Source organism: Dreissena polymorpha, chromosome 3, assembly GCF_020536995.1.
Source record: "Dreissena polymorpha isolate Duluth1 chromosome 3, UMN_Dpol_1.0, whole genome shotgun sequence".
Taxonomy (NCBI): domain Eukaryota; kingdom Metazoa; phylum Mollusca; class Bivalvia; order Myida; family Dreissenidae; genus Dreissena; species Dreissena polymorpha.
Genome location: NC_068357.1, coordinates 12,415,978 through 12,481,762, shown reverse-complemented (window position 1 = coordinate 12,481,762; position 65,785 = coordinate 12,415,978). Strand labels below are relative to the sequence as shown.

The 65,785-nt window shown below is 37.4% G+C and overlaps 3 protein-coding genes across 3 annotated transcripts; all 3 read left to right on the top strand.

Moving 5' to 3' along the window:
• The first annotated feature begins 9,820 nt into the window (after positions 1-9,820).
• Positions 9,821-11,968, top strand: LOC127871292 (uncharacterized). Its single transcript, XM_052414060.1, has 3 exons — positions 9,821-11,122; positions 11,231-11,750; positions 11,805-11,968. The coding sequence occupies exons 1-3, from the start codon at positions 9,821-9,823 to the stop codon at positions 11,966-11,968; spliced, it is 1,986 nt and encodes a 661-aa protein (XP_052270020.1).
• Positions 11,969-12,668: 700 nt separating this feature from the next.
• On the top strand, positions 12,669-41,971 carry LOC127873010 (microtubule-associated proteins 1A/1B light chain 3C-like). The gene is made up of 4 exons (XM_052416546.1): positions 12,669-12,855; positions 15,699-15,754; positions 32,481-32,587; positions 36,753-41,971. Exons 1-4 carry the CDS (start codon positions 12,801-12,803, stop codon positions 36,910-36,912), a joined length of 378 nt encoding a protein of 125 aa, XP_052272506.1. The 5' UTR covers positions 12,669-12,800; the 3' UTR covers positions 36,913-41,971.
• A 9,917-nt stretch (positions 41,972-51,888) lies between these two features.
• Positions 51,889-55,443, top strand: LOC127871289 (uncharacterized). The gene is made up of 2 exons (XM_052414056.1): positions 51,889-51,994; positions 52,172-55,443. The coding sequence occupies exons 1-2, from the start codon at positions 51,889-51,891 to the stop codon at positions 55,441-55,443; spliced, it is 3,378 nt and encodes a 1,125-aa protein (XP_052270016.1).
• Positions 55,444-65,785: the final 10,342 nt, after the last annotated feature.

Below are 65,785 nucleotides of genomic sequence, written 5' to 3'. Positions count from 1 at the left end.
TCACGAAATCTCTTGAGAAAATAAATAATTAATATATAGCATCATTTAAATGCGTACTGGAGTAAACATTCATTAAAATCAAAGTTTAACGCCACTATCACGATGTAAAGGTGGGAAATCTAACCGATTTCAGTATATCAACTGTTTTCGGTATCATGTCCTCGTATTATATAATGCTTCCGTTTTTAAACAGGAATAAAATGCTTTTTTGTAAAAAAAGAAATAATTAATATATTACATCACCTAAATGCGTACCGGAGTAAACGTTCATTAGAATAATAGTTTAACGCCACTATCACGATGTAAAGGTGGGAAATCTCACTGTTTTCGGTAAATGTACTGTTTTCGGTATCATGTCCTCGTAATATATAATGCTTCCGTTTTTAAACAGGACTAACATGATTTTTTTGTAAAAAAGAAATAATAAATATATAGTTTCATTTAAATGCATACTGGAGTTAACATTCATTAAATCGTAGTTTAACGCCACTATCACGATGTAAAGGTGGGAAATCTAACTGTTTTCGGTAAATTTACTGTTTTCGCGAAAACAGTACTGTTTTCGGTATCTAGTCGCCTACAGTATGTTGACCTGTTAAATAATATAAAAGTAATGAGAAATAATATCAAAGCGCTGAAGGCATCAAAGTTGTTCGCTCTTTGAATGTACTGTATTTAACATGACTTACAGTCACAGGACCTAAAGTTCGACTTTTTAACGTAGGCCGATCGCACGGCCGCGAAAAATGCAAACACCAATTCAATGTACTTTTAATTGTCTACAGTCTTGAGATTTTGCAAAAACATCAAGGAGGAACAATGACAGTGATTTGCTAACTCTCATTTCATGCATGATTCAAAGAAGCTCCACTTAACTTGACACTCAGAGAGATGAAAAAATAATTCAAAGTATATCTAAGATGGCGCTAATGAAAAGTCTGTGAGTCTAACAAAGAATGAACCACAGCATAATTATCATACAAAAGGTATTGGTATCAACGAAAATGGTATTAAAATCTCAATCAATTCACATTAAAAAATATTTAATATTTTTTGCCTGAAATGAAATGCTTCAATAACTTTATTTCTATTTCATTTTTTTGATTTTCATGTACTGACATTAACGTTGAACTTCTCTACTCCACCCTCCGTCACCAATATTGTTACGAACGTTTCATCTACTGCAATGTTTAAGTCGTAAATTGACGATTTTTTTCTATAGTTTCAATAGGTCAATACTTTCTCATCTTGCGCATTTATTCCGATTTTAAGCTTTCATCATAAAATACTACATGTACTGAGTTGCACGTCTATATTAAGTTACAGCACCTGGTCTGTTGCAATACGCACGCTTTTCATGCGTGGAACTTAAACGGGACGATTTTAACTTTGAAATTGTGAATTTTCCGTTTCTAGATGGCAACATCCCTAAAGGACCTTCCTATGGTATTTACATTTCGCAGTTGGTACGTTATGCCAGAGCATGTTCGTGTATTAAAGATTTTAATGATCGTAATCTAATATTAACTAAAAAATTGCTAAAACAAGGCTTTTTGTATCATAACTTAAGAAATAAATTTGCTAGATTTTACTCTAAGTATGGTGATTTAATTTCAAAATATAATGTTTCTTTAAAATGGCATTTAAATAATGGAATCTCCCATCCATCATTTTACGGAGATGTTTTGAAGCGTGTCCGCAAATTAAAATATGTTAAACCAAATGTTCATATTAAACTTTTCAATTTAATTAACTTGTTTTTATCAAAAGGATACGATGCTTATGTACTTAAAAACACGTGTTTGATGGTTTTCGATTCACTATATCTTTCTTCCCTTAAAATTTGGAATCATTAGTGATATTATAGGCATTTTTCACTGTTGAATAAAATTGTGTCATTGTGTCGTACGAACAAATCTGTATGAATACTACATTATAGGCATTTGTCACTGTTGAATCAAATTGTGTCATTGTGTCGTATGAACAAATCTGCATGTAAACTACATTTGGACTCAAATCGTACATCAAATCATTTCTGTCTTCAGTTGTCAAAACACCTATATACTGTTTGATTCCAATAATGTCGCTTTAATGGAATTACCATTTGTATTCATTTGCTTCTTAATATTAAATCACGTAAACTTGTTTTATTAGTAGCACAGCCCGATTAATATTTTTATTTAGTACTGCCCTTGGAATTTGTTCACGTCATTATGTCATTATGGATTTTTGTGACGTAATACGACCGACTTTCCCAGTTGTAATCTACATGCATAGGTCATTGGGTTTATAACGTTCCATTTTATTTATATTTTCTCTCTGATAGGCGTTTCTTGTTTGATTTAATTATTTTTAATTTGTTTAGCAGTCACATAAACAACCAAGCTATGTAATATGGAATTTATACACCCATTATTGCTGCTTCTTCCTGTATTTGCGCGATGATTATCTGAGATATTAACTCTATGATTCTACATTCTCAAATCTTTTCTATAAAGAAGGAATGTAGTTGACAATTGTTAATAGTTTTATTTGATCGTTCGTCAAAAAGTTGTAATTCTGTTACTCTTGTATCTTCAATGCAATTGAGTAATTAAATAGTAATTAAATTGAATGCGTTTTAATTCCCTTTTATTATTGTTTAATTTGAGTTACAATGCTATGACGTTAAATTTTATTTACACTTGAATGTATTATGAATATTGCTGGGCCAAGTGTGAGGTTGAGCGCTCTATAACCAGGTTTAAACCCCCAATGCTTTGCATTGACCGTTCCAAGGCGGTGACCCCAGCTTTATTCATATTTTGTGTTTATGTTGGTTTGTATTGTGCTGTATTGTGCTGTTTTGTACTGTTTGGGCAATCGGTCACTTGCCTTAAATAAAGGACCAACTAATTGTTTTTAATGAAAATTCAATACTGCTCCAGCAGCTGGAGTTTCACTTCTTTATATTGACAGACCACAGCTTCGATTTCGCACTCTAATTATAACATGGGTTTTACATGGCGTACATATATATTTAATGGTATACCCTGTAGATGCGTATGAATGGACTTGAAACAGCAAATTTTAACACGTGGCTATAAAAAAACGACATGTACATGTACTGGAATTTAATTGCTTCCGCGTTAATTGTTTAAATGTTATTGTTTTCACAAGTTACTCGCCATAGGGATTCAATTGCTGCCCGTGTCGTGTATTCGCCAAAGAAATAACTTTGACCCAAAATAGACGATGAGTCTTCAGTATGCAATTAAAACTAATTCAAATAATATTCATGTCTGGTTGACCTTACAATGACAAGGTCACACCGCCAAAGGAGTGCTGACAATTAAAAAGACCATCTTCCCGCTTCTCACGTGCTGCCTTAATGTCCTGTGGCACTTTCATTATCTTCATAGGGCCACTTTCTCGAAATCCTGGCATGCATCTCTGCTCAAGTTCCGCCCCGTCCGTTCTTTACGCTGCCACCCTCGCTGCTTCCGTCTCTCTTCCGGCCATGTAGTGAAACAACTATCCACATACGGAGAATCACCATTCCGCTTGGCGATCTTTTCAAGTTCTTGGAGTCTCGAGGGATGACGGTACTCGCTGGATTAACAGAGCCGCCCGAAGAAGTTTCCCTATCTGACCTGTCTCAGACGATGTAGTGAAACCACTATCCACCTATTACAAATCCGCTTGGCAATCTTTCGTATGCCTTCAAGAAAACTTTCTTCGGGTGACATTCGCCTCGGTCGCGACGTGCACGCTCCAGCTGCTGACCGATCTTTTTTAAAGTAGGGAATACTAATACATTAAAGAAGAAACCTTGTTAAACAATCGTCATTTTCTTTAACATTTTCAACTTAAATCGGGCGATCGCAAACACTTATATACAAAATCCTGACATATCAAAGTTAGAAAAAAATACGTGTTTAAATAATAAAATTTAAAAATTAGTTTAAATTGGTTTAAATTGTTGTTCTTTTATGTCACTTTTTAATCGCATATTCAACGCACGAAATGTGTTATAAACTACATGCATATTCAAACTACCGATACACATATAATTATGTTCGTAAATAAAATGTATACTATGGAAGAGCACATCATTATGTGTCCACACATTGCGCACATGAGTTTAATTTTTTCACCATCGAGATATATGGTATTTTAATATGTGATTGACATGATCATTAACACGCATTTTTTTTCGACACATTCAAATCATATTTTCAGAACCGCGTCATGCGAAAATGGGTCTCATGGCGCTTCGACTGGCGTAGCTCAAGCCCAGAGTGCGCAATGGCGCAGTTGTGTCAGGAGCTGCGCAGTCCGCTATGAATCACAAGGTTTCGTGGTCTCATTAGATATCTCTTGACCAGACTGCGAGATGCGCAGGCTTGACCATAGCTATACTGGCCGCATATGGCATAAGATCCATTTTCGAATTGGGCGGGTCTTTAAATAAACAAATATTTTGATCATATATATGGAACATCTTGGCACAATACTTTTTTATCAACACTGAAGTTAAACTGTGTTATTTATGGCAAACTGGCATTTTCGGTAGCTTATTCAGTTTTTCAAGAACGATTTCCATGCAGACAGAACGAGTAAGTCAAACATTTGTGGTTAGGTAATAAAACGAGTTCCGTCTAATCATGACACTAAATTTGTATATAATTTCAGTAGTGTTTGTTTCCTCATCTTGAAAGCAATACTGTGTTATCAACGTTTATCGATAATCCGTAATGTACTCCGCGGACGATTTCGTTACCGAGTTAAACTGCAAAGCATTATTTCAACATATACTAAACACAATAATATCGTTACTGACGAAAAAAAACTTATTGTTGTTTTCTGATGAGTTTAAGCGATGTTTACGTCGCTGTGGCGTAGTGGATATGGTGTCCGCCAAGCGACCGGGAGGTCACGGGTTCACCCCCCCTGTGGGAGCGTTGTTTGGATCTCCCCAAAGAGATACAAAGTACTGGTTCTGGTCCCAGGTTTCTATGCAATCGAGCTAAAATAAATAGGTTTAAACGAAGCGAATATGGATAAATTATTTCCGGTTGTCACGATTTTTTCTCAATTAAGAGCGTTTTACTCATCATTATGAAACAATAATGAAATGAAAATTATATGCATATTGAAATAAAATAAAACTTTTAATAATTGTTTTGCTTAGCACAATGAAATAGTGATTCTATTGATCACTTAGGAAAATAGAATTGGGTTAGTCCGTGTTTCTTCCGTTGATCTTTAAAGGAATCAGCTGTTATTGAGGCGAATTATTAGCCTCACCAGCGCCAAAGATCTAATAAGTTTTTTTTATTATTGATCTTTGGTTGCGCAAGCAAATGTATATGTGTATTTCAGAGTTCATTAAGAAGTCACGCTGCGTCTTCGCTTACCTGCCCCTGTGACTTTAAGGGAGAGCTGACCCTGTGCTACGCGATGATAACGTAACACGCAGTGGACTATTTTCATTAGGCAAAAATGTTATGTAAAGTTTACTCTTAAAGTTAACGGGGTGAACGGTAGTACCCAGCATACCGATTTTCGAAACACGACTATTAACCTTAGTTGCTCTAGCTAACAACAATAAAAATCAATCGAAACTCTTGTGAAATGTTTCTGTTCTAGGCGAACACGGTACGCCCTTTTAAACTGATGAAAATGTATACCGGTATTTCATTTAACTTCAACAGACGTCATGAGGTATTATAGATCACATATCAATGAATAATTTATCAATAGTGAATTACAATATGTATTTTTATTGCAAAATACATACACCGTATGCCAATGCTTATCGGTATATCATCATATATATCATATAAGCAAAGTCATCGATCTATCGGTCAATGTGTTTAACTGATTATAAATCTTCATGAAATCTTATAATGGAAAAAAGATACTTGATGTAACATAAATTCACTTTTCAAACGGGGCATATTTAAGGTATTTTGAATAAAATATACAAGTATTAAAATACATTGTTGTAAATCATAATCCATCTTTATTAATAAACATCGTATATGATATTTTTGATGTTTTGAAAAATAAATAGACTAAATCAATATTTCCCAAAGGAGGAGGTTTCCAAGGATATTGGACAGTTCCGGACAATATCATTGTTGAATGTGGAGGGCAAGATCTTCATGTCAGTGGTTGCCAGGCGTCTTACAACATTCATGACCAGTAATGGGTACATTGACACATCAGCACAGAAGGGAGGTGTTCCAGGATTCTCTGGCTGCATTGAACACACATGCGCTATTAGCCAGTTAATCAGGGAAGCTAAGATCAACAAGACAGATCTCACAGTTGTATGGCTGGATCTAGCAAATACGTATGGCACGGTACCCCACCAGGTAATAGAGTTTGCTCTGAAACACCACCATGTACCAGAACATATTCAGAGCATTGTCTGAAGCTACTACAGAAACATCAACATGCGCTTCACAACAAAGAACTTTACAACATCCTGGATACAGCTTCAGAAGGGGATTGTAACCGGCTGCACAGTGTCAGTAGTACTGTTCATCGCCGCTATGAATCTCATCATCAAAGCCGGAGACAGGGAGTCAAGGGGACCGAAGACCCAGACAGATATCAGACTTCCACCACAGAGGGGATTTATGGATGATCTGACTATCACAACAGAGTCCCACATACAAGCTCGATGGATCCTATCAGCCCTTGAAGATGTTGTGTCATGGGCTAGAATGGCCTTCAAACCAAGGAAGTCAAGATTTCTTATCTTGAGAAGAGGCAAAGTCTGGCAGAAGACAACACTCGGGGTACAGGGCGAGGATATCCCATCACTTATTGACAACCCCGTCAAGTGCTTGGGTAAATGGTTTGACACCACACTGGGTGATAGCAGAAATAACACAGAGCGCATCAGGCAGCAACTGAGGAATGGGCTTGCAAAGATTGAGGGAACAGGCCTACCAGGGAAGTTCAAGGCATGGCTTTTTCAGCATGGCCTCCTGCCCCGTCTTCTGTGGCCACTAACGTTGTATGAGATCCCAACATCGACGGTTGATAGCTTGGAAAGCATGATAAACAAGAGCCTGAGACGATGGTTCGGACTTCCATCATGTATGACAAGTATTGGACTACAGACCCGGAATGTTGCAGCTCCCTCTTTCATCAATTGTAGAGGAGTACAAAGTTAGTAAGGCAAGGCTCGTGTTGACCTTACGAGACTCTAGTGTTGTGAGCATTAGAAATGCAGGGATAGAGGTCAGAACTGGAAGAAGATGGTCAGCATCGAATGCAGTTGAGCAGGCAGAGAGTCGACTGAGACATCAAGACATAGTGGGAACAAGTTGTCAAGGTAGACAGGGACTCGGCTTGAACACTAGACAACCGTGGAGTTCAGCCACAACAGTCCAAAGAAGAGAACTTGTTCAGAGCGAAATCCGAAAGGAAGAAGAAGTGATAAGAAAGGTGAAAGCAGTCCAGATGGGGAGCCACGGAAGCTGGACAAAGTGGCAGACAACAGGGAGGAAACTGTCATGGACAGATATCTGGAAGTACCAGTTTTTCAACTGCAGTTCCTGATCAGGGCAGTTTATGATGTCTAGCCAACACCGGCGAATCTCCAGAGATGGTGGCTGATAGAGACAGCAGAATGCACCCTATGTGGAGGAAGAGCTACCCTGGACCACATCCTGTCCTCGTGTAAGGAAGCACTTGCCCAGGGGAGATATCGCTGGAGACATGACCAGATACTCCGAGAGGTAGCGGATACACTTAAGAGACACAAGAAGAAGGCACGAGTACATGCAGGGGCAAAGCACATCAACTTTGTACCAGCAGGGACAGTAATGAAGGGTACAAAGGGAGGACATCCGAGTATCCTAGACGGCACAAATGACTGGGAACTACGGGCAGATCTTGGGAAACAGCTGCAGTTTCCAGACATTGTCCACACTACCCTACGTCCAGACATTGTGATGGTCTCCGGAAAGACAAAGAAGATCATCCTGGTAGAGCTGACTGTACTGTGGGAAGAAAGATGTACTCAGGCACATGAGAGAAAGAAGGCCAAGTACGAAGATCTCGTCCAGGAATGTAGAGAGGCCGGGTGGAGAGCATGGAACTACCCGATTGAATTGGGATGCAGAGGGTTTCCTGCACCATCGCTGGGAAAGATGTTCCAGGATATGGGAATAGTGGGACAGGCGAGAAAGCTGGCCATTAAGAAGGTATCACAGGCAGCAGAAAGAAGCTCCAGCTGGCTGTGGCTAAGGAGGAACGCCAGTAGCTGGAAGCCATCCACTAATGGGTAGTGTCTGATCAACACTGCCGCCCGCCACTTAGAGCTTGTCCTAGGTTTAAAAGGGCGAAACAAGCAATGACAAGTGGTACCTAGCTGATGACATTAGTGGAAAGCAGTTTATCTGTATTTTACAACATGACTTCTGAGGAATCAGTGACTTCCAGGAAAGACTGGATGACAACCAGGAATAGATTGGTGACAACTGGAGAGACAGTGGACATCCAGGAGAGACTGGAATTGGGCATCAAGGGCCGGCACCCCAAGATGATGACTCCGTAAGGAGTTACCCACAGAACAGCTACAACAAGACATACAGAAAGATACCCCCAGGGTCTTCCGAGAGGGGGGGTGGAAGAGAGATCCAATAGGACGGACACAACGGACTCGACACGGCTAGTACAACGGACATTGACAGGTGAGGCCTATACAGAGACGGCTCGGTGTGTTTGCGGGAAAATCTGTAAGAATGCCAGGGGTCTCAAGATACATCGATCTAGGAAAGGTTGTCAGCCTGATCCGGAACAGAGACAGTGCACAGACTTGTCTGGTGAGACACAGGAGGACCACAGCCAGGAAGAACACCACAGTGCTGAGGATCTCCACGAATCTGAGGTGGAACAGGTGGATAAGCCTACAAGAACAGAACATGATCTTGGTAGCCAGGGCAGTCGTACAGACGACAAACTAGAGCGCATCAAATTGCCAGCTATGAACGAGAAACAGTGGAAGGAGTTTGATGAGGATGTAGATGGCATCGTGGAACAGGTGTTACTTGGAACAGTAGAGAGGAAACTGAGGAGTATGTGTAGACTGATATATGCAGTCGGGAAGGAAAGATTTGGGGTGACACCATCGGAAAGGAAGCAGACTACAGTCGCCAAGAACAGACGGCAGATAGAAATAGAGAAGTTGAGAAAGGACCTTCGCAACTTGGGGAACCAGTACAGACAGGCATCAGAGCTAGAGAAAATTGGTCTACAGGAACTACGAGACCACACAAGACGCAGACTTCAAGACCTGAGGAAAGCGGAAAGGATACGGAAAGCCAGAAGGGAGAAGGCCAGACAAAGATCACGATTTCTTTCCAATCCCTATGGTTTTAGCAAGGAAATCCTTGAAGAGAAGAAAGCGGGACAGCTGAATTGTTCTAAAGAGGAGGTTGAAGAGCATCTGAAGAACACGCACTCTGATCAGGCGAGACATATGCGGATGGAGGGACATGAACGCATAGCCCCATTACCCATGCCCATTGTTGCATTTACTTAGGGAGAACCAACCCTCAAGGAGGTCCAAGATATAATCAAGAAGGCTAGATCCAAGTCAGCACCAGGCCCAAACGGAATACCTTACAAGGTGTACAAGTCATGCCCAAAACTGCTGAGACGGTTGTGGAAACTATTGAAAGTGGTCTGGCGTAAAGGAGATGTACATGTGCAGTGGCAGCGAGCAGAAGGCATCTTCGTCCCAAAGGAGGAGGTTTCCAAGGATATTGGACAGTTCCGGACAATATCATTGTAGAATGTGGAGGGCAAGATCTTCATGTCAGTGGTTGCCAGGCGTCTTACAACATTCATGACCAGTAATGGGTACATTGACACATCAGCACAGAAGGGAGGTGTTCCAGGATTCTCTGGCTGCATTGAACACACATGCGCTATTAGCCAGTTAATCAGGGAAGCTAAGATCAACAAGACAGATCTCACAGTTGTATGGCTGGATCTAGCAAATACGTATGGCACGGTACCCCACCAGGTAATAGAGTTTGCTCTGAAACACCACCATGTACCAGAACATATTCAGAGCATTGTCAGAAGCTACTACAGAAACATCAACATGCGCTTCACAACAAAGAACTTTACAACATCCTGGATACAGCTTCAGAAGGGGATTGTAACCGGCTGCACAGTGTCAGTAGTACTGTTCATCGCCGCTATGAATCTCATCATCAAAGCCGGAGACAGGGAGTCAAGGGGACCGAAGACCCAGACAGATATCAGACTTCCACCACAGAGGGGATTTATGGATGATCTGACTATCACAACAGAGTCCCACATACAAGCTCGATGGATCCTATCAGCCCTTGAAGATGTTGTGTCATGGGCTAGAATGGCCTTCAAACCAAGGAAGTCAAGATTTCTTATCTTGAGAAGAGGCAAAGTCTGGCAGAAGACAACACTCAGGGTACAGGGCGAGGATATCCCATCACTTATTGACAACCCCGTCAAGTGCTTGGGTAAATGGTTTGACACCACACTGGGTGATAGCAGAAATAACACAGAGCGCATCAGGCAGCAACTGAGGAATGGGCTTGCAAAGATTGAGGGAACAGGCCTACCAGGGAAGTTCAAGGCATGGCTTTTTCAGCATGGCCTCCTGCCCCGTCTTCTGTGGCCACTAATGTTGTATGAGATCCCAACATTGACGGTTGATAGCTTGGAAAGCATGATAAACAAGAGCCTGAGACGATGGTTCGGACTTCCATCATGTATGACAAGTATTGGACTCTACAACAGAACCGGAATGTTGCAGCTCCCTCTTTCATCAATTGTAGAGGAGTACAAAGTTAGTAAGGCAAGGCTCGTGTTGACCCTACGAGACTCTAGTGACGTGAGCATTAGAAATGCAGCGATAGAGGTCAGAACTGGAAGAAGATGGTCAGCATCGAATGCAGTTGAGCAGGCAGAGAGTCGACTGAGACATCAAGACATAGTGGGAACAAGTTGTCAAGGTAGACAGGGACTCGGCTTGAACACAAGACAACCGTGGAGTTCAGCCACAACAGTCCAAAGAAGAGAACTTGTTCAGAGCGAAATCCGAAAGGAAGAAGAAGAGATAAGAAAGGTGAAAGCAGTCCAGATGGGGAGCCAGGGAAGCTGGACAAAGTGGCAGACAACAGGGAGGAAACTGTCATGGACAGATATCTGGAAGTACCAGTTTTTTTAACTGCAGTTCCTGATCCGGGCAGTTTATGATGTCTTGCCAACACCGGCGAATCTCCAGAGATGGGGGCTGATAGAGACAGCAGAATGCACCCTATGTGGAGGAAGAGCTACCCTGGACCACATCCTGTCCTCGTGTAAGGAAGCACTTGCCCAGGGGAGATATCGCTGGAGACATGGCCAGGTACTCCGAGAGGTAGCGGATACACTTGAGAGACACAAGAAGAAGGCACGAGTACATGCAGGGGCAAAGCACATCAACTTTGTACCAGCAGGGACAGTAATGAAGGGTACAAAGGGAGGACATCCGAGTATCCTAGACGGCACAAACGACTGGGAACTACGGGCAGATCTTGGGAAACAGCTGCAGTTTCCAGACATTGTCCACACTACCCTACGTCCAGACATTGTGATGGTCTCCGAAAAGACAAAGAAGATCATCCTGGTAGAGCTGACTGTACCGTGGGCAGAAAGATGTACTCAGGCACATGAGAGAAAGAAGGCCAAGTACGAAGATCTCGTCCAGGAATGTAGAGAGGCCGGGTGGAGAGCATAGAACTACCCGATTGAATTGGGATGCAGAGGGTTTCCTGCACCATCGCTGGGAAAGATGTTCCAGGATATGGGAATAGTGGGACAGGCGAGAAAGCTGGCCATTAAGAAGGTATCACAGGCAGCAGAAAGAAGCTCCAGCTGGCTGTGGCTAAGGAGGAACGCCAGTAGCTGGAAGCCATCCACTAATGGGTAGTGTCTGATCAACACTGCCGCCCGCCACTTAGAGCTTGTCCTAGGTTTAAAAGGGCGAAACAAGCAATGACAAGTGGTACCTAGCTGATGACATTAGTGGAAAGCAGTTTATCTGTATTTTACAACGTTTATAAATGCGTCTACAGTTCGATTGAACTCACGACTAGAAAATTCTCGCAGGTCAACGAGGATTTTGCATAGCTTAATACAATATACAACACATGTACATAGGTTTTATTCCATACGATTTACCGGTATTACTACTTTTTATATTCCCGTACCCAAGAAAAGCGTCATATCTACGACTTTTTTTATATTTAGAGACAAATAACTCTACAACTCGCTTTCCGCACCTGAGAAAAGCGTCCTCTGTGCGGCTTTTTGATACTTAAGAAAATAATTATAGGGTTATTTAACGAGACCTATGTGTTAAGCAATTATGGAATTAATAAACATGTTTGCTTCTTTATAAGTTCAATGCTTTAGGCAAAAACAGGTTAAATGCTTTTAAATGGTATTACATGATTAGGCGAACCATTGTTATGCATTGTAAGTAGGATTTCGGCTGGGTCGTTGACACCTCTCTCCACATCTTGCACGAGTGTTTACTTGCTTCAGTTCATGTATTAACCCACAGCGAGGCGATAAGTTGGATGGGGAACCACACTATACGTCACTCTTAAGATCGATTGACCAATCAAATCATCGATTCATGTGACGTAAATTTCGTGTAATTCTTGTAGTGAGTAAGTAATTGTCAAAGTTAAAAAGCTTTCGTGAAAGTGACAGCGAAGAAACATAAGTGTCATAATAAAAGGAATCTCAATTTGAAAATGCCGGAGAATAAGGATAAGAGTGCAAAATCATTCAAACAACGAAAGAGTTTTGGTAAAGAGTAAATTTAATTTGTATATGTACGATATCATGATATGCTACAAATTACAATGTGTCGTTGGTGGGTGGAGTATGTGACATATGTCTGACTAGTCTCATTTATAAGACGCGCAAAGAATTTAGAGATACTTTTTATATGGGCTAAATTCTTTGGAACAAATATTACCCATATAAAAAGTAGCTTAATATTTAAGAGCGTCAAAAATTTGGACTAATGTCTGACATGTTTGTTTACCTAGTAAATATGAAGACAGGCTGGTGCAGTGCCTTAATCTGTTGTCTTTGGGAATTATTTTTTACGAATAAAAAATTATAAACCAATCTGCATAAAACCCCATGAGTTAAACATTACGATATCCAAATATTTATGACCACACGCGAGATTGCCTTCAGGCAGCCTAAGGAAGCATAATGTAGTTCCAATGAATACGTTGTTCTTCTGACGCTGCCCGAAGCCAGTGTTGCGTTTCCTTGTAAATGTTCGGATACGTGGCGGGAAATTGACACGGAATATATTGTCATACAAAATATAAAAATGAGCATTTTGTATCTTGTTAAATCTATGTTTCCAGACCACATCTAGAATTGAAATTTTGGCTTTTGCTGTAAGGAAAAGTGATTTTTTTTATTGGTTAACTTTATTTTACAAAATATTGCTTATTGTTGATTTTGAGTATAAATGTTACTTTAATCATATTTAATTTTTGGTATTGTCATTAAATGTGAAAAACTAATGGTATTATACTATCCTAGCGCTGTACAGGACCTCCGTTTTTATGAGTTGTGCCTCTGATAGTTCTATATATATATATATATATATATATATATTTATATATATATGTACGCCCCTTGTAGGTTGGTATATAGCATTCGGACTGTCTGTTCAGCATTTAATTTTCAGAAGTTTACTTGATATTTGGTGTGTGATTATACCTACATGACATGCAGAAGAAGTGTGAGTTTCGTTCTGGTCCATTGATTTTGGCGAAGTTATAGGCCTTGGATTTTTTTCTAAATAATAACTGTTCCTGAGATTTTTTACAAAACGCTTTCAGATGTTGAGCTGATTTTTGGTGAATGAGTCTACCTACATGACTTATAGACAAACTGTGAGTTTCATTCAGGTCAATCTATTTTAAGCGGAGTTATGGTCCATGGTTTTAAAATTATACCCTCACAAACGAAGTTTAGGGGGGTATATAGGAGTGAACTTGTCTGTCTGTTGGTCAGTCTGTCTGTCTGTCTGTCGGTCCGTATTAAGTGTCCGCTCTCTAATTCAAGTAGTGATCATCCGATCTTCACCAAACTTGGTCAGAAGTTGTATCTACATGATGTCTAGGCCAAGTTCGAACATGGGCCTTGCCGGGTCAAAAACTAGGTCACGGGGTCACTTTGTGCGTTTTAAACATTCAGCATGTTGTCCGCTCTCTAATTCAAGTAGTTTTCATCCATCTTCACCAAACTTGGTCAGAAGTTGTATGTAGATGATCTTAAGGCCAAGTTCGAACATGGGCCTTGCCAGGTCAAAAACTAGGTCAAGGGGTCACTTAGTGCTTTTTTTTCACATTCAGCATGGTATCCTCTCTCTTATTTAGGTAGTTTTCATCCGATCTTCACCAAACTTGGTCAGAAGTTTTATCTAGATGATCTGAAGGCCAAGTTCGAACATGTGCCATGCCAGATCAAAAACTAGGTCACAGGGTCACTTAGTACGTTTTACACATTGGGCATGGTGTCCGCTCTCTATTTCAAGTAGCTTAAATCCGATCTTCACCACACTTGGTCAGAAGTTGTAACTTGATGATGTGTAGATCAAGTTCGAACATGGGCCATGCCGGATCAAAAACTAGGTCACGGGTTCACTTAGTGTGTTTAAAACCTCGCCATGTTGTCCGCTCTCTAATTCAAGTAGTTTTTATCCAATCTTAACCAAAATTGGTCAGAAGTTGTATCTTGATAATGTCTAGGGCAAGTTTGAATATGGGTCATGCCGGGTCAAAAACAAGGTCACGGGGTCACTTAGTGCGTTTTAAACATCACAATGTTGTCTGCTCTCTAATTCAAGTAGTTTTCATCCAATCTTCACCAAACTTGGTCAGAAGTTGTATCTAGATGATGTCTAGGTCAAGTTTGAATATGGGTCATGTCGGGTCAAAAACTAGGTCACGGGGTATCTTTGTATGTTTTAAACCTCACCATGTTGTCCGCTCTCTAATTCAAGTAGTTTTCATCCAATCCTCACCAAACTTGGTCACAAGTTTTATCTAAATGATCTCTAGGACAAGTTTGAACATGGGCCATTCCGGGCCTTAAACTAGGTAACGGGGTCACTTAGTGCGTTTTTAACATTCAGCATGGTGTCCGCTCTCTAGTTTAAGTAGTTTACATCTGATCTTCACCAAACTTGGTCAGAAGTTTTATGGAGATGATCTTAAGGCAAAGTTAGAACATGGGCCATTCTGGGTCAAAAAGTAGGTCAAGGGGTCACTTAGTGCGATTTAAAGATTAAGCATGGTGTCCGCTGTTTTTTGTGAAGACGACATGCAAAATATTATGTGTCAATGCGGCATGTGGGGGTATTCGTCATGTCTGTGACAAAGCTCTAGTTTTTTTAATTAACACTTCATCAATTTTTTACAAAATGCTTCAGGTACTGTGCATGGCCCATAACTTTGTCAAATATCAATAGACTGTAACTTTGTTATAATGTTTTCAATTGGGATATATAGCTGCTGTGTGGCTTCAAAGTGCAGTAGGGGGGCATTGTGTTTCGCTATTGCAGCTTTTGTTTTGAAATGTTCTGCATTTATGATCTTGTTTTATTGTTTTATTTTCAGCTACTAGAAAAGAAGAGGTTGCAGGCATCAGATCCAAATTCCCAACAAAAGTTCCAGTATGTAAAGTATTCATTTTTGCGCTTATATACTGCTTTTAGCAGCGCTTCCATTAATTCCGCTGAAAAACGGCAGTTGTATGTCTGTTTTACAAATGGCGGAAGTCCCTTGGACATCCGAAAATCAGCATGTTCACTGTTTTCTTATACAAAGATGTTAAAAAACTCAGCAGTCAATCTGGTCAATGAACTCAGTTAACTCCGCCCACAAGCTACAGTAAACATTGATTTGCCCAGGGTTTGGCCAATATTTATTTTCTAACTCCGTCTACAATCCGGTTATCCAAGTCCTGCTCATCTAATAAGCTGTTTATTGGCATCTTCAGAAGCATTACTCTAACTGTGTAAAAATTGACCAATGATTTAAATTTGGCCCTTAAAGAGATTAATCTAGGTCTGTGTTGTGCCTCACTGAAGCATTAAAAAAGGAAAATAAAGCATCATATCAAAGTATGAGCATCCTTCATGAAGCATACAAAATCTTGCAGTATTGGTCCGTATTCAGTGATTTTTTGCATCCTAAAATGATTTTTTTAAACCAAATTAAAAATATCTCAATGGTCTCTGCGCTAGAAAGTTGTTATTATCCCCCGCCATAGGCGGAGGGATATTGTTTTGGCGTTGTCCTTCCGTCCGTCCGTCCGGAGCTATATCTTGGAAGTGCTTTGGCGGATTTCATTGAAACTTGGTATGAGTATATATATGGATAAAAGGATGATGCACGCCAAATGACATTGTACATCATCTGATAATAACAGAGTTATTGCCCTTTTAATCTTGAAAAAATCCTTTTTTGTGTGTCCAGAGCCATATCTTGGAAGTGCTTTGGCGGATTTCATTGAAACTTGGTATGAGTGTCCAGAAGCATATTGGCGGGGATATCAATTCAACGAATTTGCTTGTTTCACAAAGAATCAACACACCCACCATTTCCTGGCATGTTTATGATGTGACATTATATATATGAAAAGCATAATTTGTGTGCGCTTTTATTGTGACAAGGGATCAACATGAAATACATGAGCACTGTTTATTTGAAGCTAGAATTTGGTAAAGTGGTGTTAACATAAAAATGTGTAAGTGTGTTTCGGATTACACATGTAATTATGCTAATTTGATAACTCACGAAAAATTGAAACAGGGCCTTCAATCTGCATTTTAAGTCCCAAATAACTGTGTCTTCCACCATGAAAAGGGAAACAGCACAACAATTGACCCTCATAAGGGATGTGGCTAGGTTCCCCTGATAGCCAAAGAGGGCTCTGTGAAACATGGACAAACAACTCTAGATTTTGCATGTGTCCTCTAGGATGCTAATACTTTGTTACAAATTGTTTTCACCGATTTTAATGTGTCAGTGATGCAGGATGCAGGCCTAGATAAATCCCTGAAAACGTATAACATTATGATTTTGATCAGCTTTCCTTTCTCTGACACTACGAAGTAATTGACGACAGAAGCCAATCAATGCTGTTATCAAACCTGCTGCAGTTACTTCCACTGTCTGTTAGTTAACAATCAATCACTCGATTGTTGTGGCAAAACCAAAGTATCAGCATTGCTAAATTTGTTGTTGTTAGGTGATTTGGGAATATTCATGGGAATTGGGACATTTTTACCTTTAAATTAGGAAACATTGTCAGATGGGGAATGGTGCCATTTTTCTGTACCAATTTTATATAGATTAAAGACACTGTTGCATCATTGTTCATGTGTACTTTGTGTTGCGAACAGTGTTCTGTTTTAAAACATTACATTATAGGAGTGTTGTTTTTGCTTTGTGGTAGCGTCCAACCTTATATTGTGTGCATGCAATCTATTTGTTGCAGAGTAATCGCCCTTAAATTAAGGCTATCAAATCAATAACCAATATGAAACTTTTCACTTGTGTGATCAATTTGAGCATGACACAATTTTAAGATGAATTTTACTAATAAGCAAAGTTTTTGCAAGCTTGAAATGAGTCATCTTCAATGACTGTTCTAGTTTTTATGCCCCCCAAGGGTGGCATATAGTTTTTAAACTGTCTCAGTCAGTCTGTCCCTTTGTCCGAAAACTTTAACATTGGTCATAACTTGTGCAATGTTGAAGATAGCAACTTAAAATTTGGCATGCATTGTGTATCTCATGGAGCTGAACATTTTTAGTGGTGAAAGGTCAAGGTCATCCTTCAAGGTCAAAGGTCAAATATATGGCTTCAAACAGCACAGAAAGGGGGCATTGTGTTTCTGACAAACACATCTCTTGTTAAATTATTTTTTTGTCTGATGAGTTACATAAAATGTAAAAAATTATGCAGGTTTAGTATTATAACCCATTTATGCCTAGAGTCTAGAAAAAAAGCCTTGGCAAATAGCGTAGACCCAGATGAGACGCCGCATGATGCAGCGTCTCATCAGGGTCTGCGCTGTTTGCTTAAAGGAATTTCTGTAAGAAATATTCTAAATATAGAAATAAATATACTAGACATCCCTAATTATACCCCAATTACCATTGGTAATGGGGGCTATATAGGAGTCACTTTGTCGGTTGGTCTGTCGGTCAGTTGGTCTGTCCCGAAATCTTGTCCGGGCAAGAACTATGTTGTTCATTGTGAGATGTTAAAATCATTTGGCACATTTGTTTACCAGGCATCATTGGACAGTGTGTCGCGCAAAAGAATTATGTCGATATCTCCAAGGTCAAGGTCACACTTTGAATTCAAAGGTCAAAAATGGCCATAAATGAGCTTGTCTGGGCCATAACTCTATTGTTCATTGTGAGATTTTAAAATCGTTTGGCACATTTGTTAACCAACATTGGACGGTGTATCGCGCAAAAGAATTACGATGATATCTTCAAGGTTAAGGTCACTTTTTGAGTTTAAAGGTCATTCAAGGGCACACTTTGAGTTCAAAGTTCAAAAATGGCAATAAATGAGCTTGTATGGGCCATAACTGTGTGGTTCATTGTGAGATTTTTAACCAGGTTTTCCGAAGGAAAAAACTGGTTATTAGATTGGAGAATGCGGGCGGGCTGGCTGGCGGGCTGGCGGGCGGGCGGAACAAGCTTGTCCGGGCCATAACTTTGTCGTTCATTGTGAGATTTTAAAATCATTTGGCACATTTGTTAACCATCATTAGACGGTGTGTCGCGCGAAAAAATTACGTCAATATCTCCAAGGTCAAGGTCACACTTTGAGTTCAAAGGTAAAAAATAGCCATAAATGAGCTTGTCTGTGCTATAACTATGTCATTCATTATGAGATTTTAAAATCATTTGGCACATTTGTTCACCATCATGGGACGGTGTGTCGCACGAAAGAATCACATCAATATCTCCAATGTCAAGGTCGCCACGACTAAAAATAGATTTATTTTAAAAACAAACTTACAAAGGGGGTTAATTTTGTTTGTTCATTTCAAAAGTTCAGTTTGAGTTGTCTCCCTTTATCAGATTTTTTTCACAATGAAAACCTGGTTTTGTGACAATTTTGTCCCTTGTTAAATCATTTGGCACATTTGTTCATCATAATTGGACGGTGTATCACGCGAAAGAATTATGTCAATATTTCCAAGGTCAAGGTCACACTGTGTTCAAAGGTCAAAAATGGCCACATTAATGAGCTTGTCTGGGGACCATAACTATGTTGTTCATTTTGACATTTTAAAACCATTTGTTCACAATCATTGGACAGTGTGTCGCACAAAATAATTATGTCAATATCTCCAATGTCAAGGTCACACTTTGAGTTCAAAGGTCAAAAATGGCCATAAATGATATTTGCATAATAATTCTTAAAAATCACAATAAATTAGATTCTTTTGTTTTGTGAAGACAGCATACAAAATAGTCTGTGTCAATGCGGCACGAGGGGGTATACGTCACGTCTGTGACAAAGCTCTAGTTTTGGAAATAAATTGATCCAATTTGGAAGGATGGGAGAGTCCACTAGGCATAAATGAATTAAACACTATTGTTGATCAAAAGCACATGAATGTTTTAACCAATGCTTTCTGTATACAGTTGAAAAACAAAACACCCTGATATGTTTCATTATATAGGTTAACATAATATGTACATTGTTGTTATCATTAATTGTTCTATTATCGAGCTTTCTACCGCTCTTATCAGCTGTTTTGAAATACATAAAGAGTCAGTTCAGATTTCATTTCCCGTGCAGTAATATAAAGACTTACATATGTTATGTATCATTAAATGTTAAATTATTTATCCACTTAGGGACACAAGTCCTACTTATTGCTTATCTAGTTTTTAGTTTTTGAAATATTTGTTTGACAATCAAATAAAGTAATGATTTCATGAGTGTATGTAGTAATAGTTTGCCAGTTATGAATGATATAATAATATTTAAAGTAGTTAATTATTTAGTTTTTTTACTTTGTGAAATTCAGATGTTTACTGGCTAGCAACATTTTATGATGTCAATTATCCCAATTAGATCGTTGTAATACATGTTTGTTAGAAGATCAGGGGTGTCACTGTCCGTAAAAAATGGTCACGACTTTTTTTTGCAATCTTATATGTTAGTTAATATTGCCATATAATTAACAATTAAATCATAAAAAACTATTTAATGAAGGTCAGTGACTCTATAAGTAATTATTACTTGTATAAATGTCAAAGTTATATAAAGAACAAGAAGTTATAATAAGCCTCATTTCTATATAATGACATTTTGCACGCATGACAAACACAAATAGCAAAAATCATCAAATATCATGCAAACGTCAGTGAAACAGTATGCTGCATTCATGTATCAAAATTATGTACTAAAACAAAGTACAACAACACAATTAACATCTGAAAAAAAGACCAAACATCTGAACAGCAAAGATCTCAATTCCCTCTTACATTTTCATATTTTCACAACTGCATTTGGTCATGTCTGATTTTTACAATTCTCATGTTTTAAAAGGCTCTAATTATGGTTATAATAATTGTGCTTTGTGACAGTTTGTGCCTATTCTTGTTATTTGTACAATTACTTACACAGTGACAGTTTATCCAATAACTGCCTGTAGATAAAACTATTAAATTGCAGTAAAAACATTGTCTGTGACATAGTCACACGCTTCAGTAATTTCAGTTTTGCCTTCTGGCTTGTATGATCGTATGATCTTGCTTATTTTCGTGTAGCCTGACTATGGTAAAGGGACAGGTGTTACTTGCTTCGGCTGTGCCGGCGGCGGCCGCCCGCGGCGTCACACTTTTTGAAAAAAGGCTCATAACTTCTGTGTCCTTTCAGATATTGCTTTTGTTTGGCATGCATGTGTATCTGGACAACACCTTTCCCTGCGCATACAATTTTTTACCCCCGTGACCTTGACCTTGAACTTGAGGTCAGCGTTCAGGTTTCGAAATCTGCGACCGCAGAAAAAGGCTCATAACTAGTGTCCCTTCAGATATTGCTTTCATATTTGGTATGCATGTGTATCTGGGCAACTGACCTTTCCATGCGCATACAAATTTTTACCCCTGTGACCTTGACCTTGAACTTGAGGTCAGCGTTCAGGTTTTGAAATTTGCGACCGCGATTCGAAAAAGGCTCATACCTACTGTGTCCCTTATCCCAGATATTGCTTTCATATTTGGTAAGCTTGTGTATCTGGACAACACCTTTCCATGCGCATGAAATGTTTATGCCCCCGGTAGGGTGGCATATAGCAGTTGAATTGTCCGTCAGTATGTCAGTCTGTCCGTCCGTCCTAAAAAACTTTGACGTTGACCATAACTTTTGCAATATTGAAGATAGCAACTTGATATTTGGCATGCATGTGTATCTCATGAAGCTGCACATTTTGAGTGGTGAAAGGTCAAGGTTATTCTTCAAGGTCAAAGGTAAAAAAAAAAAAAAAAAAAATTATTTCAAAGCAGAGCAGTATGGGTCATTGTGTTTCTGACGAACACATCTCTTGTTTTACTTGGGGACCGCGTTCAGGTTTCGAAATCTGCAACTGCTATTTAAAAAAAGCTCATAAAGTCTGTGTCCCTTCAGATATTGCTTCCATATTTGTTACGCATGTGTATTTGGACAAGACCTTTACATGCACATAAAAGTTTTGACTCCTGTGACTTTGACCTTAAACTTAGGGTCCGCGTTTAGATTTTGAAATCTGCGACCGTGACCCCAAAAAGGTTATTAACAACTATGTCTTGAGCTTTACTTTAAACATTAAAATTTTTTGATAGATTTTTTTTATGCCCTCGGCATCTACGATGCAGGATGCATATAGCGTTTGTCCTGTCCTTCCGTACGTACGAAAATCTTTGTTAACCCTTTTTTGACCGTTTCGTCTGACTGAATACCGCTTGCTACAGAGCTTTGATACTTGCATGGATGTTGTCTCACATCACCCTGCTCACACCAGCATCACCCAACCTCATTTTGACCTTGACCTTATTTTTCACTTAGACTTATTGAAATGGGCCATTTTTTTGGTTAACCCATTTTGACGGTTTTGTCTGACATCAAATGAAACGAAATCAAAAAAGGTTAAAAGTTTGATTGTAACAACATTTAGAATTAATGTCCCATCCCCGATATAATAGTAAACAATCAAAACAGGTATGCTACTATCAGGCAACACATCCAACTCGCGGAGTTCTAGTCATTAATTATATCTGACAGAAGCTGGCAGCTTATGTTCCAGTGTTAGACTCTCAGTATATTTTCAAACAAGTTTTAGGAGATAATATTTAATATTTAAAGTTCCCACTCTTGAAGTTGTGTAAATTTGTCCCAAATGGTGACAATGTTGATTGATAGCAAAACCTTTGGAAGATGATCTCAGTTTTCAATTTGGTATCTTCTCCATTCTATTGTACATGTACAGAAATTTATGTTCATTTCAAGGCCATGTAATTGTTGCAAAAGGTTATTTTATTGTGGTTGCCATTTAAAATTGGTTTGATAGTAAGTGTTATAATCAATTAATGCATGAAATCAAATAATGGCATTAATTAATCCTATTTTATTGAACACTTCTTTTGGCACTTTTTGTCATAAAATTTATTTATGTTTATTTTAGAATAAATAAGAAAATAGTGAGAAAATTGTGAACACTTTGTCATGTTTTAAACTGACATATTGTGAAATGTAAATAAATATGACACTATTGACTTAGCAGTAGAAATTAAGTGCTCTGTGAGTTGAAAAGAACAAAGTTAATTAAAGTCTTTATAACGCTCAAATCAACGAAAATTTCGTAAAGTATTTCGAAAAATAAAGTTTACACCTAAACAATCAGTGTTCCTTATAGCAATAGCCACAATTTCAACGCTAGATATGGTATGATTACATAGATTTTTGTAGATACAAAATGCTCGTTTGTATTTATTTGTGACCACAATAAATTCCATGCTAATTTCCTGCGAATATATCTACATGTATTCATACGACACACGAACACTAAAATGGTACCATGTTAAAACCATAATAAAAACGAGCATTTTGTATCCACAAACATCTATTTTACCAGACCACATCTGGTGTTGAAATTTCGGCAATTGCCATAAGGAACAATGTTTTTTAATTGTTTATCTTTATTTTACGAAATATTGTACGAAATTTTCGTTGATTTTGAGTAGTAATGTTATTTTAAATCCTCTGGCATGATCACACTGTAGAATGTGATCAACAACTCAGTGATGAATCACCTCTCATACTAGTATATTGAATCCTCTTGAACTTTGTCATATAATGATAATTTATCATCCTTACTGCAGTATCATGTGAACACGTGTGACTTAGTTTGTGGACACTGACCTAGAACTAGTATTGTTTCTTTGGTACACGGTATCTTGGTAGATTTGAGACGCAGTTGATGTCTACCTGGGGTGTTGACATTGACCGTTCAAGGAGACATGATGTGCGTCAAATATCAGGGTTTGGAGAAAGAGTATCTGATAATGTGTGATATTAAGTTTGATTATCTATGAACATCATGGCCATTGTTTTGTCAAGATTTAGTTTGTAATGTCTTCATGACAGGAAAATTGCAAAATGTACCAATTAATTTGAGCAATCAGTAAAATGATCAAAATGTTGTGCATAATCCATATACATATAGTGGGACATTGATTTCAATTAATGGTGAGTAAAATGTCATATTTGATTTTACAGTTATAAAGTGTGGAGTTTGGTTCCATATGTCGTTCTTTTCTAAATTGACCTGTACATGCAAATATTGGTATCATGCCATATGTGGCCAAAACCACAGGCAGCAGTATCATAAATTTGCCCCCCCCCCCCCCTGGGACCCTACCCCCCCCCCCCCTTTAATATTCAATTAAATTTGACTTTCACGCTATATGTCACTCGGTGTTTCATCTACAATTGCACACCATTTTAATTTTATAACGCGTCATCTGGTTGGTTGTTCTCATTGTGTTGGCCAATGATATGGCGTTTTATGATATGGCGAGCATTCGATCGACAAAATATGACAGCAAAACACAGACATGTAGCGAGAAGGTCGAATTTAATGGAATATTAAAGTTATTAGCCGAGCAGGAGATCGGTTAGTAGTGTAATCTCGTTGCTTTTACTGTCTTTTAACGAACCCAGTTGCTTTTTGTCAGCAACTGCATGGGAACATGTGTTTTTTCGATGGGGGGGAGGCAATAATTTTTTTTATGATACTGCTGCCTGTGGCAAAAACTCACATTGTCTTGTTACCAGCTACCAAGTTCGCTTCAAAGTCAGGCTTAAGGTTGCATAGTCTCATCTGAAGACAGGAGAAGCCTCTGTCCAGAATAGCCACACATGGCATAAGACCCGTTTTTCCATGATATGTCTTTAGCTATTTTGCATGTATACATATCTAAGTGGTAAAGGGTTAATCTATAAAGCTAAACAAATGCAATTAGTTTGATTTTTTTAAATAATTTTATGTAATAATCGTGTATTGCCAGTTTAATAAAATTTAGAAATATTTAATGGCAACACAGCCTTACACATGAAAAGGTCTCGGAACAAAAATGAAAAAACCCCAATAAAATTCATAGTTAGAGGCAATATGTAAGCGTACTGTAATGGCATGACATTGTTATGTGATGCTGAAGCAAGATTGTTCTATGATCTTTTATTTGCCAATCCTTGACAATATTGAATAAAACATGAAATGTCATAGGTAAATATAATGTATCAAAGGTTACAAGGACTTAATGATGGAACAGCTGAGCTCATGGAGAGCTTTTATGGACGCCTTTTATCAGCGGTGCATCTTTCTTGGTGCATGGTTCACATTTACAATTTGAACACTCTTGATGCTACATTTTAAGTCTAATTTCCTATGATAACTCAAATCAAATAGTAATCAAATTATACAAATCACATTTTTTGTCCAGTCAATCTTTATTAAATGAGCTGAGAACATTTTGTTCAAATGATACCTCAGCTGAGTTTGAAAAAGGTTCTGATTTGTTAAAAAGCATGTCTTTCAGGGGCGGGGCAGTTTTCGTAATATGGCTATAATGGAACCTTGTGAACACTGATATTATAAAACTTATTTATGTGAACACTCAAGAACTCTTGTTTTTGTGTTTCCAATCTTAATAAAACTTGCTTAAAACAATAAATTTTGTTCAAATGATGTCTCGGCTTAGTTTGAAAAATTGTTCTGGTCCATTTAAAAACACTGCTATCTGGAGCACAGTTTACCTAATGTGGCTATAATGAAACACTGTGAACACTTCAGAGGTCCCAAACAGAATTAATCTTTATCAAATCATTTGTTCTTGAAATATATCTCTTCATCTTATACAATCCATAGAAATGCTTTCATACAAGCAGATAGGTCAGTTTTTAGCTCACCTGATTGCTCAGGTGAGCTTTTGTGACCGGTCTTTGTCCTTCGTCTGTCCGTCCGTCCACATTTGTTCGTAAACACTCTAGAAGCCACATTTATTGTCCAATCTTCAGAAGCTTCGTCCCAATGAAATCTCCGTCGAGTTCGAAAATTGGTCATGCCGGGTCAAAAACTAGGTCACTAGGTCAAAAAAAGAAAAACCTTGTAAACACTGTAGAAGTCATGCCCAATCTTCATGTAACTTTGCCAAAATGTTTGTCTTAATGATATGTTGGTTGAGTTCAAAAGTGGTTCTGGTCTGTCGAAAAACATGGCCGCCAGTGGGCGGGGCAGTTTTCCTTATTTGGCTATAGAGATACCTTGTAAACACTCTAGAGGCCACATTTTTTTCCGATCTTCATAAAACTTGGTCAGAAGATTTGTACCAATGATATCTCGATGGAGTTGGAAACTGGGTCATGCTGGGTCAAAAACTAGGTCATAAGGTCAAAAAAACAAAACAACCTTGTTAACACTGTAGAAGTCACATTTCATGCCCAATCTTCATGTTGTCAAAATGTTTGTCTTAATGATATGTTGGTTGAGTTCAAAAGTGGTTCTGGTCCGTTGAAAAACATGGCCGCCAGCTGGCGGGGCAGTTTTCCTTATTTGGCTAAAGAGAAACCTTGTAAACCCACTAAAGTCACAATTTTTGCTCAATCATTATGAAAGTTGGACAAAACATTGGTTTTATTGACGTCTCAGACAATTTCGAAAATGGTCCAGATTGGTGAAAAACATGGCCGCCAGTGGGCGGGGCATTTTTCTCTATATGTAAATAGTGTAAACATGTGAGCACTCTAGAAGTCACATTTTTGTCCCAATTTTCATGAAATTTGGTCAGTACATTTGTTTCCTTGATACGAGAGTTGAGTTAAAAAATGGTTCCAGTCAGTTGAATACTATGGCTGCCAGGGGGGGGGGGGGGGGGGCAGTTTTCTTATATTTATATAGTAAAAAAAGCTTGTGAACACTCTAGAAGTCATATTTTTTTCCAAATCATCATGAAACTTGGTGAAATGATTGGTTTAATATATATCTCAGATGAGTTCGCAAATGGTCCCGATCGGTCAAAAAACATGGGCGCCAGGGGGGTAAGGCAGTTTTCCTTATATGACTGGAGAGAAACCTTGTGATCGAACACTATAGAAGTCTAATTTTTTGCCTAATCATTGTGAAACTTAGTCAATACATTGGTTTTATTGATTTCTCTGACAAGTTGGAAAATGGCTCAGATCGGTGATATACACTTTTTTGCTCACCTGATTGCTCAGGTGAGGTTTTAGAACGTCGGTTCCTCCACATTTGGTTTGTAAACACTCTAGCATTCACAGTTCTAAAGCATTCTTTATAAAAGTTGCTGGAAGATCTCAGTCATGTTTGATAATGAGCAAAATCACATAATTAATGCCATAATTATTGCCCTTAGATTGTCCAAATTTTCATTATATTATACAAAATCCTTGTTAACACTCTAGAGGTCACAATTTTATAAATAATTTTATGAATCTTGGTCAAAATAATTATTTTTGTAAGCAAAGTTTGATGTTTGGTAAGGGGGGTCAACTCAAAATATAGGTCACCAGGTAAAATCTAACAAGAACACTCCATACGCCAGAGTTTTGGTTCAATAATGATGAAACTTGACCAGGATGTTTGTCTTGACAATATCTAGGTCAAGTTTGACGTTTGGTAAAGATTAAGTGAACCGACTCCGCTCAGGTGAGCAAACTAAGTACCATCTTGGCCCTCTTGTTTTTAGTTGGTCGCGTTAGCGGCCGACTAAATTTACAGAGCATATTTTGCAAATCAGTATGTGCTTAGAAGCCTTAGCTACGGTAAGAACCACAACTCACTATGCTAGGAACGATTACCGCTGCCTGTCTGCACTGCAGACGACAAATGCTTCTGCTCTACTTCTGTAGTGAGTGTATATACCAGCTTGTTAGACCACATTGGCCAGTCTAGTGTTTATCATTGAAATCTGTACATATTGGCTGCTTGCAGGGAAAACGGGGCTAAATGCATGTCAAATAAGATTAGCCTGTGCACACTGATTAGCCTGTGCAATGCGCACAAGCTAATCAAGGACGACAACAGCGAACAACTTCAGTGCCTTCAGCGCTTTGATTAATGATTGTCACCAGACTTTGAAACCCTTGTTGCCTGGAAGTTATGGTTGAAGGCAGCGATTGCATGATAATGGGAAATTTATCCAGTCATGTCATAAACACGTTTCCTGCAGATGCAGGCTATTCTTGGTTGATTTGTTTAGTGCCTGATATTTATATGCTGACATTTGAATCAATGTTGTTGAATCAATATTGAAACATTATGATTATCTTGTACAGCTTTGTTTTAAATAGAAAGCACTTACTTTAATTGACATTGGTGTAAAGGTGCTTGGTTATGAAGAAAACCATCACTATGTCGTGTTTTGAAGAGAGGAATACAAAATATTACTGCTCTTATGATGATTTGCTGTTATAGATTTTGTTCTTGTTATACCCCGCCATAGGCGGAGGGATATTGTTTTGGCGTTGTCCATCCGTCCGTCCGTCTTTCCGTCCTTCCATCTGTCCGTCCGGCACTTTTGTGTCTGGAGCCATATTTTGGAAGTGCTTTGGCGGATTTCATTGAAACTTGGTATGAGTATATATATGGATAAGAGGATGATGCACGCCAAATGGCATTGTACACCATCTGTTAATAACAGAGTTATGGCCCTTTGTATCTTGAAAAAATGCTTTTTTGTGTCCGGAGCCATATTTTGGAAGTGCTCTGGCGGATTTCATTGAAACTTGGTATGAGTATGTATATGGATAAGAGGATGATGCACACCAAATGGCATTGTACACCATCTGTTAATAACAGAGTTATGGCCCTTTGTATCTTGAACAAATGCTTTTTTTGTGTCTGGAGCCATATCTTGGAAGTGCTTTGACAGATTTCATTGAAACTTGGTATGAGTATATATATGGATAAGAGGATGATGCACGCTGGTGTTGTCCATCCGTCCAGAAAACTTTTGTGTCCAGAAGTATATTGGCGGGGGATATCAATTCAACGAATTTGCTTGTTGGAATTGTTGTATGAGTAAAATAATGATTAAATAAAATGTCATGTATAAATTGTACAAACCAGGTGTTGTGTTTTGCTAATTATAATTTATAACTTTGCAGATCGTGTCCTGAATGAAAATGATCAGGAAAATTGCCATTATGTCTAGGAAGCTGATTCTTAACCCTTTCAGTGCGGGAACCAAATTTTAAAGGCCTTTGCAAACAGTTTGGATCCAGATGAGACGCCACAGAACGTGGCGTCTCATCAGGATCCAAACTGTTTGCTATTCTGATAGTATTCTTTGAAAAAAATCGAAGAAAATGCTAATTTTAGAAATTCAGCAGACGACATTTTAGCAGACAACAAATTTCCCAGCATGCAAAGGGTTAAAAGATGATTCTTAATAGCTAAGATTTATTTTCCCTTTTTGAACATTTCTTAAATCAAAAACTCTACTTTTTTAGTTCCAGCAAATCTGCCCTTTTTTGAGATCCCCTCGAGGAGGTAAATTTTAACAGGTTTAGTAGGTGTTGCCCTTTTTTCAAAATGTTCTTTTGACCTTGCTTGTTTTGTATGCAATACTAAAAGAGCACTATGGACAAATACTATCAACATTAATTTTCTTCCTTTCTTGGTGATGATACAGCTTTAAAAATCAAAATTATCAAAAGTGAGTTGGATCATGTGTTTTGATTGTTTCTTCCATCCCTCCGGCCACAGCTCTCACCTGATGGCAAGGAAAACACTACCAGTAATGGATTCTAAAGTGGTATGGTCCCTTGATGCAATATGCTGCCCACTGCATCTAGTGTGGAAAAGTAATGGGCATAACCAATTGTACGTGATTATGGAGCATTGTTGCATTCCTATAAAAGGATGAACTATAAAATCATAAACAAGTTTTCTGTTTCATTTGTACAGATGAGAGAGCCTTATTTAATTTAACTTTGGCAAGGATGAAGGATGTAAACTGCATTAAACAACACGTTTGATCATCTTGTCCAGTGTTCCATTATTTTGGTGTTTCTGTTGATCAGATTGTTTAGAATTGTTAAGGGCCTGATAGCATAGTGGATATGGTGTCCATCTAGCTACTGGGAGATAACAGATTCGATGCCAATTGTTCGAGCATTCTTTCTATCTTTTCAATAAGCCATAACATTTGCTGCAATTGTGCTCAAATGAAGCTAAATTAAACAGGTTATAATGAACAAAAGTTTTTCCTTGAGGAGTCATCTATATATTTAATTATAAGTGGTCAAAATAATTTTAAAAACAGCTGGAATTTAATTATATTGCTTTTCTTTCAAAGTTTCTCTAACAAAATAAAAAAAAGTCAAATCTATATCTGAAGAAGCTTCTGTTGCAGCATACACTTTGTTTGCAACGAAGCCTTCATTTGTGGGGCATTTTCATACTGACCTTAACTTTTAGACATTTGTTAAAAACTTGACAAGTCACCGTGCAATCATTGACCTGTCAGCTCACAATCATTGACCAGTCACTTTACATTTATTGACCTGGCATCTGTTATAAAGAGTACATTATTGTAACATTTAATTGACCTGAATTCTTACATTAATTGACATGACACCTTGCGTTTATCTAAATACCTTGTCTTATTTTATTCATTGCCTCACCCTGTAACATTTGATTACCTGACATCTGGCATTCATTAACCTGACATCTTACATTCATTGACCTGACATCTGACATTCATTACTGCCATTTTACATTCATTGACCTGACATATAACATTCATCAACCCAGCATTTTACATTCATTGATGTGACATCTTACATTCATTGACCTTACATCTTAAATAATTTACCTGATATCTAACATACATTGATTTGACATCTTACATTTATTAATGTGACATCTTACATTCATTGAACTTACATCTTAAATTCATTGACCTGATATCAATATTCATTGGCCTGACATCTTACATTCATCAACCTACATATTTCAATTATAGACCTGACATCTAAGGTTCATTGATGTGACATCTAACATTCCTTTACCAGACCCTTATATTCATTGACCTGACATATTACATACATCAACCTGACATATTACATTCACCAACCTACACATTTCAATTGTAGAACTGACATCTTACATTCATTAACCTGACATATTACATTCATCAACCTGAAATCTTACATTCATTGACCTGAAATCTTACATTCATTGACCTGATATCTTACATTTATTTACCCGAGCTCTTACATTCATTGACCTGAAATCTTACATTCATTGACCTGAAATCTTACATTCATTGACCTGAAATCTTACATTCATTGACCTGAAATCTAACCATTATTGACTTGAAATCTTACATTTATTGACTAGAAATCTTACATTTATTGGCCTGAAATCTTACATTCATTTACCCGAACTCTTACATTCATTGACCTGAAATCTTACATTCATTGACACGAACTCTTACATTCATTGACCTGAAATCTTACCTTTATTGACTTAAAATCTTACATTTATTTACCCGAGCTCTTACATTATTGACCTGAAATCTTACATTCATTGACCTGAAATCTTACATTCAATGACGTGAAATCTTAAACACATTGACCTGTAATCTTACCTTTATTGACTTGAAATCTTACATTTATTGGCCTGAAATCTTACATTCATTGACCTGAAATCTTACATTCATTGACCTGAAATCTTATATTCATTGACCTGACCAGTGCTCCAGCTAGGCCTAAATTGAAGGGCGCCCCGCCCTGCCCCTCCGAACCTCCACCCTGCCCTTCCTAGGGCCCCCCCTGCCCTTAAAAAAACATGATAATTAATAAATCTATTATTATAGTGTAATTAATGTAGTTATCATTGTAGACATTATATTTGAATGGTTTAATAATAATGGGCATAATAGATTCTAACAATTATTAATAACATAAATTAACATGCAATAGGAAGAATTCCAGATACGCCAGCTCGCTCGAAAGTGCCCTTTTGATAAAATACTGCATGTGGAAAGTGCCCTTTTGATAAAATACTGCATGTGGAAAGTGCCCTTTTGATAAAATACTGCGTGTGGAAAGTGCCCTTTTGATAAAATACTGCATGTGGAAAGTGCCCTTTTGATAAAATACTGCATGTGGAAAGTGCCCTTTTGATAAAATACTGCATGTGGAAAGTGCCCTTTTGATAAAATACTGCATGTGGAAAGTGCCCTTTTGAAAAAATACTGCGTGTGGAAAGTGCCCTTTTGATAAAATACTGCATGTGGAAAGTGCCCTTTTGATAAAATACTGTGTGTGGAAAGTGCCCTTTTGATAAAATACTGCATGTGGAAAGTGCCCTTTTGATAAAATACTGCGTGTGGAAAGTGCCCTTTTGATAAAATACTGCATGTGGAAAGTGCCCTTTTGATAAAATACTGCGTGTGGAAAGTGCCCTTTTGATAAAATACTGCGCGTGGAAAGTGCCCTTTTCATAAAATAATGCATGTGGAAAGTGACCTTTTGATAAAATACTGCGTGTGGAAAGTGCCCTTTTGATAAAATGCTGCGTCTGGAAAGTGCCCTTTTGATAAAATACTGCGTGTGGAAAGTGCCCTTTTGATAAAATACTGCGTGTGGAAAGTGCCCTTTTGATAAAATACTGTGTGATGAAAGTCCCCTTTTGACAAAAAGGCCCCCCTGCCCTTTTCAAATCCTAGCTGGAGCACTGGACCTGACAAATTACAAAGGTTGACCTTTCATCTTACATTCATCTACATGATATTTCACATTCATTGACCTGTCATTTTACTTTCATTGACCTGTCCTCTTGTATTTCAGGTCATTGTGGAACGATATTACAAAGAACAAAGCCTTCCAGTGTTGGACAAGACCAAGTTTCTAGTGCCTCAAGAGCTCTCTATGTCACAGTTTGCTACTATCATACGGTAAGTGAATGGGAAGTGCAATAAAGTTATACCTACTTTTAACGAAGTGAGTGTATATTGGTTTGTACCTTAGTAGGTAGATCAGTAAGAGTGTCCATTTACCAATTTGTTTTCTCAAGATATCTCTCAGTAATTCTTTTATCTTCGTTCAAGTAATGGTATGAAAGCTTATTCACAGGAAAGGAAAACCCAAATGTATGGGCTGTGTTCTGTGAAAAGATTATTGAATGCATATGCGTAAATTATCGTCCAAGATTAGTTAGTGCAGTCTGCATAGGCTAATCAGGGGCGACTTTTCCGCCTAAACTGGATTTTTGTTAAGAAGAGACTATATTTAAACAAAAAATACCAGAAAAGCAGAAAGTGTTGTCTCTGATTAGCCTGTGCAGACTTCACAGGCTAATCTGGGATGACACTTTAGGCATATGCATTCAACCCCCTTTTCACAGGGAACGGGCCATATAAATGTTGATCAAGCAGTGAAAGATCAAGACCATAGGTGCCTATCCCACAAAAGAAGTTTCTGCACAATATTTAAAGAATGCTTTGACGTATGTGGTTACTCTGGTGGCATTACAAATGCTATAATGTGAAAGTAATGTCAAGAGGATAAGTCCATAGTTTTGTAAGATGAAATTTGATTCCTCTCTATAACCGGCTTTTATCACTTAGATACATATTTTGATGCGTTTGTAGTCACTTAGACAGTGTAGTTTCTTACTAGATCCAAACCTCAAATACTGAAGAACAGCAAACAGCATAAAACCTGAACAGACTGCAAGTTACTCGCAGGCTGTTCTGGGTTTATGATGTTTGCACATAGCCATTTTCACTTTGCCTCTCAATCTGAAAGGGTAAAACCTAGAACCCTTTGACTTTGATCATCCAATGGTATACAGGTTACTTTGGAGGAAAAAAATAGACCTGTCAATTTTGCGGTCAATCAATTTAGTAGCTGGCTAAGCTAATATGAGAATGTTTCTACACAATATCCACAGTAAAATTTTAGTTAGGACCATATACATTAATCTTCTTGATTAGTCATGAGGGAATGAGAAAGATCCATATGAGCCCTGCTTTGTGAAATGGGGGTTTAATGCGTGTGAGTGCAGTCCACACAGTCTAATCAGGGTCAACACTTTCCGCTTTTATGATATTTTTTGTTTAAAGAAAGTATATCTTCTGAGCAAAAATCTAGTTTAGGAAAAAAGTGTGGTCCCTGATGAGCGCTTGATTGGTCAATGTCGGCTCGGGTACTACTTACATGTACCCCGGGTACTCTTAGTTAAGTATACTTACGTGTACCCTGGGCCCGGTAAATATACTAACACGTTCTCGGGAAATTTAACGCTAAAATGGTCGTTGTTGACTATTTTTTAAAATTAATTATATTCACATTAATGTCAATTTTCTATTAAATTGCCTCTAATATTATTATTGAAATTCATGCTAAAAAAGCATGTTGATGCAGGTTTTTTTAAAAGAGAAGTTTGCTTAAGATAATCGGTTGCGCGTTTTACCACATCGGATTTTGGGTGGGTATGCAACTTGGGTACAGTCTTATATCGACAGGTACGATTTAGTATATTTACTGTACCTGGGGTACATGTAATTATACTTAAGAGTACACCGTGTACATGTAAGTAGTACCCGAGCCGACAATGACCAATCGAGCCTGATGAGCCTGTGCGGACTGCACAAGCTAATCTAGGACAACTCTTTACACACATGCATTAAACCCCCTTTTCACAGAGCACAGCTCATATGTATTTTGTGATGAATGTGCATTTGATAAACATGTATTGACAACAACTTAGCTTTTAATTGGAGAAATGCACATGCATTTCTTGTTAAAATACATTCCCGCAAACATGAAGTAAAGAAACCCTTTATATGGCAAAAAATGAAGAAGTCGGTACAGTATGAAAACATGTAAAACAACACCAAACAAACCAAATGATGAAAACTGATGGCATCTTGTTGTAACGATGAAGGGCCAAACTTTAAGTGACAAAGGCAACTATTTATTAGGCAAAGCAAGGTTACTTGTACCACAGATCATGTCAGTCATAGATTGCTGCTGTCATACACCATGTGTATGTTCACTGTTCCTGACTGAGGTATCAGTGTCAAAATATTACTACTATCATACCGAAATTCAACATGAACCAAGACAAATGTTCTAGAGCAACAAAAATTGCATTGCCACAGTTTAATACAGGACAGAATTGTGTAGGGAATCATTATTGATGTGTTTGTCTTTTTCAAGTTTTAAGTATATTGTATACGTATGAAGTAAGGCTTTTGATTGTATCCCTACAAGAGCAGTGAATTTAAAATTGTGTTGCTTCATGCACAATCAGTTGTTTTTCACTACAGAAATAAACAAACACAGTATAAAAATGGTATTTGGAATAAATGACAGATGGTTTATGGCATTTGTAAATGTTTCTTTTCCTATGCATGACAACATTGCAATCTTAAGTGTTTTTATGAGCTTGCTAGCTGGAGTAACAGCTGTAGTTGGTTCTGAATGGTATGTTATGCTTAAGATATTGAATATATATTGCAACATTACTTAGGAGTTGAATATCATGAACTAAATGTCTTGGAGAAAACATACTGGCTACTTTAAGTTTTGTGTGTTTTTAAAGTTTTGTTTTGTGTGTGCAGATTTTTCAATAATAGAAAAAGATATTGTTTTACATGCATGCTATATCACTTTTGGGTTGTGGGAAATTTTCATAATAATTTAAATCACAAATATTTTGAAAATATATGATCATGAAACATGATGAACATAATTATTTACCTTTGGTTTTAAGATTTGATGCTCTTTTTAGTTCACCTGAGCACAATATGCTCATGATGAGTTTTTGTGATCACCTTTTTTCTGTCGTGTGTCGTCTGTTGAGCGCTGTGCGTCGTTTACATTTGCTGTGTTAGCACTTTAGAGGCCATATTTATTGTGTGATCTTCATTAAACTTGGTCAGAAGATTTGTCCAGATGATATCTTGGAGGAGTTTGAAAATGTTTCCGACTGGCTAGTCTAATCTTAATGAAACTTAGTCAAAATATTTGTTCTAATGATATATCTGCGCTGAGTTTGAAAATGGTTCTTGTCCGTTGAAAAACATGGCTGACAGGCGGCTGAGCATTTTTCCTTGTATGGCTTGATTAAAACCTTGTTAACTCTCTAGTTGATATCTTGGCCAAGTTTGAAAATGGTTTCAGAAACATCTAAAAAGTTGCTAAGAGCAGTTCAGTGCTCTGAAGTCTCAGGTGAGAGACCATGGGCCTCTGGTTTCAAATGTAGTTCATCTTTTAACATCAAAATAATAGATTGTATTGAAAGTGTCCAACAGCCATCTTTAAAGTTATGTATTTCTTGAGTTGTCAATTCTTATATATTCTGGCTATTCCAATGTCAATATTTGCATGCTGTAAACACTCTTAAAAAGGCATTGCATGGGAAGATACTTTCTATGTTGATTGAGACTGCCATTTGTGAAATACAGTCAACAGACGCTGTAACATTGAAAATACTAATAAATAAAAGATTTTGTGTTTCTTAGAAACAAAAGAAAGGAAGAAATATTGTTTGTATTAAAAAAAACGTATTTAAGAACAATAGTTACATGTTTTTTGTCGAGTTTTTGATCAGCAAAACAGCATTTTTATGTAACGAATTGCAACATATGCAAAGGTTTTATCAAGTGATTTAACGCGATCTCTATCACCATGACTCAAAAAGGACCTACAACTCAACAAAAACAAGCCATATGTGTGCAATATATTTCATGCTTAAGTTATATATACCTGTGTAAGTTGGTGTAGAGGATTGAAATTATATACAGACTTTTGTGATTAATTTTTTCTTGCATTTATAACAACAATTTGAGAATAAAATCATTTTGTAAAAAAACTGAATTTTGTAATACAACAGCAGCAGCAACAACAGCAACAACAACAACAGCAACAACAGCAACCATTACTGCAACACTGCTAGGATTGATCTCCCTCAAATTTTTATTTTTTTATTTTATAAAATTGCCTCAAAGTCAAGAGTAATTTTAATACAGTTAATAGCAAAATCCTAACTATTGACTGAGTTTTGACAGTAGATCCAATCACTTTTATGTAACCACTCTATCTATCTTTCAGGAATCGGATGTCGCTGAAAGAAAACCAAGCATTTTACCTAATCATCAACAACAAGAGCATATCATCAATGTCTGTCACACTAGCAGAGATATATCGAGATGACAAAGATGAAGACGGCTTTCTCTACATGACCTATGCATCACAGGAAATGTTTGGCTAAAATCGTTGTAGTTTTTACATCATGTACAGATTTATAATTATATCCTGATGAAAGTGCTATGTTTATGATATTGATGTCCTGTGGTCATCATGTGTAAATATGGTCTGATATGTACTTACATGGTCACAGATGTGTTGTTATAAATTCTATTAGAACAATAATGTACGCGTCTGCATAGTTGCATGATATAAATGTACGGGGGGAGGGCACAAAATGGTAATGTGTCTCCGACTTAACGCTGTTCTATATAGCTATTTCCATTTCCTTTACAGACTGAATGATTAAGACAATTATGTACCTAAGACACTTAACTGTTCTGTTATACTTGACATTGATGTGTTTATGAGTGGGACATTTTTATTGAATATCATGTTAATCCTTAATTAGTTCAAACATGGTCAGCTAGCATCCTTGGGTAGTATGCTTACTAAGAATTCAAGGATCAAAGGTTTGATCCAAGGAACAGGAACCTAACTTAGTCTTGAAATCCTTTCTTCGGCTATTCTCTGACTACTTTTCATGCATTTGCACTCTCCAATTTAATAAACAAAGTGAATTAGTTCATTAATAAATTAGATGTTAGCTAAATATGTATTAAGATTGAATGTGGTATCAAAAGTCAATCATTAATTCATATGAGCACATAATATTGAGTATGAATTTAAATAAGATATTGGAGGAAAATCGATGTTGGTTGCTTGATTTATCATCGATTCTGTAAAGTCCATGATAATGTTTGATTGTTCTACATTTTATCTGTGCCTGGGATCTGAATTTTTTGCCTTGAGTGAGAAAATGTGGCAAGAAAGGTGTGGCTATGTGCAGCACATCATTGATAGAGCACATAATTATGCCTTTAAGCCATTGATCATTATCCCCACGCTTTTTGAAAAGCCTGGGGATATTATGGTTATCTCTACCGTCTGTCCGGTTGTCCATCTGTCTGTCTGTCTGTCCGTCCTGGCCACTATCTCCTCCTACACTATACGCACTAAAACCTTGAAACTGACACACATGGAAGCTATGAGCATATGTGCGACCCTGCACTATTTGGAATTTTGATCTGACCCCTGGGTCAAAAGTTATGGGGGTTGGAGCGGGGCTGGGTCAGATATTTTCACTCATTTTTTTAGGTAATTTTTCTAAAATTTCTTCATTTCTACACAGATTGTCTTCAAATTGATACCGAACCTCTCATATGACAATACGGTCAATCTCAACTACGCATGGCCACATTACCAACCCTGGGGCGCCCCGCCCACATAGGCCACACCCACCCAAAATTGCAGTTTTACTATAATTTCTTCATTTCTACACCGATTCACTTCAAATTGATACTGAACCTTTCTTATGACAATACCGTAAATCTCAGCTATGCATGGCCCCATTACCAACCCTGGGGCACCCCGCGCACATAGGCCACGCCCACCCAAAATTGCCTTTTAATTTTTTCATTTCTACACCGATTCACTTCAAATTGATACTGAACCTCTCTTATGACAATACGGTCAATCTCAACTATGCATGGCCGCATTACCAACCCTGGGGCGCCCTGCCCACATAGGCCACGCCCACCCAAAATTGCAGTTTTACTATAATTTCTTCATCCCTACACCGATTCACTTCAAATTGATACTGAACCTCTTTTATGACAATACAGTCAATCGCAACTATGCATGGCCCCATAACCAACCCTGGGGCAGCCCACCCACATAGGCCACACCCATCCTAAATTGCCTTTTACTATATTTTTTTCATTTCTACACCAATTCACTTCTTATTGATACTGATCTTCTCTTATGACAATACGGTCAATCTCAACTATGCATGGCCCCATTACCAACCTTGGGTCAAACATGCGGCGTGGGGATACGCGTCGGCCTCTGCCGCGCCATTTCAAGTTCTTATTGTATGTGTGTATATGTAAAAAGTAGAGTGAGATGAGCTCAATGCTCTACACAAACATGTGCATTAACCCTTTCCCACCCAGAAGCAAAGTGAAAATGGCTATATGCAAACAGCATAAAACCAGAACAGCCTGCGAGTAACTTGCAGTTTGTTCAGGTTTTATGCTGTTTGCTGCTCATCAGTATCTAAGGGTTGGAAATGAAGCCTTTAAAACTTGAATCTAGTAAGAAAGGTCTTTAGTTAAATTTTGCTTTCTAAGGGACTGCAAATGCGTCAAAATAGGTATCTAAGTGGTTAAGGGTTAACTCTTTCAGTGCTGGAACCGAATTTTGAAGGCCTTTGCAAACAGTTTGGATCCAGATGAGACGCCACAGAACGTGGCGTCTCATCATGATCCAAACTGTTTGCTATTCTGATAGTATTCTTTGAAAAAAAAAACGCAGAAAATGCTTATTTTACAAATTCAGCAGACAACATTTTAGCAGACAACAAATTTCCCAGCATGCAAACGGTTAATGGTGCATAAGAGACGCGCTCTGGGAAAATCAGGCTTAATACATGTTTGTAAACTAAAAGTATCCTTCCAGATTGGCTTGAGCATTTTGCACATGCTATTCAGGGACGACACTCTTCGCCTTTACTGAATTGTCTTTCAGATGAGACTTCTTTTTAAATGAAAAAGTCTATAAAGCAAAAAGTATTGTCCCATATTAACCTTTTGCGGAATGTAGAGGCATATCTTGGACAATACTCCACACGTATGCATGAAGCCTGGTTGTTCCAGAAAAGGTTTATTTATAATTGCATGTTGTCCCTATCTTGACAAAGATGAGAATAACAAATTACAATTGGCAGTCTCATAATTGTAATTGAATGTCTTGCATTGAAACTACAAACATATTTAAAATGTTGTCCAAAAAGGTGCATTTTATTTATAAAAGTTGTTAATATTTTGATAAAACAAAGATCATCTAAGGATTCTGTGACATTTCATAGTAAAATCATTGTTCTTCCAATGGGCATACACTATCTGTATTATCTTACTTTTAAAGCTTTTGCAAGAAATTGAACTTAAAACACAACAGAAACTACTGCTTAGCTTTTAAAGAATAAAAAAAAAACACCTGAAAAGAAATAATTTATATTTTATAAATATGAGAATCTGTATGTCTATATCAGGCACTAACTGTGTTTACAAGCATTGTTTCAAACATAAAACATGAACTTGAGAAATCATAGTGAAACTTGTGCCTTGTATCTGGTCAAATAGGGACTTTCTTTTGTCACCTTTTCGAGTTGATTGCTTTTTGTGATAAAAGATTGCTCTGTCTCTGTATTGATTGTAGTTGTCTCCCATTAGTTGTCTCCCGTTAGTTGTCTCCCATTAGTTGTCTCCCATTAGTTGTCTCCCATTAGTTGTCTCCCATTAGTTGTCTCCCATTAGTTGTCTCCCATTAGTTAATAAATACTGAACAAACTTACGAGATTCCATGTTATGTATGCATTTATGTAACTTGTCATATGATTATTAAGTAATGGGTAAGCCTTCATATGGTGAAACAGTATGCATATGTATGTATATCTACAACCAAGTGAATATTGTTTATAAGTTGATTTAATGATTTTTGTACTATTTTTAGAAACTTTTACTATTTTTCAGAAACTTTTGCTTTTGTTCCCTCACTGAAAATGAAGATTATTTGTATATGTATGTTCTTTTGTTACTAACAAAGCTAAATATTATTTAGTTAGATAATACTTAAAATACTTTTATACATTATAGGCTGTTGTCAAAGTTGATACATGTATTATACACTAGCTCAAGATGATGGGTGTTAACTTCATGAATATTTTATTTTGTTTTCACTCATAGTCAGTACAATTTCATCTCCCATAAAATTTTATGTATTATCAATCACTTTCTTTATCTTTTTTGTACATTACCTTTATCATTACACTTTACGCAAATATTGTGCAATAGCAAAACTTTTTTCCCAAATGTTCTTAAAGGGACTTGTTCACAGTTTGGAAAAATGACAATTAAAAATATGTCTGATTCAAAAACTCAAAATAACATGCTTGACTGAGAAAAATGTTAAACAAATATGTGTTCACTCATTGATAATTATCAATGGAATTTTTTTTTTACAATGTAATGCTTTGCATAGATAATTTTGCAAAAATCTGAATTACCAAACATTGTTTTCACTATGTTTCATATTCAAAAGATGTATAAAATTCATGGTGTATTGGTGAAAGGTTTGCTTTTTCTTTAAGTCCCTGGTTTGATCCTCAGGACAGGAACCTTTTTTATTTGGTCTTTTTTTGAGTTTTTTTAGTTATTTAAAACTGTTCCAAAAAGTAACCTTTTGTATGGAAATTAATTTTATTTATATTTGTCAAAAATACAAAAATCTGTGAACAAGTCCCATTTAAGGAATAAACAATTTGTGTTATTTAAATGTATTTTAAATTGAATACTTCTATTTTCTCAATCTTGTATTTTGTAGGTTTAAATATTAATATGTGATCACACTTGCTTTGCATTCTGTCCTATCATTTTGTTTGGGGACTTTGTTTTGAGTTTGTTTAAATGTTACATGACTTTGGTCATATGTCTGTGATAAGAGAAATGAGCAGTGCTCTGTGAAAAAGGGGCTTAATGCATGTGCGTAAAGTGTCGTCCCAGATTAGTCTGTGCAGGTTGCACAGGCTAATCAGGGCTGACACTTTCCGCCTAAACTAGATTTTCGCTAAGAAGAGACTTTCTTTAAACAGAAAATATAATAAAATTGGAAAGTGTTGTCCCTGATTAGCCTGTTCAGACTTCACAGGCTAATTTGGGATGAAACTTTACCCACAAGCATTAAATCCCCTTTTCACAGAGCATGGCACAAATATATTTGGAGAAGTTTTGGTATACACAATGTTCAACTGTATGTTTAGTAGTTGAATAAAGGTTGTAATTAACTGCATTTAGTAATTATAAATCAGTAGAGCAATTGTTGTATGTGTTAAGTATTGCTTCTGTGTGAAATGTGATGCCATTATATTGATGCAAATGGATATTCATAAAAAAATGTGCAAAAACTTGTGAAATGTCATAGATTAATTGTATATTTTGTCTGCATTATAAAAATACTATTATGGACCAACGTTTTTGTTGTTGATTTAGTTATGGTTAATCATTTGATCCTGATTCTGAATAGCTAAGGTGATGTGAGTTGTAATGTTATGACACAAACGCACGCAGCACACGTGCACACACGCACGCACACACACACAGACACATGTGTATGGGTATCAATCCTTTACATTTGGGAAGAACCTGATGTTTGTTATTACAAAACTTGAAAATAAAAAATGTTATGGAAAAGAGTTGGATTGTTTCTATGCAAAATTATAAGAATACACAGTATATTATGCTTGTACAAATGCATGTGTCTTTATAGGGCTTCTAGATGTATTCAATTTAGTCTGTTGGGGACATGTTGGTTCAGAACCTTGTGAGTTTAACAATATTGTATAGTTCATCACATCTATGAGCGAAGATCTATCTTCAAATTTATATCCAGTTTGACATTTACATAGAAATTCTTCCTACATCGCCTAATTTATTATCCGGAAAATAGCCTTATTGAGTACATTTGACTGGTTTCTGGTGTGAGAGTTTTCGCCTGTTGGTGTTAAAAAAAGTAATTGCACAAATGGAAAGGATTTGAGGTGGAATATATTCGCGGTCCTCTTAAACATGATACATGTGAAAGATAAAGAAGCCCTATTGTCATCGCATGTGCGACTGAACTCGCCCATGGGAAATCAGCATGGCATTAAGAAGTATCTCTTTATTACTGCCCTTTGTCAGCTTTTGAACAATAACTGTGGAAGTTTTGTAATGGCGAGAAAAAACTCAACTTCTCAATTATCGGTTGATGTACGACGGTATGCCACTGTCACAAAAAAGCTATATAAGTTGGTTGTATATGTAAGTTCTGGAACACAGTCCGCCTACATGTAATTTTGTGTATAAAAGAAGGTGTCTTCAAACGAAAATTCAGTGAACTGCGGACTTCACAGGGTAATATGGTACGCCCCTTTACGCACTCGCTTTAGGCCCAGTTTTCCTATAACCAAGAACATATAATGCCACTCTATGCAGAGAGTTTATCAAGTTACATACGTTGGTCACTGAATGATGGCTAATCTAAAGGCAAAGCCGGCGCTGGACCAGAGAAATTCAATTTACATTGTATAAAAACTCTTTCAGGTCACTCAGGTTTCCCCGAAATCTAAGGAGAAATAAACATGGATACAAATAGTTCGAAACAAAAGATGTAAATCTGTATTTTTGAAACATTTTTTTTTGTAATTGGATTATTTAAGGAGTTTGAAATAGCAAAGATTTACCAATACAAAAATAGTTAATAGATCCCCGCAGATAGTTACTTATCATCGGTATGTTCAACGCTACAAACGTCACTATGAGTTTTTATTAATGAAATCTCACGCAAATTCGTCGAGCAAGGAAGGCACACAATGATTTTACATGTATTTTAATCCATAAAAAACTGCCACATAAAACATTTGCATATGCATACTATGACGAGTTTCGCTCGCTTTATGAACACAAAATGCATTTCATCGAGCAACGTAATAATAGTTGACATACATTTTTCAACATATAATTGTACATTTCTAAATCCGGTGAAGCGACAATAGATGTTATCCGACAATTTCGTCTGACCATTCCTTCAATTAGCGGATCGAGGAGATAGGTCACTATTACCTGTTGTTAATGGGTCGTTATAGGCTTACATCTTGTTGTTCAGAATATTTTACGGACATTGGAAAATGTTTTGATAGAGTTTAATCAACAAAATACGTCGCGATTAAAACTGAAAAAGAATTGTGTTCGTTATTGCGACAAAGGTAAGGTTGCCGAGCTCATTAACAGAACACAGACAAAACCCTTTTGTGACCAAACTTGCAACAGACTGTTCCGTTTCAGTCACAGTAAGTGGGTCATTCAATACGACGATGTTATTAACCCATTTATGCCTAGTGAACTCTCCCATCCTTCTAAATTGGATGAATTTATTTCCAAAATTAGGGATGTTAAGTACACTTATTTCTATATTTAGAATATTTCTTACAGAAATTCCTTTAAGCAAACAGCGCAGACCCTGATGAGACGCCGCATCATGCGGCGTCTCATCTGAGTCTACGCTGTTTGCCAAGGCCTTTTTACTAGACGCTAGGCATAAATGGGTTAAGGAATCCCATAACTAAGGTATTATGGCAACCAATCTTTATATGACCACATTACAAGGCGGAACGATATACTTTCATGAACATGAAGACTTTGCGAATTAAATTACAAATTTCGTCTTTGCAGTAAGATGAAGATACTCTCACTATTACAATCGTGATGAGCAAATTTTTAATAAATTCACATATGACATTATATTTGAGAAAAAACGAATTATCACATCTGAGGCCCTTTGGGGAACAAAATTGATATCGATTTATTCTTTAATGTCACACTTGCTTTTCAGACTGAATGTGAACAGCACTATTAAATTTATACAAATGGCAGAGTTGATTTCATGTTTTATATACTCACCCCAAGGAAACCCGATACCTTGTGATCAGCGTAATACCAATCGAGCAGCTTTGTGAATTTTAGCGTGAACTTACATAGGGTAAGTATATTGAAAAAAAAAATTCAAAGTCCAATTTCAAACAACTGTGTATAAACATTGATAACAAAGGTATTTGCCTACATGTAAAAAAAATCCTGACAAATTTTCTTAAAAAATGAGCGAAAAGTGGCTCCCTGAAGTAGAAGATCGGGCAAAATGGGCAATCATTTAGGGGAGAAAAACTGCTTTAATTTGCAAGCCACTACAATAATTAAAGGATTTATACAAAGTTACACATTTCTGCCATAACCTCTCAGCAGGGTTTCTCCAGAAAACTATGTCTTGTGGAGAAATTTCCGTTTTTAATGACCATGTTGGGAAAACATGGATACCATCTGGAGAAGAATAGGAAACCTTATGTGAGCAGCAACTTTTTAATCTTTTTTCGTGACAAAAAACCTAATTTCCAGCCATTTAGTTGCAATTTCTTTGCTTTGTAGAGGCCTATAGCAAGTGTATGTGGGCACATTTGCATACGAATATACTTTTAATGCTTTATAATACATTCTATGATATTCTTTGCATTTCATCCAACATCATTTCAGAAACTTGAATCTTTTGTCTGATATATAATGTGGTTATACTATGTCCACTTTTAATAGATATGTAAAGCTGATAGTTTTATATTAATTGCTAACTCGTTTGCCAGTTTGTGCTAAAATTACAATTTATCACACTGCTAGTGTTGCCCCCCCCCCCACACATTATTATACCCACACAAACTCTGTTTGGGGGCTATATAGGAACCAGTTTGTCCCGTCCGTCCCTGTCCCAGTACGTCACGTCCGTCCCGATTTTTTGTCCGTCTGTCCGTCCCGATTTATTTTCATGAAATAACTTTTGAACAAATGAACATACAACCTTCAAACTTCATATGTTGATGCACCCTTATGAGCTTTAAATATACACTACATCGTCTTTTAGGTCACTAGGTTAAAGTTCAAGGTCACTGTGATCTCTTACAGAAAACTATAGCATAGGCTCCAGAATTGAATAGTTGTAATTCGGAATCTCCAATCTGGGTTTTTTTCCCGATATATTTGAGCACGCGCGGTAGGTACAAACAAAAGCTGACTAGCATATTTTAAAAGAGCGTGAATCAATATTTTCTCTTATCGTTAAATAGTTAACACCACTTTTTCTGCTCAAACGTTCGTTATAGTTGATAAAAATACCATGATTTAATCATTTTTCTTTGGATGAACTAATCTCGATCGTGTATAATTTGTAAGAATACTACGTAACACTATATAATGCTGCATGTACATGTTTACAAACAGCTTCGGTCACGTAACTATATCATGGCATATACTGTGCGTAGGCCTGGCCATACAGTTTTAATGGAAGTTTGTCAACAAAACTTTTAAGACATTGACTCCATCGTATATACATTATACTATTCAAATATATTTTAAATCATACAGACAAGTACCAAACAACAAAAACCTTACTATCATCAGTCCATTCGTAGTACTAGAACTCATATATCGTTCCATATCAGTTGGATATTTATATGTCTATTGATATAGTTCTATTGTGATGATTTTCTTTAATATAATCTGAAAAGTAAAGAAAATTATTCGCTAAAGACTAAGACCTTAAGATTAGAAGGCACATCATTAACAAGCTTTTCCATTTACATGACTTCTATTTGCAATATCTATAAAGCATGCCGAAAAAACAAGAACATGAATAATGTTTTTCAGAAGAAATATTGCATATGTCAATCCGTTTGAATAGGTTCCTTCATTACCATACAGCTGACAAAGTCTGTTTTTCATGTCTTCTAAGAATGTTAGCTACTGGACCCATTCGTATAGATGGCTGTACATCTGAACGGTGTATTTAAACTTTAATCCTGTATTAAAAGTCTAACATACATGTATGTCAGTGTTAGATGTGTTATGTGTAATTATTAATAATAATGGTAATAGTAATAACAACAAAAGACTTGAATTTTGAAATTTAAACTAACCGTGGCCAAATTCGTAAAAAGGAGAGTAACAAGTCAGCTGATTGAAATTAAAAGGTTAAAATCAACTATTTGTTTGATATACAATTCCTTCCATTGCCAGTCTGTGCCGATTTTTATATTACTTAAATACGCTAAACATTTAAATCACAGAAAACATAAGGCAATCAAAACATAATTAAGCGCATGTTTAGCGACGTCATTTCAAATGCGTTTTTCTCATTATAACGCTAAATTATGAGTGGTATTCAGCTATCGGAAAGTCTTCTTTAGAACTAAGGGTGAGAAAAAACTTCAAGAACTGTATCAGACATATAAATTTAAACAATCATACATTAACAATAGCAAACAATAACGAGTTATATAATAATAACATATCCGAAAGTGATTGTCCGAAATTCAGGCTTCCGAATAAAGAACTAACTTTACGCCAACTCCTTATTCAGAGGCCATAATTTCGGATATTTAAATTCGGATCATTCTAGAATAGCACAGCTATATATTCGTTATTATTGGCTTTTTTAATGTATGAATTTTTTAATTGATATGTCTGATACAGTTCTTGAAGTTTTTTCTGACCCTAACTTCTAGAGAAGACTTTCCGATAGCTGAATACCAATCGTGATTTAGCTATCCTATTCCGTTCTTATACCTAAACAGTTACAAGGATATATGATTAAGGATACAAAGCGATTTCAATGCGTCAACCAGGTCCTTATTGCTTTTTCAATATGAATAAGGAACTGTGTTATCATTAAATGAAACTTATTAGAGATGTACTGCAAATAATGTTTTTTATACCCAACCTACATTAAACATGATTTTCTTTGATTTATTGGTCTCTTTGGTTCATTTCAAGAGTTTGTTAAGCAGGAAAATGCCAGTTCCTTATTCGATTTGAATAAGGAATAAGGAACCAGTTCCTTATTCCTTTTTCAATCCGAATAAGGAACTATGTTATCATTAAATGAAACTTAAAGTGATATTATGGGCATTTTTCATTGTTGAGTTGAGCTATAAGGAATTAACAGGTCAAAAGAGTAAGTTAAAATGTGGTTACTGACCAATTATCTGCAACTCATCTTGCTACCAGTTGTTTAAAAATATATTTTATATTATATATTTAACGTGACCCACCCAGTCCTGTAAGCCGAAATGATCCGTAAAACAAAATGGTGTCTTTGTGTCGTATAAACGAATCTGCACTAAAACTAAATTAAGGCTCATATTGTACATGCTGGATCAGTTGTCAAACGAAAGTACTGTTGATATTTAAATGTATTATTTTTCTCTTTCCGGGATATTGTTTTAGTATGTTGATGCTGCATTAACAAATATATGTGTATATGAAGTGAAAACACCAAAAATAAACAACGGTTGCGATAGACACCTTTAAACTGTTAGATGCCCATAATAGCACTTTAATAGAGATGTGCTGCAAGTAATGTTTTTTGATACCCAACCTACATTTACAATGATTTTCATTGATTTTTTGGTCCCTTTGTTTCATTTTAATATTTTGTTTAGTATGAAGATTCCAGTTCTTTATTCGATTTGAATAAGGAATAAGGAACCAGTTCCTTATTCCTTATTCAAACCGAATAAGGAACTTTGTTTTTATTAAATAAAACAAAGTAGAAATGTACTGCAATTAATATTTGTTACACACGACACACATTTACAAAAATTTTCGTTGAGTTATTCGTCTCGTTGGTTTATTTTGACTTATAATTTATAGAAAGAAAATTCCAGTTCCTTATTCGATTTGAATAAGGAATAAGGAACCAGTTCCTTATTTCTTATTCACACTGAATAAGGAACTGGATAATCATCACTTTAAACTTAGTAGAAATGTATTGCAATTATAATTTTACATATACAACCAATATATAAATAATATGTTCATTTACATGTGGTTAATTTTGAATCAATTTCATTTGATGTTTAAGAAAAAAATGCCAGTTCCTTATTCGGCTTGAATAAGGAATAAGGAACCAGATCCTTATGCCTTATTCAAACCGAATAAGGAACTATGTTATTATTAAATAAAACAAAGTAGATTTGCACTGCAATTAATATTTGTTACACCCGACATACATTTACAATAATTTTCGTTGAGTTATTCGTTTCGTTGGTTCGTTTTGACTTATAAGTTATAGAAAGAAAATTCCAGTTCCTTATTCGATTTTAATAAGGAATAAGGAACCAGTTCCTTATTCCTTATTCACACTGAATAAGTAACTGGATAAACATCACTTAAAACTTAGTAGAAATGTATTGCAATTAGAAGTTTACATATATAAATAATATGTTCATTTATATGTGGTTAATTTTGGATCAATTTCATTGATGTTTAAGAAAAAAAAGCCAGTTCTTTATTCGGCATAAATAAGGAATAAGAAACTGGTTCCTTTGTCCTTATTCCGCCTCGAATAAGGAACTGTATTATAAATCAAAACAAACATGTTTAAATGTACAAGTTTGATTTTTTTTATAACATATGTAAAATAATAGTATATGCTTTAGGTTTTGTTGATGTGAAGTTAGTATTCGAATTAGAAAATGTCGGTTCGGTTTAAAGGGACTGTCAACCACGACGATGAAGGAAAGAAAAGTTGTAAAATACCGTATTTTTTAACAATTATTAGTTTAAATTGATTAAAATATCACGACTGGTATATTACATTGATTGAAAAATGTTATTAAGTTTTCATATTTTCAGTATATTTGGTAATACATTTTACTGGGTATGTCTACCGGGTAACTACCAGTTAACTATAAATAACGACAGTTGATTGATCCTCATCGACAGGTGGTAAACCCAGAAATGCACACTGTGCATGCGTAGTGAAATGTATATATTTTATATAAAAATTATCAATCTTCTTGCGAAATTTATAGCGTGTAAATAGTTATGTCACCTATTTTCGCGATGTACTTTCGATTTCACATCGCGAAATTTTATTACCGAATATACTGAAAATATGAACTTTTTTCAAGTAATGTAATATACCAGTCGTTGTATTTTAATCAATTTATACTAACAATTGTAAAAAAATACCTGTATTTCATAACTTTTCTTTTTTCGTCATGCGTGGTTGACAATCCCTTTAAACAAGAAATCCTATGCAAGCGCGAAGAAGATTCATGAACATTTAACGTAATACATAAAGTAAATGTATTCGAGTTATTTTGTTTTGATTTACGTTAGAAATGTTGGCATTTTTGTTCTTTAAAACCCTGTAACAAATATGTTACGCGTGAATAAGAATAAGGAAAGTTCCTTATTCGAATAAGGAATAAGGGACTAGGAAAAAGGAATCAACTTATCACCCATAAGAAATTGCAACACATGGCTGAAAATTAGAACATATTCAGAGCATTGTCAGAAGCTACTACAGAAACATCAACATGCGCTTCACAACAAAGAACTTTACAACATCCTGGATACAGCTTCAGAAGGGGATTGTAACCGGCTGCACAGTGTCAGTAGTACTGTTCATCGCCGCTATGAATCTCATCATCAAAGCCGGAGACAGGGAGTCAAGGGGACCGAAGACCCAGACAGATATCAGACTTCCACCACAGAGGGGATTTATGGATGATCTGACTATCACAACAGAGTCCCACATACAAGCTCGATGGATCCTATCAGCCCTTGAAGATGTTGTGTCATGGGCTAGAATGGCCTTCAAACCAAGGAAGTCAAGATTTCTTATCTTGAGAAGAGGTAAAGTCTGGCAGAAGACAACACTCAGGGTACAGGGCGAGGATATCCCATCACTTATTGACAACCCCGTCAAGTGCTTGGGTAAATGGTTTGACACCACACTGGGTGATAGCAGAAATAACACAGAGCGCATCAGGCAGCAACTGAGGAATGGGCTTGCAAAGATAGAGGGAACAGGCCTACCAGGGAAGTTCAAGGCATGGCTTTTCCAGCATGGCCTCCTGCCCTGCCCCGTCTTCTGTGGCCACTAATGTTGTATGAGATCCCAACATCGACGGTTGATAGCTTGGAAAGCATGATAAACAAGAGCCTGAGACGATGGTTCGGACTTCCACCATGTATGACAAGTATTGGACTCTACAACAGAACCGGAATGTTGCAGCTCCCTCTTTCATCAATTGTAGAGGAGTACAAAGTAGTAAGGCAAGGCTCGTGTTGACCCTACGAGACTCTAGTGACATGAGCATTAGAAATGCAGGGATAGAGGTCAGAACTGGAAGAAGATGGTCAGCATCGAATGCAGTTGAGCAGGCAGAGAGTTGACTGAGACATCAAGACATAGTGGGAACAAGTTGTCAAGGTAGACAGGGACTCGGCTTGAACACTAGACAACCGTGGAGTTCAGCCACAACAGTCCAAAGAAGAGAACTTGTTCAGAGCGAAATCCGAAAGGAAGAAGAAGAGATAAGAAAGGTGAAAGCAGTCCAGATGGGGAGCCAGGGAAGCTGGACAAAGTGGCAGACAACAGGGAGGAAACTGTCATGGACAGATATCTGGAAGTACCAGTTTTTTCAACTGCAGTTCCTGATCCGGGCAGTTTATGATGTCTTGCCAACACCGGCGAATCTCCAGAGATGGGGGCTGATAGAAACAGCAGAATGCACCCTATGTGGAGGAAGAGCTACCCTGGACCACATCTTGTCCTCGTGTAAGGAAGCACTTGCCCAGGGGAGATACCGCTGGAGACATGACCAGGTACTCCGAGAGGTAGCGGATACACTTGAGAGACACAAGAAGAAGGCACGAGTACATGCAGGGGCAAAGCACATCAACTTTGTACCAGCAGGGACAGTAATGAAGGGTACAAAGGGAGGACATCCGAGTATCCTAGACGGCACAAATGACTGGGAACTACGGGCAGATCTTATGAAACAGCTGCAGTTTCCAGACATTGTCCACACTACCCTACGCCCAGACATTGTGATGGTCTCCGGAAAGACAAAGAAGATCATCCTGGTAGAGCTGACTGTCCCGTGGGAAGAAAGATGTACTCAGGCACATGAGAGAAAGAAGGCCAAGTACGAAGATCTCGTCCAGGAATGTAGAGAGGCCGGGTGGAGAGCATGGAACTACCCGATTGAAGTGGGATGCAGAGGGTTTCCTGCACCATCGCTGGGAAAGATGTTCCAGGATATGGGAATAGAGGGACAGGCGAGAAAGCTGGCCATTAAGAAGGTATCACAGGCAGCAGAAAGAAGCTCCAGCTGGCTGTGGCTAAGGAGGAACGCCAGTAGCTGGAAGCCATCCACTAATGGGTAGTGTCTGATCAACACTGCCGCCCGCCACTTAGAGCTTGTCCTAGGTTTAAAAGGGCGAAACAAGCAATGACAAGTGGTACCTAGCTGATGACATTAGTGGAAAGCAGTTTATCTGTATTTTACAACATGACTTCTGAGGAATCAGTGACTTCCAGGAAAGACTGGATGACAACCAGGAATAGATTGGTGACAACTGGAGAGACAGTGGACATCCAGGAGAGACTGGAATTGGGCATCAAGGGCCGGCACCCCAAGATGATGACTCCGTAAGGAGTATCCCACAGAACAGCTACAACAAGACATACAAAAAGATACCCCCAGGGTCTTCCGAGAGGGGGGGGGGTGGAAGAGAGATCCAATAGGACGGACACAACGGAATCGACACGGCTAGTACAACGGACATTGACAGGTGAGGCCTATACAGAGACAGCTCAGTGTGTTTGCGGGAAAATCTGTAAGAATGCCAGGGGTCTCAAGATACACCGGTCTAGGAAGGGTTGTCAGCCTGATCCGGAGCAGAGACAGTGCACAGACTTGTCTGGTGAGACACAGGAGGACCACAGCCAGGAAGAACACCACAGTGCTGAGGATCTCCACGAATCTGAGGTGGAACAGGTGGATAAGCCTACAAGACCAGAACCTGATCTTGGTAGCCAGGGCAGTCGTACAGATGACAGACTAGAGCGCATCAAATGGCCAGCTATGAACGAGAAACAGTGGAAGGAGTTTGATGAGGATGTAGATGGCATCGTGGAACAGGTGTTACTTGGAACAGTAGAAAGGAAACTGCGGAGTATGTGTAGACTGATATATGCAGTCGGGAAGGAAAGATTTGGGGTGACACCATCGGAAAGGAAGCAGACTACAGTCGCCAAGAACAGACGGCAGATAGAAATAGAGAAGTTGAGGAAGGACCTTCGCAACTTGGGGAACCAGTACAGACAGGCATCAGAGCTAGAGAAAATTGGTCTACAGGAACTACGAGACCACACCAGACGCAGACTTCAAGACCTGAGGAAAGCGGAAAGGATACGAAAAGCCAGAAGGGATAAGGCCAGACAAAGATCACGATTTCTTTCCAATCCCTATGGTTTTAGCAAGGAAATCCTTGAAGAGAAGAAAGCGGGACAGCTGAATTGTTCTAAAGAGGAGGTTGAAGAGCATCTGAAGAACACGCACTCTGATCAGGCGAGACATATGCGGATGGAGGGACATGAACGCATAGCCCCAGTACCCATGCCCATTGTTGCATTTACTGAGGGAGAACCAACCCTCAAGGAGGTCCAAGATATAATCAAGAAGGCTAGATCCAAGTCAGCACCAGGCCCAAATGGAATACCTTACAAGGTGTACAAGTCATGCCCAAAACTGCTGAGACGGTTGTGGAAACTATTGAAGGTGGTCTGGCGTAAAGGAGATGTACCTGTGGAGTGGCAGCGAGCAGAAGGCATCTTCGTCCCAAAGGAGGAGGTTTCCAAGGATATTGGACAGTTCCGGACAATATCATTGTTGAATGTGGAGGGCAAGATCTTCATGTCAGTGGTTGCCAGGCGTCTTACAACATTCATGACCAGTAATGGGTACATTGACACATCAGCACAGAAGGGAGGTGTTCCAGGATTCTCTGGCTGCATTGAACACACATGCGCTATTAGCCAGTTAATCAGGGAAGCTAAGATCAACAAGACAGATCTCACAGTTGTATGGCTGGATCTAGCAAATGCGTATGGCACGGTACCCCACCAGGTAATAGAGTTTGCTCTGAAATACCACCATGTACCAGAACATATTCAGAGCATTGTCAGAAGCTACTACAGAAACATCAACATGCGCTTCACAACAAAGAACTTTACAACATCCTGGATACAGCTTCAGAAGGGGATTGTAACCGGCTGCACAGTGTCAGTAGTACTGTTCATCGCCGCTATGAATCTCATCATCAAAGCCGGAGACAGGGAGTCAAGGGGACCGAAGACCCAGACAGATATCAGACTTCCACCACAGAGGGGATTTATGGATGATCTGACTATCACAACAGAGTCCCACATACAAGCTCGATGGATCCTATCAGCCCTTGAAGATGTTGTGTCATGGGCTAGAATGGCCTTCAAACCAAGGAAGTCAAGATTTCTTATCTTGAGAAGAGGTAAAGGCTGGCAGAAGACAACACTCAGGGTACAGGGCGAGGATATCCCATCACTTATTGACAACCCCGTCAAGTGCTTGGGTAAATGGTTTGACACCACACTGGGTGATAGCAGAAATAACACAGAGCGCATCAGGCAGCAACTGAGGAATGGGCTTGCAAAGATAGAGGGAACAGGCCTACCAGGGAAGTTCAAGGCATGGCTTTTCCAGCATGGCCTCCTGCCCCGTCTTCTGTGGCCACTAATGTTGTATGAGATCCCAACATCGACGGTTGATAGCTTGGAAAGCATGATAAACAAGAGCCTGAGACGATGGTTTGGACTTCCACCATGTATGACAAGTATTGGACTCTACAACAGAACCGGAATGTTGCAGCTCCCTCTTTCATCAATTGTAGAGGAGTACAAAGTTAGTAAGGCAAGGCTCGTGTTGACCCTACGAGACTCTAGTGACATGAGCATTAGAAATGCAGGGATAGAGGTCAGAACTGGAAGAAGATGGTCAGCATCGAATGCAGTTGAGCAGGCAGAGAGTCGACTGAGACATCAAGACATAGTGGGAACAAGTTGTCAAGGTAGACAGGGACTCGGCTTGAACACTAGACAACCGTGGAGTTCAGCCACAACAGTCCAAAGAAGAGAACTTGTTCAGAGCGAAATCCGAAAGGAAGAAGAAGAGATAAGAAAGGTGAAAGCAGTCCAGATGGGGAGCCAGGGAAGTTGGACAAAGTGGCAGACAACAGGGAGGAAACTGTCATGGACAGATATCTGGAAGTACCAGTTTTTTCAACTGCAGTTCCTGATCCGGGCAGTTTATGATGTCTTGCCAACACCGGCGAATCTCCAGAGATGGGGGCTGATAGAAACAGCAGAATGCACCCTATGTGGAGGAAGAGCTACCCTGGACCACATCTTGTCCTCGTGTAAGGAAGCACTTGCCCAGGGGAGATACCGCTGGAGACATGACCAGGTACTCCGAGAGGTAGCGGATACACTTGAGAGACACAAGAAGAAGGCACGAGTACATGCAGGGGCAAAGCACATCAACTTTGTACCAGCAGGGACAGTAATGAAGGGTACAAAGGGAGGACATCCGAGTATCCTAGACGGCACAAATGACTGGGAACTACGGGCAGATCTTATGAAACAGCTGCAGTTTCCAGACATTGTCCACACTACCCTACGCCCAGACATTGTGATGGTCTCCGGAAAGACAAAGAAGATCATCCTGGTAGAGCTGACTGTCCCGTGGGAAGAAAGATGTACTCAGGCACATGAGAGAAAGAAGGCCAAGTACGAAGATCTCGTCCAGGAATGTAGAGAGGCCGGGTGGAGAGCATGGAACTACCCGATTGAAGTGGGATGCAGAGGGTTTCCTGCACCATCGCTGGGAAAGATGTTCCAGGATATGGGAATAGAGGGACAGGCGAGAAAGCTGGCCATTAAGAAGGTATCACAGGCAGCAGAAAGAAGCTCCAGCTGGCTGTGGCTAAGGAGGAACGCCAGTAGCTGGAAGCCATCCACTAATGGGTAGTGTCTGATCAACACTGCCGCCCGCCACTTAGAGCTTGTCCTAGGTTTAAAAGGGCGAAACAAGCAATGACAAGTGGTACCTAGCTGATGACATTAGTGGAAAGCAGTTTATCTGTATTTTACAACAGGTTTTTTGTCACAAAAAAGAATGATAAAGTTGTTGCTCACATAAGGTTTCCTATTCCTCTCCAGATTGTATCCATGTTTTCCCCACATGGTTATTAAAAACGCAAATTTCTCCACAAGACATAGTTTTCTGGAGAAACCCTGCTGAGAGGTTATGGCAGACATGTGCAACTTTGTATAAATCCTTTAATTATTGTAGTGGCTTGCAAATTAAAGCAGTTTTTCTCCCCTAAATGCCTGAACATGGCCCATTTTTCCCGATCTTCTACTTCAGGCAGCCACATTTAGCTCATTTTTTAAGACAATTTGTCAGGATTTTTTCTACATGTAGGCCAATACCTTTGTAAACAATGTTAATACACAGTTGTTTGAAATTTTTCTTTATTTTTTTTTATTTTTTTTTCCAATTTACTTACCCTATGTAAGTTCACGCTAAAATTCACAAAGCTGCTCGATTAGTATTTCGCTGATCACAAGGTATCGGGTTTCAGTAAAAGCATCAGTAAAATGGATATAACTTCTTTAAAAATCTGCTACTGTCTAGACTTATCATTTCGGTAACTAAACATGAAAGTCCACTTTAAAGTTTTGGACTGAGGGTGCAAAAATATATTTTTGCAATTGTGGGAATGATCAAATAACGGCTGTAAAATCAGCCAGAAAGAGCAGACAGACTTTGCAATAGTCTTTCTAGAGTTCTGAACGACAATCCGATCGTTAATCAAAAACACAAAACGTTATACGAATACACTCGTAAGCATACTTGATCTACATCCAATAAACGCAATTTGGTTATCAATAATGTCTTTTTATTGTAAGAACTCTCTGTAAAATAAGATGCAGGATGTATCTCAAACAGCTTTACTACTCGGTCTTTTTTAGTGTATTACTCAACATCGTTTTGAACAGACAGAAGACGCATTCCGTTTTATTTTGATGTTACACTTGTGGCAATGTATTGAAAATGTACCACTTTTTGCATATAAACGGCTGCTAATTATTGAATATCCCATTAATGTAACTTATAACTTCTAAGACTTGAATGTGCGAGGATGTGTTGCATTGAACATTATACTACATCTGCGATGTGAAATGCATGTCGTCGAACACTCTCAAATTCCGGCTTCTAGTATTGTGCTCAAATTAAGTGCAGTTAACCTAACTACAAAAGTCTTTACGACCGCTACAATTTATTTGTGGTAAAAGATGCCACCGAACAAAATTGATTGCCTTCATTACCATTTTAAATTAAACCGTCTTTATCTGGACGACCGAGCATTTGTCAACGGTCCGTCGTTAAGAAGACAATTTTGTCTGACGATATCATTTCGGTGAATACTTCATTAAACCCAATTTCAGAACACCTCTACGTACTAGGTTTATATATAAAAACACGAGGGTGAATATGGTTACATATTCGTGTACATTATGTTAGTTATAATGATAATTTTACTTCTGTCTGCTTTACATATAAAGCTGTAAATACAAAATTTGGTTTTAGCCAAAATTTTGTTCAAATTAATAATACTTTTTGTCTAAAATTCGCAACCGAAGGAAATGCATTCCTCTGTCAATAGAAGTATTGCGATTCAAAGGTATTAACTAAATACATTAAATGAAAACTTATGTGTTCCTTTTTGTAAATTAAAATCCCCGGAACATTTTTTTACAATTTCTGTCCATTTAAATCAAATATATATGGTCGGCAAGGATTATTGCGTGACAACGCACAAGCAAATTTAAAAGCTGGAATGTTTGCTCTCTTGGATAAATTAAATGATTTTTTTCTGGTTTTAAGATGACGTCCTGGTTTACTAAATACGTATTGTACCATTGTTATTGTGTGTACTAGTATAAGACTGGAAAAAATTTAAACAGTAAGTATTTTCATTTGTAGTGTTGTGTGTATAAACAGCATGTGTTACGGATATAATAACGATTCAAAAGCACATTTATTGCATTTATTTCGAACAATTGTTTAGCAAGCAACAGTCACGAAAACATCCTAAAATAATAAGATGTTCAGAAAACTTTCTTGGCACATAACACGACGACTAATGGCAACATACATTACGACTAATGTGTTTCAAAATTTAATTTATTAAAGGTATTATGATAACAAGTGCATTTTCTATCTTATCATACATTCGTTTGATTTCTAAAAAAATATGATATGCTAGTAATGCAAATACAGTACATATTAACTGTTTGTTATACAAATCATAAAAGTTGTATGTACATAATTAAATCAAAGCGCTGAAGCTACTGTAATTGTTCGCTTTTTAAACGTATTTGATATTACTTACAGTCACAGGACATGAAGTTCGACTTTTGAACGCAGGCCAATCAAACGTCCACGAAACTGCAAACATCAATGTAATTTACTACAGTGGTGAGATTTTGAAAAACATCAAGGAGGATAAAGACATTTATTTACAATATCTCATAATTTTATACAGGATTAACACAAACTCCACGTATGATTACAAAGATGAAAACAGATATTCGATGTACATTTGTAAATCTAAGTTGGTGCTAAGGAAAAGTCTGTGAGTATAACCACAACATAATTCTAATAATAAATGTATTGGTATCAACGAATTAAAATCTCAATCAAATCACATTATTAAAAAAATATTGTTCGCATTTAATTTAATGCTTCATTTAATCTATTTCAATTTCATTTTCATTCATTTTCATATACTGACATTTACGCGTAAATCCTCTACTCTCCCACTCGTTACCAATCTTTTTATAAAAGTACCATCTACTGCAATGTTTAAGTCGTTAATTGACTTATTTTTTTTATAGTTTCCATTGGTCAATACTTTATCATCGTGTGCATCTATTCCGATTTGAATTTTTCATCATAAAATATTCCATGTACTGAATTGAACGTCTATATTAAGTTACAGCAAAGACCTATAAAATACATGTATACTATAGGTCTTTGGTTACAGCACCTGGTCTGTAGCAACACGCACGCCTTTCATGCACGGAACGTGACAGGCGACAGCAACAATGTAACACTCATAAAATCACGGTTTTTAGATGCACACGAAGGGACTTTAATCAGCAAATATTAACATGTACTGAAATTAAATTGCTACCGCGTAGATTCAGTAAAGGTTGTTGTTGTCACAACGTACTCGACATAAGGATTCAATCGCTCACCATTTGCTTTTAAAATTTTATAAGTAACTATTGTTTACAGTTAAAAGGTGTGAGGATGATGCCCGACATTGTCTTTAATGTACTATATTAATTACCGTTTTATATAACGTAAATGGTATAACTGTACTTATTTGTTCAACAATCTTCGGTAAACGCTTACTTCATTGACAGACGTCAATCAAAAATAATTGTCGCTAGTTTAACCCGCCCTCATAAGCATTCTCGGAACCGATTGGACGGCGTAAATTACAGTTTGGCGACTAGAAATTGACCGGAGAATTTCTCGTCACGCATCTGTGTCAGCACACAGTACTCTCTAATGTTGCTTGAATATTTGATAAGTTCGTCATGCTCTTATCTTTGATTGATCTATTACCCCATGAGGCGTATATGGCGATTACTCGTTGAAAAAAGGTACAAAGCGCACCTTTAAATTGTGTGTGCAATTCAGAAGTTTATTAACAGGTCATCGCTGAATCTTCTCGACTACACTATGTGCAGAACTGCCCATGTGACCTTTCAGAGCAAATTGTTGAGCCAAAGTAGGTCGAATTTAACTTGGCTGTCCGGTTATTCGCCAAAGAAATAATTATGCTCCAAACAGACCAGTTCACGTCAATGAGACCTTTATGTGCACTGGAAGACATGTAAAGACAATTCATACATGTGTGCTCTTAAAAGGACAAGGTTACTCCGCCATGGGAGTGCTGACAATTTAATAATAGCTTCTTTCCGCTTCTCGCACGCTGTGCCGCTTGTATGGCCTCTCTAGACGCCACAAGCCGTCGACCCGAACCCCAGAACGGTTTCCCCAGAACTGTTGCCCCAGCACGTAGATCGTACTGAGTTCCGCCGTCTTGGGACACTTCCATTATCTTCATAGAGCCACCCTCTACATCCTGGCCTGTTTCTCTGCCCAAGGTCCGCCCGTCCGTACTCTTCACTGAAACCTCCGCTGCCCCCGTCCCTCTTCCGGCGATGTAGTGAAACCACTATCCACCTACGGACAATTACCGTTCCGCTTGGCGATCCTTCCAAGTTCTGGGAGTCAGCGAAGTCAGCGGGAGAGGACGTCCGGGTCGAATAATAACGGTACTCGCTTGATTTACAAAGCCGCCCGCAGAAGTTCCCCTATCCGTCCCTCCTCGATGTAGTGAAACGACTATCAACCTACGGACAATTACCATTCCGCTTAGCGATTCTTCTAAGCCTTCAAGAAAATCTTCTGCGGGTGACTCTCGCTCCGGTCGCGACGTGCAAACTCCTGCTGCTGACCGAGATCTTTCAAACAAGGGAATACTTTTGCATTTTAAAGTAACCTTAATTTTGTTGATAATCGCCCTTTTCTTCTACATTTTCAACTTTAATCATCAGCTGACAGATTCAATCGCCGTTGGCGATTTTATCGATCGACAACGCTGACATATTATATTCTGACTTTGAAATAAAGTTAGACAAAAATACTAAATTAAACAAAAAGGTTTAAATAGTTGCTTTGTCACTCAATAGTCGCATATTTTGTTATTAATTAAACGTGTTTTCAAACAACACGTATATGTTCGTAAATAATACCACTTCTGGAGGGCGGACAGAAACGCACATGGTGGAGGTGTAGCAGCCTACCTCAAATCGGGCAGGCAGGAGACAGGAAGCAACCCTTTGAATTCAAGGCCGTAGAATCCATCTGCATTGAGGTAATAATCGAACGTTTAAAATGGCTGATATCGGGCTTGTATCGCCCGCCCAGCATGACAGACACTGACTCATTTGACTGACTCATTTGATGACCTTTATAAGTGTAAAGATAAAATCACTACACACAATGATAACTATATTTTTCTTGGATATCTGAACTATGATTGCCTTATTAAAGAGATATTTACAAACATTACTGAACTATGTGCCATTTTTGACCTTACAAATATGGTGAAATCACCTACATGTTATACTTCAAATCATGAGCCTAGCCTACTTGATGTTATACTTACAAATTGCCGAATAAATGTTCAAATATATTGAATTTTAATTGCAGTATTAGTGACTGCCACAATTGTGATTGGTTTTATTTTGAATTTAACTGTCACAACATATAAAGCAAGGTGGATTAGCTATTGAAGTTTAAAAAAAGTTGATGTAGACAATTTTTTTAATGATTTTTAAAATTCAGACTTATCTTTTATTAAAACAGAGGAAAATCTGGATGTAGCTTCTGAAAATATTTCAACACTACTGACTTAAACCTTTGACAAGCATGCCCCAATTAAGCAAAGAAAGAAGCCTCTTCAACCTGCCCCTTATATGAACTCTACTTTGAGAATTTTGTACTTAGTGAGAATGATGTTTTGATATCTGACCAGGAAGAGATAAGCAATGTTTTCAATGACTTTTACATAAATGTTGCAAAAATATAGCTGATAGCAATGTATTATGTGATGATAATCATTTCAGTGTAAACACAATAAAGGAAAATACCAGTACATGTATTACAGATGATGAGTTAGTTTTTAAGCCTGTTTCTGAAAATTTTGTTAATAAACAAATAGGAAAAATGAATACTAAAAAGACAACAGGTTGTGATAATATCTCAGTTAAAATGCTTAAAATAGCTTCACCTGTTGTAACCCAACCACGAACAGATATGATAAATAGATGTATAGATGAATCAATTTTCCCAGATTAAATGAAAAAAGCTCAAGTTGTACCTTTTTCATAAAAAAATAGTGTTTTAGATAAGAGTAACTACAGACCAGTGAGTCTTTAAACTGTAATGTCAAAGGTATTTGAGAGAGTCATCTTTGAGCAATTGATGTCACATTTTGATAATATTTTTAATCCTTTCCTTAGTGCATTAAGGCCCGGTTATGGATGCAATACTGCTCTATTAAAAATTGTTGAAGACTGGGAATACTTCTTGGACAAAAATTAGTATTTGGCAGCAATTCTGATGGATCTCTCAAAAGCCTGTGACTGTTTGCCTCATGATTTATTGTTATTTAAAATGAAATTCTATGGTATGTCTGATAAGTCTTTGAATCTTATTGAAAGTTATTTATCTTATAAAAAATGTGTTAAGATAGGAAATATATGTAGTAATTATCAAGGTATCATAAAAGGTGTTTCACAAGGTTTCATACTTGGATATATACCTTTCAACATATTCATTAATGACATATTTTATTTTATTAACAAAAGCCAATTATACAACTATGCAGATGACTATACTCTTTCTTACTCTTGTTCGTGTGTTACAGATTTAGTTAATATATTAGAAACAGATAGCTTAACTATTATGGATTGGTTCTCAAAAAATCATATGCAGGCAAACCCAGAGAAATTTCAGGCAATAGCCATTAGGAAGAAAACCCACTAGCAGAAAATTAACTTTAGATTAATAATATAGAAATAACATGTGAAGACGAAGTTAAATTACTTGGTTTAAATCTAGATTTTATGTCAAATTTTAATTCTCATGTTTCAAGTATTTGTAAGAAAGCCTCTAGACAGCTGAATGTATTGAAACGGATTGGTAGACATCTGAATAGATTAAGCAGACTCACTATATATTACTCTTTTGTTATGTCAAACTTTAACTATTGTCCTCTGACTTGGCACTTTACCAATGAATCTTATACTGGAAAGATAGAGAAAATACAGGAAATAGCTCTGAGATTCATATATGATGATTTCTGTAGCAGCTATGATGAATAACTTAAAAAATCAGGTCTAATCTCACTGAAAGTTAGAAGGTTAAGATCTATTGCCTTAGAAACATACAAAATTCTTAAGAAATGTCCCCGGAGTATCTACATGATTTACTGCATCTAAAAAATGTGAATTATAATTTTAGGCACTCTAATACTGTTGAGATACCCCTACCAAGGACAGAAAGATATGGTAAGAAATCTTTTAGGTATGCTGCAGCCAAACTATGGAATGACCTTCCGGAAAACTTCAGGAAAGCATCCTCTTTTAACCATTTCCGATCTCTAGTAAGTACTTAGAATGGAGACAACTGCTCTTATTCCGTGTGCGCTGTCACATAATTGTCTTTTCAATAGCCTTGGCAGTGTTATACCTGGATTTCTGTTATTGCGTTATTTTGTGATGTCATGTTGCCAGCTTTTCTATGTTGTTCTGCTACTGTTATTTTGTTCTCTGTTGCTGCTAGTTTATAGATCATAGATAGTTTAGCAAAGTCTAGAACGATAAGTTTCATGCTTATAATAGCTTTATTAGCCTGCAATGCTTTAAATGCTTTACATGTGCTCGATTATATGCGCTAAATACTAGTCTTAATAATTTTTCCTTAGTCATACTTGTACTAGCCTATGTCTATTTTGAAAGTCCGGCTTTTGTGCTATCCTTGCTTAAAGTGCATAAATTTAATTATATGTATACTCTGTTTTGTGAGGAAGCTGCTGTTCAGTTTCTCACAAATCTAATTTGAGGAGATAGTCAATTTCTTACAACATTTTTTACTTGTCGCTTGTTGTGTCCATATTCGTCTTTTAGTGTTTTACTGTCTTTCTTTTATGGCGGTTTTTAGACATATAGTAAAGATTATCAGCTACAGCACAAGTTTTAACTCTGTTATATTTGTATAATGTTTGTATGTCAGGTTTTATATGTTTAATGTATCTATATCCTACAGAGTACCTTCACTCTTTGATGTACTACAATAGCATTATATTAACATATATATTATATTGTCTGTGATGATACATGCATTATTTAGTTTGTTTGTCTTAACATTATCTAAACAGTGATCTTAACATGTTTTATGTGTATGAATTGATATGTACTTGTAAGTCGGCTTAAAACGCTCATTAGATCTTAAGTTACTTGTTTGTGCATCCGACTTTGTAAATACAAATTACTTGACTTTACTTGAAATAAAAGTTTTACTACGGGAGATCACCTCATTTGTGTCCAAACAACATTGCTTATTATGAGTTTAATTTTAAGCATCGAGATATATTCTATTGTAATATTTGATTTACACGCAATTTTCTTTCGACACATTCAAATCACACTTTTAGAGCCGTGTCATGCGAAAATGGATCTTATAGCGTGTTGGCTTGCGTAGCTTAAGCCCTGTCTGCGTTGCGCAGTGTGGTCAGGAGGGGAGTCGGAAAACTACAACGGGCGAGGCATGGTATGGTATTGCGCAAGGGGGGGGGGTTTAGAGGGTTAGGTTTAGGGTTTGGGTTAGTGTTAGGGGTCGGGTTTGGGTTTGGGTTAGCCTAAACCCAACCCTAACCCTAACCCGACCCCTAACACTAACCCAAACCCTAACCCTTTTTTGGGGTTATCACCCCTGACCATGCCTCGCCCGTTGTAGTTTTCCGCCTCCCGGTCAGGAGCAGCGCTATCCACTATAAATCACGCAATGTTTCGTGGTATATCCTGACCTTCTGCGAGACGAGCAGGCTGGACCATAGCCCCACTAGCCACATATGACATAAGACCCGTTTTCGCATGACGCGTGTCTATACAAATATCTTTGTTTCTTATAAATGGAAAATCTGAGCACAATACTTTTCGATAGAATATTGAAGTCGAACTGTGTTTATTATAGCAAACTGGTAAATTTGGTAAACTATTCAGTCTTTCAAGAACGATATCCATACCGACTGAACGAGTACGGCAAACATTTGTCATTACCTAATGAAACGATTTCCATAAATATATGACACTTTATTATTTCGGTAGTTTGTGTTTCCTCTTCTTTAAAGTAAAACTGTGCTTTCAACGTGTATCGATACCCCATTATGTCTTCCCCGGACAATTAATTGACCGAGTACCGAGTCAAAATGCAAAGTATTATGTTAACATACATCACACACAATAATATCGAAAATGATAAAACAAACAGTTTTGTTGTTTTCTTTTGAGTTTTAGCACATATGGATTAATTATTTCCGATTGACACGAATTTTTCCAATGATCTGCGTTTTACTTATCATTATGAAACAATAATGACACGTTTTCCTTTTAATATATTTTTTTGCTATACACAATAAAATAATGGTTGTATTGATCACTTAGTGAAATAGTATTGGATTTTTCCGTTTTTCTCTCGTTGATCTGATAAAGAATCGCCTGCTGTTACAGTTGGTTACCTTTAACCTTAATTCAAAGCAAATTCAAGCCAAATTTTCAAGATAACGTCAGACTTGAGCTTACTCTCGTTAACATGGCATTCGTCGCAAGAATAACACGATTATCAACTTATTACGCCGACAAAACCATGGTTATCTTGAACTATGGCTTTTATTCTAAATATGCCCCTATGCAAATTAAGAGTATAAATATTATCAGTTTATTTAATCTTACGTGTGTTTTAGTCTGCGTATCTAAACAACAACGAGTTGTAATTGTTTAAAGTCATCAAAAATATTATGGGAACATTATACCAATTATGACATGTTTTTTTTTCATTTAACAATTACTAATCAACATGCGGGAAAAATACAAGTTTTCGAAAATAAAATATAGTATTAGCAATATAGATCGTGTGTTTGTATCTAAATATATTACACACATTTGCAAGTATAGAAAACATGGCAAAACAGAAAATAACGCGTTATTAAGTAAATTTAACGAGAAAACATGCCAACGTCATGAGAACATATTGGGAAACATGATCACGCAAGGCTTGACATAATGCATTTCGCCAGGATATCAGATGCAATTTTAATTAAGAAATGTCATCGCGGACTTGCTAATTGTTTTATGTAATGGATTCCATAAATTTAATTACTGCAATTACCTAACAAATGTTTATTTATTTCGAAAAACGGGACTACTCAATGATATCAAAGAGCAAGACTGTTTAAAAGGAAATGGAAACTATATACATGTTCACTAAATCATGCACAGTGGAAAGTTGTAATAATGTGCAGTTGGATGTACGTCCGTCCTTTGTTTTTGGTGCAAAGAAGGGAACTACCGGTAATGTAAGACAAGAACGACTCTTTCAAAAAGGAATACCATGCACGATTAGCTATGTCTTACTGCATCGTTACTATCTCGAGTTTAAA

Coding starts and splice junctions, on each gene's coding strand:
- LOC127871292 (XM_052414060.1), top strand. CDS start 9,821: ATGTCAGTGGTTGCCAGGCGTCTTACAACATTCATGACCAGTAATGGG. Junction 11,123..11,230: donor AAGAAGAAGAGATAAGAAAG/GTGAAAGCAGTC, acceptor TTTTAACTGCAG/TTCCTGATCCGGGCAGTTTA. Junction 11,751..11,804: donor CGAAGATCTCGTCCAGGAAT/GTAGAGAGGCCG, acceptor TGGGATGCAGAG/GGTTTCCTGCACCATCGCTG.
- LOC127873010 (XM_052416546.1), top strand. CDS start 12,801: ATGCCGGAGAATAAGGATAAGAGTGCAAAATCATTCAAACAACGAAAG. Junction 12,856..15,698: donor CAAACAACGAAAGAGTTTTG/GTAAAGAGTAAA, acceptor TTTTATTTTCAG/CTACTAGAAAAGAAGAGGTT. Junction 15,755..32,480: donor AATTCCCAACAAAAGTTCCA/GTATGTAAAGTA, acceptor CTTGTATTTCAG/GTCATTGTGGAACGATATTA.
- LOC127871289 (XM_052414056.1), top strand. CDS start 51,889: ATGACTTCTGAGGAATCAGTGACTTCCAGGAAAGACTGGATGACAACC. Junction 51,995..52,171: donor CCAGGAGAGACTGGAATTGG/GCATCAAGGGCC, acceptor GGACATTGACAG/GTGAGGCCTATACAGAGACA.